At 35.5% G+C, this 53,316-nt stretch overlaps 1 protein-coding gene, 5 long non-coding RNA genes and 1 pseudogene across 7 annotated transcripts; 5 read left to right on the top strand and 2 right to left on the bottom strand.

The window, feature by feature from the left end:
* The first annotated feature begins 2,296 nt into the window (after positions 1–2,296).
* Positions 2,297–4,763, top strand: LOC126766889 (uncharacterized). The gene is made up of 3 exons (XM_050484570.1): positions 2,297–2,928; positions 3,006–4,643; positions 4,721–4,763. Exons 2-3 carry the CDS (start codon positions 3,034–3,036, stop codon positions 4,761–4,763), a joined length of 1,653 nt encoding a protein of 550 aa, XP_050340527.1. The 5' UTR covers positions 2,297–2,928; positions 3,006–3,033.
* A 157-nt stretch (positions 4,764–4,920) lies between these two features.
* On the bottom strand, positions 4,921–6,070 carry LOC126766895 (uncharacterized). The gene is made up of 2 exons (XR_007668969.1): positions 5,534–6,070; positions 4,921–5,446 (listed from the first exon to the last, which is right to left on the bottom strand). It is a non-coding gene; the product is annotated as an uncharacterized LOC126766895 (long non-coding RNA).
* Positions 6,071–11,739: 5,669 nt separating this feature from the next.
* LOC126766890 (facilitated trehalose transporter Tret1-like) lies at positions 11,740–13,423 on the top strand (annotated as a pseudogene).
* A 3,380-nt stretch (positions 13,424–16,803) lies between these two features.
* Positions 16,804–17,973, top strand: LOC126766893 (uncharacterized). Of its 2 annotated transcripts, none has more exons than XR_007668966.1 (2): positions 16,804–17,488; positions 17,698–17,973. It is a non-coding gene; the product is annotated as an uncharacterized LOC126766893 (long non-coding RNA). The 2 variants fall into 2 exon arrangements; XR_007668967.1 differs by having other exon boundaries at positions 16,804–17,470.
* A 904-nt stretch (positions 17,974–18,877) lies between these two features.
* Positions 18,878–31,864, bottom strand: LOC126766891 (uncharacterized). The gene is made up of 3 exons (XR_007668964.1): positions 31,850–31,864; positions 31,144–31,690; positions 18,878–19,225 (listed from the first exon to the last, which is right to left on the bottom strand). It is a non-coding gene; the product is annotated as an uncharacterized LOC126766891 (long non-coding RNA).
* LOC126766894 (uncharacterized) lies at positions 24,895–25,505 on the top strand. Its single transcript, XR_007668968.1, has 2 exons — positions 24,895–25,054; positions 25,116–25,505. It is a non-coding gene; the product is annotated as an uncharacterized LOC126766894 (long non-coding RNA).
* On the top strand, positions 31,801–32,620 carry LOC126766892 (uncharacterized). The gene is made up of 2 exons (XR_007668965.1): positions 31,801–31,882; positions 31,944–32,620. It is a non-coding gene; the product is annotated as an uncharacterized LOC126766892 (long non-coding RNA).
* The last annotated feature ends 20,696 nt before the right edge of the window (positions 32,621–53,316 follow it).

A 53,316-nucleotide genomic window follows, 5' to 3' on the forward strand; every position in this document is an offset into this window, starting at 1 on the left:
AATTACATTTTAGCAAAACAAATGTCTTAAAGAAGATCATATTTATATTTTAGTTTTTTGTTTGCTCAAAATAAAACTCGCTATATATGTAATTACATATATTTTTGAAGTTTTTTTTTAACTTTTGTTGCATATTCTTTTAGAACAAATGTAAAGCATGACACAATTCCGATTTCTTTGGCGCCGCGATTTGAAGGTACCTTTGGAAAGAGGAAGTCCTCCTGATTAAAATATATATAGGGTTATAGGTACCGCACACGCTTAGTTTATGAGATATTCGACCTTAAAGTTCAAAAATTCCCAAAATTCGAACATTTCAACAAGCTATTTTACCACATTAAACACACTTTACTCACATTTTTCATTTCAAATTAATTAAATTAAACTATAAGCTTTTAAATAAATCCATATTTTACACTTTTAACAGTCTTTTTACTGAAGAAATCTTTATTTTAAAAATTACATCTTACACTCGTAATGAACATCATGTGTGTGCTAAAAATTACGACGAAATGGATTGCCATTTGATAATAAGGAAATTCGCTGAAATGCCTTTTTTCCCAAAAATTCCTCGATTCATTCATGTGGATATGTTCTTTATTTAATTTAATAAACAAATAAGCAATATTATATAGTAATATTATATAATAATATTATATACATATACAATATATACAATATATATCACCTAATATACAAAAAAACGTATTATCAAAAATAAATGGTAAGCGCTGACAGATATCTATATATATAAAAATTAATGCCATTTTTCGTTGTGACTTTATAACTCAAGAACGGACTCACCTATCCAAACCCAATTTTTAGGCTTTGTTTGGATTATTCAGTAGATGGTTTATGTTTTGAAATTTTAAGAATCGGATATCAGAGTCTCGAGAAATAGCCCAAAACGTGGACCCGGGTAACCCCAGGATGTGTTTGTACAATATGGGTAGCAAATGGAAGCTGTTGATGATTTCTATAGTATAGAGTATTTTTGATGCCGCTCCGTGACTAGAGTCTCGAGATATCGGCCAAAATGTTTCAAAAATTTCACCACACATATGTTACATTTTTTTTTATTTAACTCGTACCTACTTGGAAAGCTGAAAAGCGATCAATGTATGGTGAAATTATTTTTAAAATCACACCAAAAACCCATTTGTTTGGTCAGATTCATCAATCATCAATCATCATCAATAATAGTTTAATCATTTACTAAACGATTTGTTACCTACTTAGCTACGCTCTTTCGCTCTCAAAATTTATGAACTTTCGTCTTAACTAGCATACTTATTATTCCCACCTACAAACTTTCTTGCATTATATTTATATCAACATGTAGGTATGTATGTAGCAGGCAGATCGACAAACAAAGTAGGCTTTGAAAAGACATCGAACTATATTACGGTGCATTTATTTTGCATAGAGAAATACATGAATATTTTGTTTTTTGTAGGTATATAGAGCTTTGACTCTTAGCATTAAGAAAATTCAAATTAGGAGAATATATGACATTAGTTTTTATATATTTTTTTTTTTTAATAATTATTGAAGTTTGTGTGAATTTGTGAAAAAAATAAATATAGCGCAAAGCGAATTTCCGAGCAAAACACGGTAAGTTTTGAACTTTTGAAGTGAATTACACGAATGTATGTGTTTACCACTATTGATTTGACATAAAAAACGAAACCTCAAAATGGTTTGAGAGAGGTGAAAAACGTAATAAAGATGGCGCCGCCCACTTAGGACCAAGGTTCTACGAATAGTGTATCAAAATTAAGTGCTAATTGAGCCCAATGATAGGTATTTACCTTTTTTTAAATTTAATTTATTATTTTTTAATTGAAAGAAAAATGCCACGACCCACACGAGGAAATATAGATCGGCGGACGCGTCATGCAAATGCTACGGCATTACAAAGGCGATCACAGACTCCAGATGAACGAGCACAAGCTAATGCATCGCAGCGTGAACGTAATGCACGAAATAGATCTGTTGTACCTGAAATTATGCGTGCTGCTTTTAATTATAACAGTCAGATTAATTACAGTATGTACGGATATATTGGAATAATGGACGCAATATGTCCACATTGTGATGCGGCTAAATTTCCAGGTGAAACGCCCGGCATGTGTTGTGCTAATGGCAAAGTGAGATTACCACCATTAGAAACTCCACCCGAACCATTGTCTTCATTAATTTTTGGGACTTCTGAAAATTCGAAGCTCTTTTTGAGTCATATTCAACAATACAATTCGGTATTTCAAATGACTTCTTTTTTGGTGCTACTAACATTATTAGAGATAATTTTATGCCGACGTTTAAGGTAAATACTTAAACAGGATTGTCCCAATCAATCTGAATCATAAAAGTATTCTATAGTTTTAAAAATTATTATGCAACATATACCTAAAATTGCATACATGTTGCAGATTCAGGGCCAAATTTATCATCAAGCTGGTTCGTTATTGCCATACCCCGACGCTGATTATCAATTTTTGCAAATTTATTTTATTGGTGATGAAAATCGTGAATTGGATCAACGTTCTGCAATTGCTTTGAATACAAGATGAGAAATTATTTGTGTGCTACAAAGGTTTTTCCATCAGCATAAAGCATTAGTTCAATTGTTCAAAATTGCTCTCGATCGTATGCCCTCTGATCATCACAAAATCGTAATAAGGGCTGATAGAACACCTTTTGGAGAGCATGAAAGGCGATTCAATGCATCGACAATTGATGAGGTTGTAATTGTAATTCGTGGTGATCAGTTTCAATCGCGTGATATTATACTTCATCGTAGAAATTACCAATTGCAACGTGTTTTGGAACTTCATCGTAGTTATGACGCATTACAATACCCAATATTGCATTGGAAAGGTGACGATGGCTATAATATAAATATACCAATGATTGATCCACGAACAGGTAAATAATATTTTCAGTGTGTTGACATTTCATCATTTGTAGAAATTTCTTAAGTCACATTTTCCACTTATTTTAAGGTCTACATGTACAAAAAAAGTTAGTGCCATGAATTTTTATTCTTATCGATTGATGGTTCGTCCACAAGAACAAAACTATATCTTGAGATGTCGTAAACTATATCATCAGTACATCGTTGATATGTACGTCAAAATAGAAACAGAACGTCTTAATTTTATTCGTTTCAACCAAGCAAAATTAAGGTCTGAACAATATATTCATTTGCAAGATGCGATAGCGAATGATGCTAATATTAATGACATCGGACGTTTAACTATATTGCCATCTTCGTATATTGGTAGCCCACGGAATATGAACGAATATGCACAAGACGCAATGTGTTATGTAAGAAAATACGGTCGACCGGATCTGTTCATTAAATTTACATGTAATCCGCAGTGGGATGACATCAAAAACAATTTATTTGCAGGACAGTCGACAACCGATCGTCATGACATTACTGCGCGTGTTTTTCGGCAAAAATGTAAAGCAATTATGGATTTAATTGAGAAATTATATGTATTTGGGGAGGTGCGTTGCCATATGTACTCCATTGAATGGCAGAAAAGGGGATTGGCGCACGCACATATACTAATTTGGCTGGTACATAAAGTAACTCCGGATCAAATCGATAACCTTATATCAGCTGAAATTCCTAATCACACTGCTGATCCTGAGTTATTTCAAGTTGTCGTTAAAAACATGATACATGGACCGTGCGGTGAACTAAATATGAATTCACCATGTATGATTGATGAAAAGTGTTCGAAACGATACCCAAGGCAATTTACTTCAGACACAATAACGGGCAATGACGGATATCCGTTGTATCGACGTAGATCACCTAATGATAATGGCAAAACGGCAACCATTAGAATGCATAACCAGGAAGTTGAAGTTGATAATCGTTGGGTGGTTCCGTATTGTCCATTATTATCGAAAATATTCAACGCTCATATAAATGTGGAATATTGTAATTCTGTCAAATCCATTAAATATATTTGCAAGTATGTAAATAAAGGGAGCGATATGGCTATTTTCGGTGTTGCTGATGAGAATAGATATGATGAAATTACTCAGTATCAAATGAGTCGCTATATTAGTAGCAATGAAGCTGTCTGGAGGATTATGTCGTTTCCAATGCACGAAAGATATCCTGCGGTTGTTCACGTGGCTGTACATCTTGAGAATGACCAACGTGTTTATTTTAATGTAGCAAATTTATTGGAAATAGCAGCGCAACCACCAGCAACTACGTTAACAGCTTTTTTTAAATTATGCGAAACTGATACATTTGCGATAACTTTGTTATATTCTGAAGTGCCTCAGTATTACACATGGAATGTGTCTCCGAAAAAATTTCAAAGACGTAAACAAGGAACAGCAGTTCATGCGCATCCTGGCATTTTCCAAACAGATGCAATTGGCAGAATATATACAGTACATCCAAACAATGTTGAGTGTTTTTATTTGAGATTGTTATTAGTTAACGTGAATGGCCCAAAATCATTTCAAGAATTTAGAACAGTCAACGGTCATTTGTGTGAAACATACCGTGAATCATGCCAACTTTTGCATTTGTTGAAGGATGACGCTCATTGCGATTCAACAATTCATGATGCATCTATTTGGGCTCATCCTCAACAAATACGAATGCTGTTTGCCGTTATATTATCAACATGTATGCCATCAAATCCACTTGAATTATGGAACAAATATAAACATAATATTGCAGAAGATATTTTAATTCGTATGCGTCATCATGCAAGAAATCCTGATTTGTTGATAACTTTGGAAATGTACAACGAAGCCTTGATAATAATTGAAGATAGGTGTCTACGGATTGCAAATAAAACATTAGTACAATTGGGTATGACCGTACCAAATCGTGACATGCATGATCTGTTTGATCGTGAATTGCAACGTGAGCAGGAATTCAATTCTAATGATTTGCGTTTATTTGTACAATCGAATATAACCAAAATGAATATTCAGCAAAAACATGTCTATGACACAATCATGCAAGCCATTTCCAATAATGCAGGTGGGTTATATTTCTTGGATGCACCTGGTGGTACAGGCAAAACGTTCGTTATATCACTGATTTTAGCCACTATTCGATCGGAACTGAAAATTGCATTGGCACTTGCATCTTCGGGAATTGCTGCTACATTATTAGAAGGTGGTCGGACAGCATACTCTGCATTAAAATTGCCATTGAATATACAGGTGATTGAAACTCCAACTTGCAATATTTCAAGAAATTCTGCTATGGCAAAAGTTCTGCGATTAACGTCAATTATTTTATGGGATGAGTGTACAATGGCGAATAAAAAATTACTAGAAGCATTTAATCGAACAATGCAAGATTTACGTGGTAACCAACAGCTTTTTGGTGATGCTTTGATATTACAGCCAGGGGATTTTCGACAAACATTGCCTGTCATTCCTCGGTCAACTCCTGCTGATGAAATAAATGCCTGTTTGAAGTCATCAGTTCTGGAGATATGTACAAAAATTGACACTGAACATTAATATGCGTATTCACCTACAAAATGATCCAGCTGCCCATGAGTTTTCAGAACAATTGTTACAAATTGGTGATGGCAAAATACAAATCGACAGAACCAACGGATTGATCACTGTACCGAACAATTTTTGTACAATTACGAAATCGATAGATGAATTGATTGAATGTGTTTTTCCAAATATTCTTCAGAATTACAGAAACCATGATTGGTTGACAGAACGCGCCATTTTAGCACCGAAGAACATTCATATCAATGCATTAATTTTCAAATTCAAGCAAAACTCCCAGGCGTAGTCACGACATATAAATCAATTGACAGTGCTATGAATCAAGATGAGGCAATGAATTATCCAAATGAATTTTTGAATTCTTTAGAACCGGCTGGTATGCCACCGCATTGCTTGAATCTGAAAGTGGGTTCTTTGATTATATTATTGCGAAATATTAATCCACCAAAACTGTGTAATGGCACCAGATTGGCAGTGAAAAATTTATTGCCAAATTTGATTGAAGCTACGATCTTAACTGGTAAATCAAAAGGAGAAGTTTGTTTAATACCGCGTATTCCTATGATTCCAACTGATATGCCATTTGAATTCAAACGATTACAATATCCTGTGCGTTTATCATTTGCGATGTCCATCAACAAAGCTCAAGGGCAAACACTTAACGTTTGTGGCGTGAATTTGGAGGAATCATGTTTTTCACATGGCCAACTTTATGTTGCCTGTTCCAGAGTCGGTACCCCCAGCCGTTTGTTTATTCATGCTCAAAATGGAAAAACAAAAATTATTGTTTATCCAAATATATAAAAATGAATGCCATCTTTCTGTTGTGACTTTTAACTCAAGAATCAAATAATTAAATATATATTTTTTTTTATAAATGAGTTTGATTTAATTTTCGTTGTGACTTTATAACTCAAGCTTTCAAAAAAATAGCTATCTGTAACAAATAATTAAATATATTTTTTTATAAATGAGTTTGATTTAATATTTCACTTCATACGTATTCATTGACGAAGCACGTACAAAGTTCGCCGGGTCAGCTATAAATTTAACCATTATATGTTTCAATTCATTGTATTTTTTCAAAAAATCATAAAGTTCTGACCTTTCAATAACACCACATTCATGGTCACCCCATATATGCTCGACCAAAAAATATACAAACCACTTTATAACGAAACTCAATATATTTTTTTTATTTTGACGCAGAAAGGAGTACTATGCGAAAGTACTTTAGTCACCCCGGGTATTCGTTCGACCAGGGTTATTTTTTAAAAGCGCTGCCGAAGGCTGCCAACACAGAAAGGAGTACTACGCGAAAGTACTTCAGTCACCCCGGGTATTCGCTCGACCAGGGTTATTTTTTTAAAGTGTGGCCGAAGGCCGCCAACGCAGAAAGGAGTACTACGCGAAAGTACTTCAGTCACACAAATCACATATTACACATATACATATGTACATATGTAGAAAGAATTTTTTTATAGTTAATATAGAAAAAAGAATTACGCGAAAAAGCAAAGAAAGAAAAATTGTTAAAAATCCTACATATTTGCTATTTAAGATGTGGCAAGGCTTGTTTTACTCATAATTGTAAACAATCTAACCTTTTCAACGATGAGTGCACTAAGTGATTTTTAAATTAATAAATTTAGGTAAAATATACCAAAATAAAAGTGAAATGTGTACTTATTTCAATGTTTAGAGTGTACATATATTTAAATATACAGAGTGAAAAACGTGAAAAAATTTAGTGAAACATAGAGAAATACCATGTGTTATTAGTGCAAATTTTTGAACTTTTAATCGTGAATATTTTAAAAATTAAATGCTATTTTTATATTATTTTTGACATACCCCATTTATACGGAAATTCAGTTTTTTACCCCTCCGCCAAAGTAATCGGAATCGTGCCTAATGCATAAACATAAATTGCCAGTTATTAAACGAAACGTTTCTGAAACTTATCTGAAACAGTTAGTTGGTAAAATTATGATTTTAAACTGTCTACAGATCGAATTATATTTTCTCATACTAAATACAATATATTGCAAAAACGCAGGAAAAAACAGTTGCTGTGAAAGTATACACACCAGTTAAGTGACCTTCTGCAGTTTAAAGGTTTATGTTACAGCCTTGAGGAAATTAAATAGGTAAGAGAATATTCATATGTATACTGAATTAAATTATGTAAGTGAAAAATGCACACCGAAGTTACTCTCCGTTATTGAAAAACAATTACACCGTTTAAAATAAAGAATAATAATATACGGTACCTAGTTGTACAAAATTCGAATAATATTATACTAATTAAAGAAAGGTACTATCTGAAACAGAGTATAAATTTTAAAGAGTTTCCAGAAACTCAACAAGTATGGAAAACGTCTAAAATAAAATATTATACGTTCTTTGCAAAATATTCTAGTAGATAATTCAAGTGGAGCTCTTCTTAACAGCAAGGCACAATGTACAATTTACTATTAACACAATTCTTTGAACTGATTCCGGATAATGTATTAAAAACTCTTTACGGAGCTATGCATAACATACAATAACAGTAGAAAGGTGGTCACTCAGCCATAACTTGAACTCTGCAAATAGCGCAAGTGTCGCACTCAACATCCCAGGTCCACATAGCCACAGCATTCCACTTCTTCAACGTAAACATTTTATCCGGTTTACCTCCGTCATTATCGTTGAATTGTTTGTCCATGGAACTTTCAATATCCTCACCATCAGCCAAGAATGATAGAATACAAGATTATGACGACCGCCATTACGAAACGTCATAGTTCTGTGTTGAGAAGAACAAGAGTGAAAAACTGTCAAATGGCTTGCAAATTGTAAACAGAAAAGTAAACACTTTTGTAAATTCGCAAAATATTATTAATTCTTTCGATTTTAATGAAAAGTTTTAGTGAAGCGATTGAATATTGTTGAGTGAAAAGATTTGAATCATTTCTAAAGAAATATATCGGCCTATTGATAATAAAATTGTCTATTAAGTTGTGATTCAAATGGAGAAGACGTTTCTTGTGTTGTATATAAATATATACATATATTATAAGTTCAGATGTATCAGATGTATGAAATTATGATAAAAGAATTGTGAAATTATTAATTTAGTATTAAATATATATTTCTTTTGCAAAATAACACCCATTTTTTGGCAACTTTTAAATCGGCCGCAAAACTGAAAAAACTCGTTTTCGATCCTTTAATTGCATAATAATTATTACAACAAGCCACTGCACATTTCATTTTAAAAAATTAATATATTTATGCTTACAAATTTAAATAAATACAACAGTACACTTACACTGGTTTTCTTTATTTGAACAATTTCCACACATGCTACTCTATTTATTGTGGATGTGCCTAAAACTAATTATTATACATATTTTCTCGCAACAATATTCTAAACATTCCACTGAAATTTTTCCTGCAAAGACGAATGAATTAATATTATTTTGCGAATTTCAAAAAGTGTTTACTTTTCTGTTTACAATTTGTATGCATTTCTATGCTTGTTCTTCTCAACGCAAAACTGTTACGTCACGAAATTGTTGAACAATGTATTTGTTTTTGTAAGAATTGTCAAGAGCTAAACCGAAAAAAACTAACTGTAAACTAGTGTCGTAATCTTGTATTCTATCATTCTTGCCATCAGCCATTGCTTACAAAACTTCCTTGAACCGCCAGTAATAAAGTTTATTGCAATGTTAAAAATCCAATTCCGAGAAGAGGGTGATGCTGACACAATAGAAAACAAAACACACACAGTCGATAGATTTGAAGGAATGCAGTGTCCCAACGATTTGATTTTGAATTTTGAAGTTTAAGTGATCCACATCCTTGTTCTTTGCTGCTAAAATTAATCTTTCACTCAACCAATCGTAGTTTTTGTGGTTAGCAATGATGTTCGGAAACACTTTGTTGATGAGCTCCTCTTTTGTTGAGACGAAATTGCAAAAATTTGGCGGGAACGAAATGAATCCATTCGATGCGTCGACAGGAACATGACCATTACCGATAGTTAGCAGTTGATTGGAGCAGTGCCGTCTTAGCCTCGAGGCAAATAAGGCAAGTGCCTATGGGCCCATCGGTACTTAGGGGCCCACTAAAAAAATTAGAACAATAAATTAACTTGACTTTAGTTTTAAGGTATGTTTCGAATTTAAGCGGAGAAGTAATAGAACGTTTTTTAACATTCATTCCAATTGAAAGCCACACGGGGGAAGACATGGCTAACATAATTTTAAATAAATTAAAAAAAATTAATATCGACATAAAACATTTGAGGGGACAATCTTACGACAATGCATCAAATATGTCCGGTTGTTATAATGGGCTTCAAGCGCATATTAAAAAAAATAATCCGCTCGCACATTACGCTCCGAGTGCTGCACACTCATTAAACCTAGTTGGAGTACATGCTGTAGAAAGCTGCGTTGGAGCAATCTCATTTTTCGGATTCATGAAAACACTTTACAACTTCTTCTCGCGGTCAACTTATCGTTGGGGGACTTTGCTTAAATGTCTATCAGAAGATGCTAAAACTAAATCTGGTTCATCATTTGTTCTGATAAAGCCTTCTGACACAAGGTGGTGTGCTAGAGCTGATGCCACTAAAGCTTTATCGAATGGATATGAGGGCATACAGCAAGCTTTACATGACCTAATAAACAACTTAAATCAGAAACCAGAAGTTATTCACGAAGCTAAGTGCCTATTAAAGGATTTAAATAAAAAATAAAATGTTGTAATGTCTGTAGTTTGGAGTGTCATTCTAGCGCGGATTAATGCTGTTAGTATATCTTTACAAAACAAACAAATTGAATTAATTTCTGCAGTCAATCTTTTAAAATCGCTGTTAGACTTTTTGATCGCAGAAAGAGAACATTTTGATTACTACCTTACTAAAGCCAATGAGATTATTGATACTGAATGGACTGATGAAAACCAACGTAATAGGAAACGAAAAAAAAATACCATGAAGGAAATGTAGAAGATGTTGCGTTTAGAGGACAAGATAAATTTAAAATAGAAAGGTATTTGCCAATATTTGATAGGCTTTGTGCAGAGTTGAAAAAACGCCTTGAAGCATACTCAGAAATACAAAACTTATTTGGATTCCTAACAACGTTTTTAATAAAATCTGATGAAGAATTGAGGAATGATTGTGAAAAGTTTAGAAAGTGTTATTTCGAAAACATTGAATGTGACTTCGCTGAAGAAATGATGCATTTTAAATATTTTATACTGACATTAAACGATTTAGAATCTAACAACTTTTTGTCGGCTCAGGAGTCTTATAAAATAATTGTTGATAATATGTCACAATCTTCATTTCCTAATGTCATGACAGCCTTGAAAAAAAAAATAAAAAAAAATCACAGGGGGCCCAAGATAACTTTTCCCTTAGGGCCTTCACATGGCTTAAGACGGCCCAGGATTGGAGAACAGTTCGGAGCATTTAAAAATATTGAAATCGTCTAAACGCAAAACTTTCAATAGTTAACACAAAGTCAAATGTCACTTGACGCACGACGTATCGGACAGAAATTTAATACAAATAAAGCATAAAATATTAAAAAAAAAACATGTAGAAATTCAAAACAAAAATTGTGTTTGCGTTTTAAATACAATGTGTGTTTAAAAGTCTGCCATTTGAGCCGGTTAGTAATCTCAAGAAACGGGAGTACCGACAGTGACTGCAATAGCAACAACCAATCTAAATTATTAGCAGCTATAGCTTGCAAAAGCAACGGCGGGCAATATCTTCGAAAATTACACCATTGCAATCAGTTCGATATTAGCTTTCGAGGAATGCGTTAGGAAACTTGTGCGACGTAGTAGCAAAGCAAGTCCGTGCGCGGCAGTTCCTTTCTATATTAATTGTGTTGTTTCTACTATTGGATCACTTCATATTTGCATACGAAAAGAATTATTTCAACTTAATTTGTGAACCACTCGCGAAATTTATGTGCGAAACTCAGTCATTTCGAAACAATAACGGTCTAAAAAGTATTCTCAAAATCACACAAAATGAAGTTGCTGAAGTTTATGTCGTTTACAATACCCGATGATGAGCCTAAACCAAGTGGGATCGGTCATCAGGTGCAGTTATAAGCTAGATCAAAACAAATTATTCGAATATTTAATATTTTCTGAGTTTTTGTGATTAATTAAAAAAAAAAACTCGTTTTTTATTGATTGCACGTGCTTGCTGCACTGAGCGTATCAATGGGTTCATTGGTTGTTGGTTTCTCTTCCGCCTACACCTCTCCAGCGTTGGGATCAATGACTGACAGAAATTATACGGACTTCGAAGTAACATCACAAGCGGTAAGTTCGACAACAAAACAGCAGCGTGATATTTTCAAACTGATTGAAAAATTTTTTAATTATATAAATTTTTAATTCTCATTACAGGCCTCCTGGGTTGGCGGTGTCATGCCCCTGGCGGGTTTGGCTGGTGGCATTGCTGGCGGACCATTTATTGAGTATATGGGACGTCGTAATACAATTCTTGCTACCGCCATGCCCTTCATTATCTCTTGGCTGCTCATCGCTTGTGCTGTTAACATTGCCATGGTGCTAGCTGGACGTACGCTTGCTGGTTTCTGTGTGTGCATTGCTTCGCTCTCGTTGCCTGTGTATTTAGGCGAGACAGTACAACCGGAAGTACGTGGCTCATTGGGTCTACTACCAACGGCTTTTGACAACATTGTCGTCTTACTTTGCTTTGTCGCCGATTCATATTTTGATTGGTCCCAATTAGCTTTTCGTGGTGGTGCGTTACCTGTACCATTTTGATTCTTATGTTCCTCATACCAGAGACACCACATTGGTATATCTCACGTGGACGTGAAGATCGTGCACGGCGTGCCTTGCAATGGCTACGCGGTAAACAAGCTGACGTTGAACCAGAATTAAAGGGTATTTTGCGTGCACAGGCACATGCCGACAGACACTCATCAGGCAATCAATTGAGTAGAGTTGTTAAGACGCAACAACTTGAAGCCTCTATCCATTTCGTTGGGTTTGATGTTCTTCCAACAGCTTAGCGGTATAAATGCTGTCATCTTTTACACAGTAATAATATTCCAAGAAGCTGGTTCCACCATTGATGGTAATTTGTGCACAATTATTGTGGGTATAGTGAACTTTATTGCAACATTTATGGTAACCGTACTCATCGATCGGATCGGACGTAAGGTAAAAGGAAATGCCCACACTATATATGAAGACAATAATTTTCTAACGGTTTGTTATTCACTCATTGCTTTCGCAGATTTTGCTCTATATCTCCGATGTGGCCATGATTATTTCGCTCTCCTCACTTGGTGGATTCTTTTATTGCAAAGCATATGGCATGAACATCGCCGAGGTTGGTTGGTTACCACTGGCCAGTTTCGTGATTTACGTGGTTGGCTTCTCACTCGGTTTCGGGCCCATACCGTGGTTGATGATGGGCATGCTGCATCGGTGGCCACCGCCTTCAACTGGACATGCACATTCGTTGTGACCAAAACCTTCCGCGACATGATTGGTAAGTTTCTAATGAAATCCCACATAACATCCGGCAAACAATTAACTTGTAACCTAAATCTTTGCAGATACAATGGGCGCACATAGTGCTTTCTGGCTTTTCGGTTCCATCTGTGTGGTAGGCTTATTTTTCATGATATTCTATGTGCCTGAGACACAAGGCAAAACGCTGGAAGATATTGAACGCAAAATGATGGGTCGTGTGCGTCGCATATCCCCAGTAGCGAACATCAAACCTTTGTCTTTTAATATGTAGAAAGATGTCACTCATCGTATGATTTACATACATATGCACATACATACATACATGCTATGATGTGCATACAAATACAACCAAATACTAGTTTAAGTGCATTAATTTTAAATTTAGTAGCGCAACATGCGGCAAATATCTTGACCAGTGTGAAGTAAAGTTTGAGAAACGAAGCAGAATGAAGGTGCGCGTTTAGAATGTACGAATATAATATAGTTCTGTAAGCAGCCAGCAAGTCAAAGAAATCATGTAGATGAACCGGAAGGAAATGTGTGCATTAGGGTGATTCAAAATTTTTTTTTTTTTTTTTTCAATTGGTACTCGCAAAAATAGGTTCCTAGACACCTCTAAGAAAGCCTCTCCAAATATGAGTTTTTAATTGTAACGGGAAGGTCCTCCGCCTAACGGTTTTCTATCTTATTATTAATAATAGTTTTTTTTCATTGAGTTATAAAATTAATAAGAAATAAAGAATTTTCCCAAAAATAGTCAAATTTCAACCGCTAATATCTTTTAAACTGTTGGGTTTACGAAAAAATCATAAGAGACCATATTTTAGAGCATTCAATTTCCTACAAAACCTAATTAACAAGATATTTGTTCACGTAGTTGGAAGCGAGATATAAATTTTTCTATCTGATAATAAGAAAAAATAGAAAACCGTTAGGCGGAGGACCTTCCCGTTACAATTAAAAACTCATATGTGGAGAGGCTTTCTTAGAAATGTCTAGGAACCTATTTTTGCGAGTACCAATTGAAAAAAAAAAAAAAAAATTTTGAATCACCCTAGTGTGCATCTTTCTGCCGGTTTATGACAATTGATATTTCCAAAATTTTTAACAAGGAAAATTTAGGTGAAAAAATGAAATATATTATATAAAATTGCATTGTGTTATTAGTAGTATTTACAGTAAAAATGTAGTAGTGACCTAATTGTGTACTTTCTTTTTAATTAAAAATACATTTTTTTAATATTATTCTAATGACCATTAGTATATATTTATTAAGTTAGACGATATAACTAACAATAACAAACAAACAAAGCTAAAAAGAAAAATATGAGTAAAAATTAGAAAAACTAATAAGTTAATCATCAACCGCCTTATACACCCAGCGAAATATTTATAAAGCCACCGTCGAATTTTATATTTTTCTTAGAAAAAATGGTGTAAGCGACCACAGATTCTGCATTTTAAATTTGCGGGATGACGTGTCAATTATTTCCTATTCACTTAATATTTTAATCACAGTAGGCGGTGAATATTGAACATGAACCGTTATCTCTAAACGAAATATTTATAAAGCCAGATGGCGTTTATTTGATTCCAGTTGTTAATTTTATTGCATAAGTAATTTATTTAATTTCATAAATTTTTTTAATTGACTTTGAAGGAAGAAGAGAAAGGAAAAACAATAAGACTTCATGATAAGTTTAATCGAGATTTCATTATTATCATCATTGGTTCCTAATGTATATACTCGTATTATACAGAAAAGGCATCAGATGGAATTCAAAATAGCGTTATATTGGAAGAAGGCGTGGTTATCAACCGATTTCACCCATATTTCGTACATGTCATCAGGGTGGTAAGAAAATATTATATACCGAATTTCATTGAAATCGGTGGAGTAGGATATGGTTTTTGGTCCAAAAGCCACGCCCATTTTCAATTTGAAGGCAAGAAGTTGGCCGAGAACTTAACCTTCTTATGGAGCCAAGGAAACGTTTACCAAGTTTCATCAATAAATTTTTACTCAAGTTACAGCTTGCACGGACGGACGGACATCAGACGGACGGACGGACAGACAGAACTTGTCGCCCTGATCACTTTGTACATAAATATCTGACTCTTTTAGTTTTAGGACTTACAAACAACCGTTATGTGAACAAAACTATAATACTCTCCTTAGCAATTGTTGCGAGAGTATAAAAATTATGGCATATCATGAAGAGGGTTGGTCAAATCGAGAAATTTCAAGACGTTTAAATAGATCGAGGGATATTATAAGAAATTTTTTAAAATTAGGGACCAATTATGGAAAAAATAAGAGAAGTGGAAGGCCTCCAAAAGTGAACGAAAGGCAAAAACGTAGCATTAAACGACTTATCATGCAGGAAAATGTAAGTGCGAGACAAATAAAACACCAAGTTAATTTGGAGATAGGAGTACGACTAGTACAACAAATTCTTAAATGTGAATTAGATTGTATTTATGATAAAAAATGCGCCAAACCGTCATTGACCAAAAAACACAAATTGGCCAGGCTTCGTTTCGCCGAAAAATATCGCTTTTGGGACGACGAGTGGAAAACCGTTATTTTTACTGACGAAAAAAAATTCAATTTAGATGGCCCCGATGGTCTCCAAAAATATTGGAGGCCCATAGAGTCTACTAGGGACAAATGTATGCGACGAAATTTTGGTGGCGGATCACTCATGGTTTGGGCTGGGATAACTTACAGAGGGAAAACTCCAGTTTGCTTTGTAACAACAAAAATGGACTCGGAATACTACATTAAATTACTGGATGAAGTTCTTATTGATTTTGGAGAGGAATTTGTTGGAAATGAATTCATTTTCCAGCAAGATAATGCAGCGATACATCGTTCCAAGAAAACAGTTGATTTCTTGCTGGATCGGAATATTAAATTTCTTGATTGGCCTGCAATTAGTCCCGACCTAAACCCTATTGAAAACCTTTGGTCCGTGTTATCAGCCAAAGTTTTCGAAATGGGACGGCAATTTGATAACGTAAAATGTTTAAGAAATGCCATCGTTGAAAAATGGGAAACAATTGAACAAACCGTTAACCATTCTTTAATTAATTCTATGCCCAGACGATTAGAAGAAGTTATTGCTAACAATGGAGGTCATACATCTTATTAAACCTTTAATTTTTGTCTTAAATACTAAAAATATAATGCATAATCAAAGTGGCTTTATAATTATTTCGTTCGGGTTATTTAAAATATGTTTGAGAAAACTTGCAAAATTTATTTATTTTTCCTAAAACTAAGCATAGCATTAATTGAATTAAATATTTATTCGAAAAAATAATAAATAATAGCAAAATTATAGGTTTTTCTTTCATTATTGAGCTTAACGAAAGTGGCTTTATAAATATTTCGCTTTATGTTATTGTTAATCAATATAAATAAACTATGTATTCAATAAGTAATTGTTAAATGAAAAGAAAATTTATTTTAAATATAAACGGTCTGTCGACCCAAACTGAAGCGTACAATGACCGAAAAACAATTTGTGTATTATTTATATTCCTGGAAAAATTATAGTTTTGGCGAGGTATTCTAAAATTACAGCAAGATTGTAATTCTTTGTAAGCACTTAATTTTTGGAACAACAAAAACTAATAAGCGAAAAGTTTTTCAAAAATTGATTGAGGACTCCGAGATATTTGAAAAGTTTTTAGCTAAAAAATTAATAATATAGAAATTTCGGAAATTTCGTAATGCAATGGCTTTTATGCAGAATAAAAGTTGATTCGGAATAGTTCATTTTAACGGCGCGCGCAAACCAAATCAATAATTTTTTGTTCATATGAAGTTTGATCTCCATATGTCAATTAGTATGTGTTTGGCAGCTGTTTGTTGACGACGTGAAGTTAAAATTGAACAACGGTTTGCTTGAAAAACATTCAATGAAGGTCGTGACGTCATCGAAGATTTGCTTCATACCAGTGGTTCATCCACTTCTGCTATAGTCGATAACATCGAAAAAATGTAAGAAATAGTGCTTAAAAGTCGTTGTGTTGGCACCAGAGGCTTTCAACATCTCTTATAGATCGACTCCAAAAATTTTGGTTAATGTTTTGGGTATGGTGTGCATTCAATGACAGACTGGTACGAAAATACCTGAATCTTTTGCGAAAACCACGTGGAGAAGAGGCTGAAGACCTTACATTATTCAAACACATCGTTGCTGGTGTCGAGTCTAGTGAGTAGAGGGAATGACGCGGCAAAAATTAGCGCAAGCCGAAAAAAAAACAAAATTCGTTGAAGGCCATCTCAACCAGGACATTAAACAAGTGTATGGAAAATAATAGCAGTGTTACTCGCTCGAGAGTCTATATTGAAGGCGACAATAAAGATTTGTACCTAAATACGGTTTTTTTGTCAGTCCAGGTGAACTTTAATCAAATGGTATTATTAATATATGATTGATTTTTTTAGATTGTTTTGATAATGATTAATTCTTCGTAATTCTATAATTACATTTTAGCAAAACAAATGTCTTAAAGAAGATCATATTAATATTTTAGTTTTTTGTTTGCTCAAAATAAAACTCGCTATATATATAATTACATATATTTTTGAAGTTTTTTTTTAACTTTTGTTGCATATTCTTTTAGAACAAATGTAAAGCATGACACAATTCCGATTTCTTTGGCGCCGCGATTTGAAGGTACCTTTGGAAAGAGGAAGTCCTCCTGATTAAAAAATATATAGGGTTATAGGTACCGCAAACGCTTAGTTTACGAGATATTCGACCTTAAAGTTCAAAAATTCCCAAAATTCGAACATTTCAACAAGCTATTTTACCACATTAAACACACTTTACTCACATTTTTCATTTCAAATTAATTAAATTAAACTATAAACTTTTAAATAAATCCATATTTTACACTTTTAACAGTCTTTTTATTGATTGAATTTTGAAGAAATCTTTATTTTAAAAATTACATCTTACACTCGTAGTGAACATCATGTGTGTGCTAAAAATTACGACGAAATGGAGCGCTGCCATGTGATAATAAGGAAATTCGCTGAAATGCCTTTTTTCCCAAAAATTCCTCGATTCATTCATTTGGATATGTTCTTTATTTAATTTAATAAACAAATAAGCAATATTATATAATAATATTATATACATATACAATATACATCACCTAATATACAAAAAAACGTATTATCAAAAATAAATGATAAGCGCTGACAGATATAATAACCAAAATTTAACCATTTTATAACGAAAACTCAAATATTGTTTCAATATCAGTGCAAGATAAAAAAAAATATAACCACTTTATAACGAAACTCAATATATTTTTTTTTATTTTAACGCAGAAAGGAGTACTATGCGAAAGTACTTTAGTCACCCCGGGTATTCGCTCGACCAGGGTTATTTTTTAAAAGCGTGGCCGAAGGCCGCCAACGCAGAAAGGAGTACTACGCGTAAGTACTTCACTCACATAAATCACATATTACACATATATGTACATATGTAGAAAGAATTTTTTTATAGTTAATATAGCAAAAAGATTTACGCGAAAAAGCAAACAAAGAAAAATTGTTAAAAATCCTACATATTTGCTATTTAATATGTGGCAAGGCTTGTTTTCCTCATAATTATTAACAATCTAACCTTTTCAACGATGAGTGCAATAAGTGATTTTTAAATTAATAAATTTAGGTAAAATATACCAAAATAAAAGTGAAATGTGAACTTATTTCAATGTTTAGAGTGTATATTTAAATATACAGAGTGAAAAACGTGAAAAAATTTAGTGAAACATAGAGAAATACCATGCGTTATTAGTGCAAATTTTTGAACTTTTAATCGTGAATATTTTAAAAAATAAAAGTTATTTTTATATTATTTTTGGCTATTTCTTCTCTGGAGAAGCTCCCCTATCCGCACATACCCCATTTATACGGAAATTCGGTTTTTTTACCCCTCCGCCAAAGTAATCGGTATACACACCAGTTAAGTGACCTTCTGCAGTTTAAAGGTTTATGTTGCAGCCTTGAGGAAATTAAATAGTTAAGAGAATATTCATACTACTGAATTCAATTAAGTGAAAAATACACACCGAAGTTACTCTCCGTTATTGAAAAACAATTACACCGTTTAAAATAAAGAATAATAATATACGGTACCTAGTTGTACAAAATTCGAATCTTACATATATATAAAAATGAAACCGTTTTCGTTGTCACGGCATCACGCGTGAATGGCTGAACCGATTTGGCTGATTTTTTTTTGTTGTATTTGTTATTATTAGGAGAAGGTTCTTATGTAAGAAAAAATTACGAAAGTTGCCGGAAAACCCCCAAAAACAGCCCTTTTCTTTTTCCCATACAAACGTTTTATTTTGTATATACATAAGTATGTACATACATACATATATATGTACATATGTAAGTAAAAATGACTGTTTGTTTGTTAATAACGCTAATGCTCGAGAACGGCGGAACCAATCTTCATGAAATCAGAAGTTGTTCGCTGTGGATCTGGAAAGGGTTAAATATAAAAAAACCATATACTTTTCATAAGGAAAAGTCGAAAAATTGGAAATTTCCAAAAAGTGACTTTTCATACAATTCTTTTTTGTTTTGTTTTTCAATATTTTGATTTGTAAATTATTTGAGTCGTTCAATTTCGGTCGCTTGCTTTTTTATTCCGGCTATTTAAAAGAAAATTATTGAAAATTTTTCAGTGAAAACTTTATGTGTGTTTCAAATGAAGTGATCAATTAGAGATTGAAATTTGTTACGAAGCAACGAAGACATCGCGCTAATATCGGTCAGCGTTCTTTTTGCCATCAACGTATGGCAGCCCAAGACACATGAACTACATGAGACTCCCAGGATGCGATGACATATGTGTGGAATTATGGATCGCTGTCAATCAGCAAGCGATCATCACGATAATACAGCAAGACTTTTCAAACAACAGCTACGATGTTTGATGGATTTTATATTGAAGCAACGTATGTATATACTCTGTTGAGTTGCAAAAAATAGGTTTGCCGCCCGCCACATTCTTCTTTGAATGGTGGATGGTGGTTACACCAGATCAAATTGATGAAATCATTTTTGCGGAAATTCCTCATGCAGAGAAAGATCCATTATTCTACGAAGTGATGAAAACCAATATGGCACATGGACTTTGCGGACACCACAATCCTACTTGCAATAAATGCACGAAACACTATCCACGTTCTTTTCTTTCGGAAACGCAAACTGAAAATGATGGATATCCACTCTATCGTCGTAGCTCATCAGACGACAATGGCAGGACATTTATCATTCAACTTAGAGTAGTGAATATCCAAGTCGACAACATATGGATCGTACCATATTCGCCACTGTTGTCTAATTCACATTCAAAACTCATGCCTATGTTTGATATTGTAGTTTGGCGAAATCGACTTTTCCGACTGTTGTGCGTTTCGCAGTTCATTTGGAGAATGGCTAAAGAGTGTTTTTCAACCCAGAGAATACAGTACAGCTAGCGGAAACACTTCCAACAACAAAATTTACATTGACGAGTTTTTTCTAAACTTGCGTCAGTGATTCGTTTGTGAGAACATTGCTCTATTTGGAAATGCCTTGATATTATGCATGGAATGCATCGCCGAAGAAATAGGTACGCAGAAAGCAAGGCCAACCAATAGATTGACATCCAGGTGTGTTCTCAACTAATTCCTTAAGACGAATTTACATAATCCACCCGAAAAACTACGATTGCTAATACCTTCGGTTGCTATTAATAAATGTACATCGTTCAGTTTGATTTGTGTCATTGCGCACACTTTTCGCGACGGTCATTTCGACATGTCAGCCTTCAAAGCCGCGTCAATTATGGAACACGAACAAAAATACATTGCCGAAGACATTTTACATCGTATTCGTTAAGAATTGGAAATAGGCAAATTTCGGTTCCAGTAGTTTGATATCAATTCCACCTCCCTTTTGTCAATTCACTTCAACGAAATATGAATCCATCACGAATGTTTATGCCAAATTGGCCAAATTATCGTAACTACGATGGCATGGGTGCGCGCCAATTATACGTGGCGTTTTCCCCGAGTTGGAAAACCATCTTCTCTGTACATTTACGCACCGGAATAGAAACCAAAAAATGTCGCTTATCAAACTGCGTTACATTGAAAAAAATTTAGAAAAATCGAAAATAAATGATTTTTAACACAACGTAAATTCAACCTTTTTTTCATTTCAAAACAGATAATTTCACGCAGCACAACGCTTGCGCTGTCACGGCATCACGCGTGAATGGCTGAACCGATTTGGCTGATTTTTTTTTGTAGTTTTCTAATACTCTGAACAAGGTTCTTATGGAAAAAAATAGTAAGAAAATCTTTCAGAAATAACGAATGTAAACGTAATTCAATTTAATTGTCAACGTCATTCAATTTAAAAAAAAAAAATTTTGGTAATCTGTTTTCATGTAAATTTTATTAAGTTTTTGATAAAGTTCGTTTTGTTTTAAAGACTAAGAAGTTTTTTGTTTGCTAATAAGTGTTTATTAATCACGGTAAGTTAAATTCACCTTATATCGATTTTTGGTAACTTTTGCTGACTACACAATATTACAATTTGGTATACATGGTTAAACAGAAAAAATATGAGTTCATTTTATTTTCAGTTGGATTTTCGTTTTTTGTTTTTAACAATGCCACCAACCAGACGTACAAACTTAGGCCGCGGAATTCGAAATACGGCAAGTCAAAGAAATATAAGAACAAATCAAAGAAATGAACTACAAAAAAATCAAAATCAACAAAGAAATGTTGTCCCCACAGAGCTGCATTCTGCTATAATGTGGCAATTGATTACAGTTCAGAGCAAATTGTTACTATTGGACTAATGAATAATGTATGTCCATATTGCAATGTATTGAAATTCAAAAATTAAGCCCCTGGATTGTGTTGGATTGGCGGCCAAGTCAAATTGACGCTACTGGTACCACCACCAGAGCCACTACATTCATTGGTTTCCGGAATTGGGCCAGATTCTATTCATTTTTTGACTCATATCCAGCAATACAATAATTGCTTTCAAATGACATCATTTGGCGCAACAAAAGTTATTGGAGACAATTTTATGCCTACTTTCAAGGTATATAAGTATAATGGCAAACAACTTTATTTAGTTTTACAACCATATAGCTGGTGCAAAATATGTTGAGCCAGTGTTTTGTAGATGTGTTTACAAAGTGTTCCAATACTTGGTAAAGCCTACTACCTAAAACTGCCATGGAAGGTACAAACAATTTGCTATACAATTACCTAAATACATATTTATATTCTTGCAGATTGCAGCAGCAAGAGAAGTCGATCAGCGTTGCGCACACAACAACTCAGTGAAAAGATCCATTGTGGAACAACTTCAAACATTTTTCCATCAGCACAATGTCTAATGCAGCATGCCATGCCATGTCTATGGCAGCATGCCATCAGATAATCATAAAATTGTCATCAGAGCCGATAAGGCACCTGCAGGACAACATGCTGGACGTTTTAATGCGCCAACAATTGATGAAGTGGCTATTGTCGTCGTGGGAGAAAATTTAGAAAACCGGGACATTGTTTTACTTCGACGGAACGATCAACTTCAGCGTGTGTCTGAAACACATCGATCATATGATGCCTTACAATATCCTATCCTATTTTGGCAAGGTGAAGACGGCTATCATTTTTCAATCATAATTTTTCACTGATGGTTCGGGAAAATGAGGACAATCACATCTTAAAGTGTCGGCGTCTATTTCACCAATATGCTGTGGATATGTATGTGAAAATTGAAACTGAACGATTGACATTTATCAGGTTGAACCTGGCAAAACTCCGTTCCGAGGAATATAGTATTCATCTTCGGGATGCCATTAATGCCGATGGAAATGCACAGAATGTTGGCAGAACAACTATTCTCCCAGCAACATACGTCGGAAGCCGCGACATATGCATGAATATGCTCAAGATGCTATGTCCTATGTACGACATTATGGCACACCAGATTTGTTTATCACATTCACATGCAATCCAAAGTGGACAGAAATTCATCAAGAATTATTTACTAGCCAATCACCTATTGATCGCCACGATATCACTGCAAGGGTGTTCAAAATGAAATTAAAAACACTCATGGATTTTATTGTTAAGCATCGCGTGTTCGGCGAGACGCGCTGTTGGATGTACTCAATTGAGTGGCAAAAACGCGGATTGCCACATGCACATATCCTCATTTAGTTGGTTGAGATCGTAAGACCGAATGAAATTGATAATGTGATATCAGCAGAAATTCCCGATAAGAATGAAGACCCACTGTTACATGAGGTTATTACAAAAAATATGATACATGGTCCATGTGGAATATTAAATCCAATTTCTCCGTGTATGGTTGAAGGAATATGTTCAAAACGCTACCCAAGACAATTAGTAACAGAAACTATTGCTGGAAATAATGGATATCCACTTTATCGCCGACGATCCATTGATGACAATGGAAAGTCAACAATAGTCAAAGTAAATCGACAGGACATTGAAGTTGATAACCGTTGGGTTGTTCCGTTTTCGCCATTACTCTGCAAGGCATATAAAGCACACATAAACGTCGAATTTCGCCATTCCGTAAAATCTATTAAATCTATTTGCAAGTATGTGAACATAGGTAGTGACATGGCTGTCTTCGGAGTTGCTGCCGAAAATTCAAATGATGAAGTCACCCAATATCAAATGGGCCGCTATGTTAGTAGTAACGAAGGCATGTGGCGTATATTTTCGTTTCCAAGGCCAACCAGTAGATTAACATCCTGGTGTGTTCTCAACTAATTCCTTAGGACGAATTTACATAATCCACCCGCAAAACGACGATTGCTAATACCTTCGGATGCTATTGATATTTTCAACGTGTTTTCAACGTAAATTCAACTTTCTTTTCATTTCAAAACACATAATTTCACGTCAGCTAGTAATATTATATTAATTAAAGAAAGATACTATCTGAAATAGAGTATAAATTTTAAAGAGTTTCCAGAAACTCAACAAGTATAGAAAACGTCTAAAATAAAATATTATACGTTCTTTGCAAAATATTCTAGTAGATAATTCAAGTGGAGCTCTTCTTAACAGCAAGGCACAATGTACAATTTACTATTAACACAATTCTTTGCACTGATTCCGGATAATGTATTAAAAACTCTTTACGGAGCTTTGTATAACATACAATAACAGTAGAAAAGGTAGTCACTCAGCCATTACTTGAACTCTGCAAATAGCGCAAGTGTCGCACTCAACATCCCAGCTCCACATAGCCACAGCATTCCACTTCTTCAACGTAAACATTTTATCCGGTTTACCTCCGTCATTCTCGTTGAATTGTTTGTCCATGGAACTTTCAACATCCTCACCATCAGCCATTGCTTACAAAACTTCCTTGAACCGCCAGTAATAAAGTTTATTGCAATGTTAAAAATCCAATTCCGAGAAGAGGGTGATGCTGACACAATAGAAAACAAAACACAGGGTTCACTAGCGTTAAATATTTCGTTGAAATGGTGTGCGTCAAAGATATATTCGCAAAATTTTTGTCACATTACCCAGCAGTAGCAGCTATACAAACTCCAAAATATTGAAAGAACTAATGTGGAAAACTTACGCATACACACCGTGCCACCGATAATACGTTTACGTAAGAAATTGTTGTTAAAATTGTCAATTGGATCTTAAGAAACTCATAGAAACTTTATTAGAATCGCCGGTCAATGTTCATATGAAGTTTGATCTCCATATGTCAATTATTATGTGTTTGGCAGCTGTTTGTTGACGACGTGAAGTTAAAATTGAACAACGGTTTGCTTGAAAAACATTCAATGAAGGTCGTGACGTCATCGAAGATTTCCACTTCTGCTTTAGTCGATAGTGGTTCATCCACTTCTGCTTTAGTCGATAACATCGAAAAAATGTAAGAAATAGTGCTTAAAAGTCGTTGTGTTGGCACCAGAGGCTTTCAACATCTCTTATAGATCGACTCCAAAAATTTTGGTTAATGTTTTGGGTATGGTGTGCATTCAATGACAGACTGGTACGAAAATACCTGAATCTTTTGCGAAAACCACGTGGAGAAGAGGCTGAAGACCTTACATTATTCAAACACATCGTTGCTGGTGTCGAGTCTAGTGAGTAGAGGGAATGACGCGGCAAAAATTAGCGCAAACCGAAAAAAAAAACAAAATTCGTTGAAGGCCATCTCAACCAGGACATTAAACAAGTGTATGGAAAATAATAGCAGTGTTACTCGCTCGAGAGTCTATATTGAAGGCGACAATAAAGATTTGTACCTAAATACGGTTTTTTTGTCAGTCCAGGTGAACTTTAATCAAATGGTATTATTAATATATGATTGATTTTTTTTAGATTGTTTTGATTTTTTCACCGATAATGATTAATTTTTCGTAATTCTATAATTACATTTTAGCAAAACTAATGTCTAAAAGAAGATCATATTTATATTTTAGTTTTTTGTTTGCTCAAAATAAAACTCGCTATATATGTAACTAGCTGACCCGGCGAACTTTGGTTGGTGGTGGTGGTGGTGTTACAGATAAGCAGAACTCTATGATTTTTTGAAAGCAATACAATGAATACATATAATGTTTATAGCGGCCCGGTACGTGTTTCGCTACGTATGAAGTGAAATATTAAATCAAACTCATTTATAAAAAAAAATATATATTTAATTATTTGCTAGCTATTCTTGAGTTATAAAGTCACAACGAAAAATGGCAATCATTTTTATATATATAAATGCACTGCCGTTATGGCTTTATGTCAACTTCAATAAGATTAATCCAAAACATTTGGATAAACAATAATTTTTGTTTTTCCATTTTGAGCATGAATAAACAAACGACGGGGGGTACCGACTCTGGAACAGACAACATAAAGTTGGCCATGATTCCTCCAAATTCACGCCACAAACGTTAAGTGTTTGCCCTTGAGCTTTGTTGATGGACATCGCAAATGATAAACGCACAGGATATTGTAATCGTTTGAATTCAAATGGCATATCAGTTGGAATCATAGGGATACGCGGTATTAAACAAACTTCCTTGTTTGATTTACCAGTTAAGATCGTAGCTTCAATCAAATTTGACAATAAATTTTTCACTGCCAATCTGGTGCCATTACACAGTTTTGGTGGATTAATATTTCGCAATAATATAATCAAAGAACCCACTTTCAGATTCAAGCAATGCGGTGGCATACCAGCCGGTTCTAATGAATTCAAAAATTCAGTTGGATAATTCATTGCCTCATCTTGATTCATAGCACTGTCAATTGATTTATATGTCGTGACTACGCCTTGGAGTTTTGCTCGAATTTGAAAATTAATGCATTGATATGAATGTTCTTCGGTGCTAAAATGGCGCGTTCTGTCAACCAATCATGGTTTCTGTAATTCTGAAGAATATTTTGAAAAACACATTCAATCAATTCATCTATCGATTTCGTAATTGTACAAAAATTGTTCGGTACAGTGATCAATCCGTTGGTTCTGTCGATTTGTATTTTGCCATCACCAATTTGTAACAATTGTTCTGAAAACTCATGGGCAGCTGGATCATTTTGTAGGTGAATACGCATATTAATGTTCAGTGTCAATTTTTGTACATATCTCCAGAACTGATGACTTCAAACAGGCATTTATTTCATCAGCAGGAGTTGACCGAGGAATGACAGGCAATGTTTGTCGAAAATCCCCTGGCTGTAATATCAAAGCATCACCAAAAAGCTGTTGGTTACCACGTAAATCTTGCATTGTTCGATTAAATGCTTCTAGTAATTTTTTATTCGCCATTGTACACTCATCCCATAAAATAATTGACGTTAATCGCAGAACTTTTGCCATAGCAGAATTTCTTGAAATATTGCAAGTTGGAGTTTCAATCACCAGTATATTCAATGGCAATTTTAATGCAGAGTGTGCTGTCCGACCACCTTCTAATAATGTAGCAGCAATTCCCGAAGATGCAAGTGCCAATGTAATTTTCAGTTCCGATCGAATAGTGGCTAAAATCAGTGATATAACGAACGTTTTGCCTGTACCACCAGGCGCATCCAAGAAATATAACCCACCTGCATTATTGGAAATGGCTTGCATGATTGTGTCATAGACATGTTTTTGCTGAATATTCATTTTGGTTATATTCGATTGTACAAATAAACGCAAATCATTAGAATTGAATTCCTGCTCACGTTGCAATTCACGATCAAACAGATCATGCATGTCACGATTTGGTATGGTCATACCCAATTGTACTAATGTTTTATTTGCAATCCGTAGACACATATCTTCAATTATTATCAAAGCTTCGTTGTACATTTCCAAAGTTATCAACAAATCAGGATTTCTTGCATGATGACGCATACGAATTAAAATATCTTCTGCAATATTATGTTTATATTTGTTCCATAATTCAAGTGGATTTGATGGCATACATGTTGATAATATAACGGCAAACAGCATTCGTATTTGTTGAGGATGAGCCCAAATAGATGCATCATGAATTGTTGAATCGCAATGAGCGTCATCCTTCAACAAATGCAAAAGTTGGCATGCTTCACGGTATGTTTCACACAAATGACCGTTGACTGTTCTCAATTCTTGAAATGATTTTGGGCCATTCACGTTAACTAATAACAATCTCAAATAAAAACACTCAACGTTGTTTGGATGTACTGTATATATTCTGCCAATTGCATCTGTTTGGAAAATGCCAGGATGCGCATGAACTGCTGTTCCTTGTTTACGTCTTTGAAATTTTTTCGGAGACACATTCCATGTGTAATACTGAGGCACTTCAGAATATAACAAAGTTATCGCAAATGTATCAGTTTCGCATAATTTAAAAAAAGCTGTTAACGTAGTTGCTGGTGGTTGCGCTGCTCTTTCCAATAAATTTGCTACATTAAAATAAACACGTTGGCCATTCTCAAGAAGTGAACAACCGCAGGATGTCTTTCGTGCATTGGAAACGACATAATCCTCCAGACAGCTTCATTGCTACTAATATAGCGACTCATTTGATACTGAGTAATTTCATCATTTCTATTCTCATCAGCAACACCGAAATGGGAAGAATAAAAATTCATGGCCCTAACTTTTTTTGTACATGTAGATAGATAGATGTTAAAATAAGTGGAAAATGTGACTTAAGAAATTTCTACAAATGATGAAATGTCAACACACTGAAAATATTATTTACCTGTTCGTGGATCAATCATTGGTATATTTATATTATAGCCATCGTCACCTTTCCAATGCAATATTGGGTATTGTAATGCGTCGTAACTACGATGAAGTTCCGAAACACGTTGCAATTGGTTATTTCTACGATGAAGTATAATATCACGCGATTGAAACTGATCACCACGAATTACAATTACAACCTCATCAATTGTCGGTGCATTGAATCGCCTTTCATGCTCTCCAAAAGGTGTTCTATCAGCCCTTATTACGATTTCGTGATGATCAGAGGGCATACGATCGAGAGCAATTTTGAACAATTGAACTAATGTTTTATGCTGATGGAAAAACCTTTGTAGCACACAAATAATTTCTCATCTTGTATTCAAAGCAATTGCAGAACGTTGACCAATTCACGATTTTCATCACCAATAAAATAAATTTGCAAAAATTGATAATCAGCGTCGGGGTTTGGCAATAACGAACCAGCTTGATGATAAATTTGGCCCTGAATCTGCAACATGTATGCAATTTTAGGTATATGTTGCATAATAATTTTTAAAACTATAGAATACTTTTATGATTCAGATTGATTGGGACAATCCTGTTTAAGTATTTACCTTAAACGTCGGCATAAAATTATCTCTAATAATGTTAGTAGCAGAAAAAGAAGTCATTTGAAATACCGAATTGTATTGTTGAATATGACTCAAAAAGTGCTTCGAATTTTCAGAAGTCCCAAAAATTAATGAAGACAATGGTTCGGGTGGAGTTTCTAATGGTGGCAATCTCACTTTGCCATTAGCACAACACATGCCGGGCGTTTCACCTGGAAATTTAGCCGCATCACAATGTGGACATATTGCGTTCATTATTCCAATATATCCGTACATACTTTAATTAATCTGACTGTTGTAATTAAAAGCAGCACGCATAATTTCAGGTACAACAGATCTATTTCGTGCATTACGTTCACGCCGCGATGCATTAGCTTGTGCTCGTTCATCTGGAGTCTGTGATCGCCTTTGTAATGCTGTAGCATTTGCATGACGCGTCCGCCGATCTATATTTCCTCGTGTGGGTCGTGGCATTTTTCTTTCAATTAAAAAATAATAAATTAAATTTAAAAAAAGCCTACTTTAATAGTGGTACACCATATGTTTTTTCAAATCAGGAAACACATACATTCGTGTAATTCACTTCATCAGTTCAAAACTTACCGTGTTTTGCTCGGAAATTCGCTTTGCGCTATATTTATTTTTTTCACAAATTCACACAAACTTCAATAATTATTAAAAAAAAATATATAATAACTAATAATTTTGCACCGCGGTAATTTCGGGCACTACTGAACGTGTGGGGCCAAAGAAAACGCTCCAGCGATGTTAACACTCCAATGTCATATATTCTCCTAATTTGAATTTTCTTAATGCTAAGAGCCAAAGCTCTACATAGTATATACCTACAAAAAACAAAATATTCATGTATTTCTCTATGCAAAATAAATGCACCGTAATATAGTTCGATGCCTTTTCAAACCCTACTTTGTTTGTCGATCTGCCTGCTACATACATACCTACATGTTGCTATATGTAAATATAATGCAAGAAAGTTTGTAGGTGGGAATAATAAGTATGCTAGTAAAGACGAAAGTTCATAAATTTTAAGAGCGAAATAGCGTAGCTAAGTAGGTAACAAATCGTTTAGTAAATGATTAAACTATTATTGATGTATGTATGTTAATATGAAAACGTATAATCCGCTGGCTAAGTGGGATGAATCTGACCAAACAAATGGGTTTTTGGTGTGTTTTTAAAAATAATTTCACCATACATTGAGCGCTTTTCAACTTTCCAAGTAGGTACGAGTTAAATAAAAAAAAATGTAACATATGTGTGGTGAAATTTTTGAAACATTTTGGCCGATATCTCGAGACTCTAGTCACGGAGCGGCATCAAAAATACTCTATACTATAGAAATCATCAACAGTACAAACAGTACTATGCGAAAGTACTTTAGTCACCCAGGGTATTCGCTCGACCAGGGTTATTTTTTATAAAGCACGAAAACGCCATTTTTATATATCGCATATTATATACATATACAATATACGGTAAGTACTTTATCAAAAACCCCGGGTAATTCGCTCGACCAGGGTTATTTTTTTAAAGCGACCAGGCCATAAAAATATAACCACTTTATAACGAAACTCAATATATTTTTTTTATTTTAACGCAGAAAGGAGTACTATGCGAAAGTACTTTAGTCACCCCGGGTATTCGCTCGACCAGGGTTATTTTTTTAAAGCGTGGCCGAAGGCCGCCAACGCAGAAAGGAGTACTACGCGAAAGTACTTCAGTCACATAAATCACATATTACACATATATGTACATATGTAGAAAGAATTTTTTATAGTTAATATAGAAAAAAGAATTACGCGAAAAAGCAAACAAAGAAAAATTGTTAAAAATCCTACATATTTGCTATTTAAGATGTGGCAAGGCTTGTTTTCCTCATAATTGTAAACAATCTAACCTTGTCAACGATGAGTGAACTAAGTGATTTTTAAATTAATAAATTTAGGTAAAATATACCAAAATAAAAGTGAAATGTGAACTTATTTCAATGTTTAGAGTGTATATTTAAATATATACACTGTTATGTTTCTGCCTTGAGGAAATTAAATAGTTAAGAGAATATTCATACTACTGAATTCAATTAAGTGAAAAATACACACCGAAGTTACTCTCCGCTATTGAAAAACAATTACACCGTTTAAAATAAAGAATAATAATATACGGTACCTAGTTGTACAAAATTCGAATAATATTATATTAATTAAAGAAAGGTACTATCTGAAACAGAGTATAAATTTTAAAGAGTTTCCAGAAACTCAACAAGTATAGAAAACGTCTAAAATAAAATATTATACGTTCTTTGCAAAATATTCTAGTAGATAATTCAAGTGGAGCTCTTCTTAACAGCAAGGCACAATGTACAATTTACTATTAACACAATTCTTTGAACTGATTCCGGATAATGTATTAAAAACTCTTTACGGAGCTTTGTATAACATACAATAACAGTAGAAAAGGTAGTCACTCAGCCATTACTTGAACTCTGCCAATAGCGCAAGTGTCGCACTCAACATTCCAGCTCCACATAGCCACAGCATTCCACTTCTTCAACGTAAACATTTTATCCGGTTTACCTCCGTCATTATCGTTGAATTGTTTGTCCATGGAACTTTCAATATCCTCACCATCAGCCATTGCTTACAAAACTTCCTTGAACCGCCAGTAATAAAGTTTATTGCAATGTTAAAAATCCAATTCCGAGAAGAGGGTGATGCTGACACAATAGAAAACAAAACACAGGGTTCACTAGCGTTAAATATTTCGTTGAAATGGTGTGCGTCAAAGATATATTCGCAAAATTTTTGTCACATTACCCAGCAATAGCAGCTATACAAACTCCAAAATATTGAAAGAACTAATGTGGAAAACTTACGCATACACACCGTGCCACCGATAACACGTTTACGTAAGAAATTGTTGTTAAAATTGTCAATTGGATCTTAAGAAACTCATAGAAACTTTATTAGAATCGCCGTTAGCGCTGTTGTGTAATTACAGGTGATTCAATGTTCATATGAAGTTTGATCTCCATATGTCAATTAGTATGTGTTTGGCAGCTGTTTGTTGACGACGTGAAGTTAAAATTGAACAACGGTTTGCTTGAAAAACATTCAATGAAGGTCGTGACGTCATCGAAGATTTGCTTCATACCAGTGGTTCATCCACTTCTGCTATAGTCGATAACATCGAAAAAATGTAAGAAATAGTGCTTAAAAGTCGTTGTGTTGGCACCAGAGGCTTTCAACATCTCTTATAGATCGACTCCAAAAATTTTGGTTAATGTTTTGGGTATGGTGTGCATTCAATGACAGACTGGTACGAAAATACCTGAATCTTTTGCGAAAACCACGTGGAGAAGAGGCTGAAGACCTTACATTATTCAAACACATCGTTGCTGGTGTCGAGTCTAGTGAGTAGAGGGAATGACGCGGCAAAAATTAGCGCAAGCCGAAAAAAAACAAAATTCGTTGAAGGCCATCTCAACCAGGACATTAAACAAGTGTATGGAAAATAATAGCAGTGTTACTCGCTCGAGAGTCTATATTGAAGGCGACAATAAAGATTTGTACCTAAATACGGTTTTTTTGTCAGTCCAGGTGAACTTTAATCAAATGGTATTATTAATATATGATTGATTTTTTTAGATTGTTTTGATTTTTTCACCGATAATGATTAATTTTTCGTAATTCTATAATTACATTTTAGAAAACTAATGTCTAAAAGAATATCATATTTATATTTTAGTTTTTTGTTTGCTCAAAATAAAACTCGCTATATATGTAATTAGCTGACCCGGCGAACTTTGTACCGCCTAACTGTCAATGAATGTGGTGTTACAGATAAGCTCAACTTTATGATTTTTTGAAAGCATTATTGAATACATATAATGTTTATAGCGGCCCGGTACGTGTTTCGCTACGTATGAAGTGAAATATTAAATCAAACTCATTTATAAAAAAAATATATATTTAATTATTTGCTAGCTATTCTTGAGTTATAAAGTCACAACGAAAAATGGCATTCATTTTTATATATATAAATGCACTGCCGTTATGGCTTTATGTCAACTTCAATAAGATTAATCCAAAACATTTGGATAAACAATAATTTTTGTTTTTCCATTTTGAGCATGAATAAACAAACGACTGGGGGTACCGACTCTGGAACAGACAACATAAAGTTGGCCATGTGAAAAACATGATTCCTCCAAATTCACGCCACAAACGTTAAGTGTTTGCCCTTGAGCTTTGTTGATGGACATCGCAAATGATAAACGCACAGGATATTGTAATCGTTTGAATTCAAATGGCATATCAGTTGGAATCATAGGGATACGCGGTATTAAACAAACTTCTTCTTTTGATTTACCAGTTAAGATCGTAGCTTCAATCAAATTTGGCAATAAATTTTTCACTGCCAATCTGGTGCCATTACACAGTTTTGGTGGATTAATATTTCGCAATAATATAATCAAAGAACCCACTTTCAGATTCAAGCAATGCGGTGGCATACCAGCCGGTTCTAATGAATTCAAAAATTCAGTTGGATAATTCATTGCCTCATCTTGATTCATAGCACTGTCAATTGATTTATATGTCGTGACTACGCCTGGGAGTTTTGCTTGAATTTGAAAATTAATGCATTGATATGAATGTTCTTCGGTGCTAAAATGGCGCGTTCTGTCAACCAATCATGGTTTCTGTAATTCTGAAGAATATTTGGAAAAACACATTCAATCAATTCATCTATCGATTTCGTAATTGTACAAAAATTGTTCGGTACAGTGATCAATCCGTTGGTTCTGTCGATTTGTATTTTGCCATCACCAATTTGTAACAATTGTTCTGAAAACTCATGGGCAGCTGGATCATTTTGTAGGTGAATACGCATATTAATGTTCAGTGTCAATTTTTGTACATATCTCCAGAACTGATGACTTCAAACAGGCATTTATTTCATCAGCAGGAGTTGACCGAGGAATGACAGGCAATGTTTGTCGAAAATCCCCTGGCTGTAATATCAAAGCATCACCAAAAAGCTGTTGGTTACCACGTAAATCTTGCATTGTTCGATTAAATGCTTCTAGTAATTTTTATTCGCCATTGTACACTCATCCCATAAAATAATTGACGTTAATCGCAGAACTTTTGCCATAGCAGAATTTCTTGAAATATTGCAAGTTGGAGTTTCAATCACCTGTATATTCAATGGCAATTTTAATGCAGAGTGTGCTGTCCGACCACCTTCTAATAATGTAGCAGCAATTCCCGAAGATGCAAGTGCCAATGCAATTTTCAGTTCCGATCGAATAGTGGCTAAAATCAGTGATATAACGAACGTTTTGCCTGTACCACCAGGTGCCTCCAAGAAATATAACCCACCTGCATTATTGGAAATGGCTTGCATGATTGTGTCATAGACATATTTTTGCTGAATATTCATTTAGATTATATTCGATTGTACAAATAAACGCAAATCACGATCAAACAGATCATGCATGTCACGATTTGGTGCGGTCATACCCAATTGTACTAATGTTTCATTTGCAATCCGTAGACACATATCTTCAATTATTATCAAAGCTTCGTTGTATATTTTCAAAGTTATCAACAAATCAGGATTTCTTGCATGATGACGCATACGAATTAAAATATCTTCTGCAATATTATGTTTATATTTGTTCCATAATTCAAGTGGATTTGATGGCATACATGTTGATAATATAACGGCAAACAGCATTCGTATTTGTTGAGGATGAGCCCAAATAGATGCATCATGAATTGTTGAATCGCAATGAGCGTCATCCTTCAACAAATGCAAAAGTTGGCATGCTTCACGGTATGTTTCACACAAATGACCGTTGACTGTTCTCAATTCTTGAAATGATTTTGGGCCATTCACGTTAACTAATAACAATCTCAAATAAAAACACTCAACATTGTTTGGATGTACTGTATATATTCTGCCAATTGCATCTGTTTGGAAAATGCCAGGATGCGCATGAACTGCTGTTCCTTGTTTACGTCTTTGAAATTTTTTCGGAGACACATTCCATGTGTAATACTGAGGCACTTCAGAATATAACAAAGTTATCGCAAATGTATCAGTTTCGCATAATTTAAAAAAAGCTGTTAACGTAGTTGCTGGTGGTTGCGCTGCTATTTCCAATAAATTTGCTACATTAAAATAAACACGTTGGTCATTCTCAAGATGTACAGCCACGTGAACAACCGCAGGATATCTTTCGTGCATTGGAAACGACATAATCCTCCAGACAGCTTCATTGCTACTAATATAGCGACTCATTTGATACTGAGTAATTTCATCATATCTATTCTCATCAGCAACACCGAAAATAGCCATATCGCTCCCTTTATTTACATATTTGCAAATATATTTAATGGATTTGACAGAATTACAATATTCCACATTTATATGAGCGTTGAATATTTTCGATAATAATGGACAATACGGAACCACCCAACGATTATCAACTTCAACTTCCTGGTTATGTATTCTAATGGTTGCCGTTTTGCCATTATCATTAGGTGATCTACGTCGATACAACGGATATCCGTCATTGCCCGTTATTGTGTCTGAAGTAAATTGCCTTGGGTATCGTTTCGAACACTTTTCATCAATCATACATGGTGAATTCATATTTAGTTCACCGCACGGTCCATGTATCACGTTTTTAACGACAACTTGAAATAACTCAGGATCAGCAGTGTGTTTAGGAATTTCAGCTGATATAAGATTATCGATTTGATCCGGAGTTACTTTATGTACCAGCCAAATTAGTATATGTGCGTGCACCAATCCCCTTTTCAGCCATTCAATGGAGTACATATGGCAACGCACCTCCCCAAATACATATAATTTCTCAATTAAATCCATAATTGCTTTACATTTTTGCCGAAAAACACGCGCAGTAATGTCATGACGATCGGTTGTCGACTGTCCTGCAAATAAATTGTTTTTGATGTCATCCCACTGCGGATTACATGTAAATTTAATGAACAGATCCGGTCGACCGTATTTTCTTACATAACACATTGCGTCTTGTGCATATTCGTTCATATTCCGTGGGCTACCAATATACGAAGATGGCAATATAGTTAAACGTCCGATGTCATTAATATTAGCATCATTCGCTATCGCATCTTGCAAATGAATATATTGTTCAGACCTTAATTTTGCTTGGTTGAAACGAATAAAATTAAGACGTTCTGTTTCTATTTTGACGTACATATCAACGATGTACTGATGATATAGTTTACGACATCTCAAGATATAGTTTTGTTCTTGTGGACGAACCATCAATCGATAAGAATAAAAATTCATTGCACTAACTTTTTTTGTACATGTAGATAGATAGATGTTAAAATAAGTGGAAAATGTGACTTAAGAAATTTCTACAAATGATGAAATGTCAACACACTGAAAATATTATTTACCTGTTCGTGGATCAATCATTGGTATATTTATATTATAGCCATCGTCACCTTTCCAATGCAATATTGGGTATTGTAATGCGTCGTAACTACGATGAAGTTCCGAAACACGTTGCAATTGGTTATTTCTACGATGAAGTATAATATCACGCAATTGAAACTGATCACCACGAATTACAATTACAACCTCATCAATTGTCGGTGCATTGAATCGCCTTTCATGTTCTCCAAAAGGTGTTCTATCAGCCCTTATTACGATTTCGAGAGCAATTTTGAACAATTGAACTAATGTTTTATGCTGATGGAAAAACCTTTGTACCTCACAAATAATTTCTCGTCTTGTATTCAAAGCAATTGCACAACGTTGATCCAATTCACGATTTTCATCACCAATAAAATAAATTTGCAAAAATTGATAATCAGCGTCGGGGTATGACAATAACGAACCAGCTTGATGATAAATTTGGCCCTGAATCTGCAACATGTATGCAATTATAGGTATATGTTGCATAATAATTTTTAAAACTATAGAATACTTTTATGATTCAGATTGATTGGGACAATCCTGTTTAAGTATTTACCTTAAACGTCGGCATAAAATTATCTCTAATAATGTTAGTAGCACCAAAAGAAGTCATTTGAAATACCGAATTGTATTGTTGAATATGACTCAAAAAGAGCTTCGAATTTTCAGAAGTCCCAAAAATTAATGAAGACAATGGTTCGGGTGGAGTTTCTAATGGTGGTAATCTCACTTTGCCATTAGCACAACACATGCCGGGCGTTTCACCTGGAAATTTAGCCGCATCACAATGTGGACATATTGCTCCATTATTCCAATATATCCGTACATACTGTAATTAATCTGACTGTTATAATTAAAAGCAGCACGCATAATTTCAGGTACAACAGATCTATTTCCTGCATTACGTTCACGCTGCGATGCATTAGCTTGTGCTCGTTCATCTGGAGTCTGTGATCGCCTTTGTAATGCTGTAGCATTTGCATGACGCGTCCGCCGATCTATATTTCCTCGTGTGGGTCGTGGCATTTTTCTTTCAATTAAAAAAGAATAAATTAAATTTAAAAAAAAGCCTACTTTAATAGTGGTACACCATATGTTTTTTCAAATCAGGAAACACATACATTCGTGTAACTCACTTCAACAGTTCAAAACTTACCGTGTTTTGCTCGGAAATTCGCTTTGCGCTATATTTATTTTTTCACAAATTCACACAAACTTCAATAATTATTAAAAAAAAAATATAATAACTAATGTCATATATTCTCCTAATTTGAATTTTCTTAATGCTAAGGGTCAAAGCTATATATACCTACAAAAAACAAAATATTCATGTATTTCTCTATGCAAAATAAATGCACCGTAATATAGTTCGATGTCTTTTCAAAGCCTACTTTGTTTGTCGATCTGCCTGCTACATACATACCTACATGTTGATATAAATATAATGCAAGAAAGTTTGTAGGTGGGAATAATAAGTATGCTAGTTAAGACGAAAGTTCATAAATTTTGAGAGCGAAAGAGCGTAGCTAAGTAGGTAACAAATCGTTTAGTAAATGATTAAACTATTATTGATGTATGTATGTTAATATGAAAACGTATAATCCGCTGGCTAAGTGGGATGAATCTGACCAAACAAATGGGTTTTTGGTGTGTTTTTAAAAATAATTTCACCATACATTGAGCGCTTTTCAGCTTTCCAAGTAGGTACGAGTTAAATAAAAAAAAATGTAACATATGTATGTGTGGTGAAATTTTTGAAACATTTTGGCCGATATCTCGAGACTCTAGTCACGGAGCGGCATCAAAAATACTCTATACTATAGAAATCATCAACAGCTTCCATTTGCTACCCATATTGTACAAACACATCCTAGGGTTACCCGGGTCCACGTTTTGGCCTATTTCTCGAGACTCTGATATCCGATTCTTAAAATTTCAAAACATAAACCATCTACTGAATAATCCAAACAAAGCCTAAAAATTGGGTTTGGATAGGTGAGCCCGTTCTTGAGTTATAAAGTCACAACGAAAAATGGCATTCATTTTTATATATAGAGATTACATATATTTTTGAAGTTTTTTTTTAACACTTGTTGCATATTCTTTTAGAACAAATGTAAAGCATGACACAATTCCGATTTCTTTGGCGCCGCGATTGGAAGGCACCTTTGGAAAGAGGAAGTCCTCCTGATTAAAAAATATATAGGGTTATAGGTACCGCAAACGCTTAGTTTACGAGATATTCGACCTTAAATTTCAAAAATTCCCAAAATTCGAACATTTCAACAAGCTATTTTACCACATTAAACACACTTTACTCACATTTTTCATTTCAAATTAATTAAATTAAACTATAAACTTTTAAATAAATCCATGTTTTACACCTTTAACAGTCTTTTTACCGAAGAAATCTTTATTTTAAAAATTACATCTTACACTCGTAGTGAACATCATGTGTGTGCTAAAAATTACGACGAAATGGAGCGCTGCCATGTGATAAGGAAATTCGCTGAAATGCCTTTTTTCCCAAAAATTCCTCGATTCATTCATGTGGATATGCTCTTTATTTAATTTAATAAACAAATAAGCAATATTATATAGTAATATTATATAATAATATTATATACATCTATACTAATATTATAAAGAGGAAATGTTTGTTTTTTTGTTTGTTTGTTTCGAATAGGCTCCGAAACTACTGAACCGATTTGAAAAATTATTTCACCGTTGGAAAGCTATACTATCCCTGAGTGACATAGGCTATATTTAGTTAAAAAAAAAAATAGGGTTCCTTACCAAAACTCCGATAATATAAAAAAAATACCAAAAAACTTTCTGTCATCGCGAATGCTGCGAAAACGATTGAAGATATAACAAAGTGATATATTACAATTTTGTAGAACTTATCATTATCTACAAAAAACGTCGCGACATCATACCTCTAACTATTATAGTTTTGTCACAATAAGCGATTTTATATAAAAAAATTAATTAAAATACCACTACTTGAAAAGGCTCTTTATTTATACCTTAGTATTGATCCTTATCGAAATAAATGATTTATTATTTAAGATCGCTTCAAAACCTTTATATAACTTTTTGAATTATTAGATTCTGACATTCCATTCAAAAGATATCACGAGTTAAAAATTTTTAAAAGTCGCTCGGCGGCGAACTATGCGTTGTAGAGTTGTAGGCGTCAGGGTTAAGACAAAGAATGTACATATAATAATAAGAAGGAGCAAATGTTAGCTGTGCTAAAATGTTATTTGACGTTAGGGAACATCGAAAAAATTTCGAAGAGTAATCGAAAAAATTTCGAACAGTATGAAGGAACACACCATTCAAAAGGGGAAGCAAGCCAATGTTTACCACTCTATAAGGGAACTTGCCAATTGCGTGCACCACGATATAAAGGAACATGAGAACAGAAAATGTATCAGAGAAACTACACCACACTATAAGGGTACTACTCTATAGAAATTGTCCACGCAGATGTTCTTTGATATGCGCATAAGGGAAAATTTGAATAATGTGTATTACAAAAAAATAATTATAAGGCAAATAATCAAATAAATAGTAATTAAAATGGAAATAAAATAAAATGAAATAAAAAAACAAAAAAGTCAAAAAATATATACATATTTTAGAAGTTCATGTAGGCTTTGAACCCGAACAAAATATTTGGAGTTGCAAAATGTTGATCAGCTAAGCACACAGCACCAAAGCCAACTTTGGAAGTGGAGAATTTATTGTGGTATACGTACAACAAAAGCGATATATACTCCTCTACCCAAATTTTCCACCACTTTATGAAGGAACACGACAAACTACACCACATTAATAAAGAACATGAAAAATGTCAATGTCAATATGTATGCAAAAATTCAATGTCCTGGATTGGGTGAAATTGCGCCAAAATAAGAATAGGAGAAATGAGAATACTGATTTCAATGAGAATGTTGACTTTATGCATATGCCAAAATCCAATGAAAGAGAGTATGCTTTGGATTGGTTAATTTTTAACGGCTAAAACTGTTGTAATAATTGGAAATGGTTAAAAAGCAATAAATTGGTGTGAAATTGCGCCAAAATAAGAATAGGAGAGAGAAATGAGAATATTGATTTCAATGAGAATGTTGATCTCAATGTTGCAATAATGTGCATATGTATTATATGTATCTTCTTCTTCTTAATTGGCGTAGAAACCGCTTAAGCGATTATAGCCGAGTTAACAACAGCGCGCCAGTCGCTTCTTCTTCTCGCTACGTGGCGCCAATTGGATATTCCAAGCGAAGCCAGGTCCTTCTCCACTTGGTCCTTCCAACGGAGTGGAGGTCTTCCTCTTCCTCTGCTTCCCCCGGCGGGTACTGCGTCGAATATTTTCAGAGCTGGAGTGTTTTCGTCCATCCGGACAACATGACCTAGCCAGCGTAGCCGCTGTCTTTTAATTCGCTGAACTATGTCGATGTCGTCGTATATCTCGTACAGCTCATCGTTCCATCGAATGCGGTATTCGCCGTGGCTAACGCGCAAAGGACCATAAATCTTTCGCAGAACTTTTCTCTCGAAAACTCGCAACGTCGACTCATCCGTTGTTGACATCGTCCAAGACTCTGCACCATACAGCAGGACGGGAATTATGAGTGACTTATAGAGTTTGGTTTTTGTTTGTCGAGAGAGGACTTTGCTTCTCAATTGCCTACTCAGTCCGAAGTAGCACCTGTTGGCAAGAGTTATCCTGCGTTGGATTTCTAGGCTGACATTGTTGGTGGTGTTTACGCTGGTTCCAAGATAGACGAAATTATCTACGACTTCAAAGTTATGACTGTCAACAGTGACGTGAGTGCCAAGTCGCGAATGCGACGACTGTTTGTTTGATGACAGGAGATACTTCGTCTTGCCCTCGTTCACTACCAGACCCATTTTCTGTGCTTCCTTGTCCAGCCTGGAGAAAGCAGAACTAACGGCGCGGGTGTTGAGGCCGATGATATCAATATCATCGGCATACGCCAACAGCTGTACACTCTTATAGAAGATGGTACCTTCTCTATTTAGTTCTGCGGCTCGAACTATTTTCTCCAAAAGCAGGTTGAAAAAGTCGCACGATAGGGAATCGCCTTGTCTGAAACCTCGTTTGGTATCGAACGGCTCGGAGAGGTCCTTCCCGATCCTGACGGAGCTTTTGGTGTTACTCAACGTCAGTTTACACAGCCGTATTAGTTTTGCGGGGATACCAAATTCAGACATCGCGGCATAAAGGCAGCTCCTTTTCGTGCTGTCGAAAGCAGCTTTGAAATCGACGAAGAGGTGGTGTGTGTCGATTCTCTTTTCACGGGTCTTTTCCAAGATTTGGCGCATGGTGAATATCTGGTCGGTTGTTGATTTGCCAGGTCTGAAGCCACACTGATAAGGTCCAATCAGTTTGTTGACGGTGGGCTTTAATCTTTCACACAATACGCTCGATAGAACCTTATATGCGATGTTGAGGAGGCTAATCCCACGGTAGTTGGCGCAGATTGTGGGGTCTCCTTTTTTATGGATTGGGCATAGCACACTTAAATTCCAATCGTTGGGCATGCTTTCGTCCGACCATATTTTACAAAGAAGCTGATGCATGCACCTTATCAGTTCTTCGCCGCCGTGTTTGAATAGCTCGGCCGGCAATCCGTCGGCCCCTGCCGCTTTGTTGTTCTTCAGGCGGGCAATTGCTATTCGAACTTCTTCATGGTCGGGTAATGGAACGTCTGCTCCATCGTCATCGATTGGGGAATCGGGTTCTCCTTCTCCTGGTGTTGTGCGTTCACTGCCATTCAGCAGGCTGGAGAAGTGTTCCCTCCATAATTTAAGTATGCTCTGGGCAAATGACTAGATCACCTTTGGGGTTCTACAGGAATACGCTCCGGTCTTGAAACCTTCCGTAAGCCGCCGCATTTTTTCGTAGAATTTTCGAGCATTACCCCTGTCGGCCAGCTTATCAAGCTCTTCGTACTCACGCATTTCAGCCTCTTTCTTCTTCTGTCTACAAATGCGTCTCGCTTCCTCTTCAACTCTCGGTATCTATCCCATCCCGCACGTGTAGTGGTCGATCGTAACGTTGCGAGGTAGGCAGCCTGTTTTCTCTCCGCTGCGACACGGCACTCCTCGTCGTACCAGCTGTTCTTTTGCACTTTCCGAAAACCAATGGTTTCGGTTGCAGCTGTACGTAAGGAGTTTGAAATGCCGTCCCACAGTTCCCTTATACCGAGTTGTTGACGAGTGCTCTCAGAGAGCAGGAGTGCAAGCCGAGTAGAAAATCGTTCGGCTGTCTGTTGTGATTGCAGCTTCTCGACGTCGAACCTTCCTTGTGTTTGGTGGCGCGCGTTTTTTGCTGCACAGAGGCGGGTGCGAATCTTAGCTGCAACAAGATAGTGGTCCGAGTCGATGTTAGGACCTCGGAGCGCACACATCTAAAACACTGGAGACGTGTCTTCCGTCTATCACAACATGATCGATCTGGTTGGTAGTTTTTCGATCCGGAGACAGCCAGGTAGCTTGATGAATCTTCTTATGCTGGAATCTAGTACTACAGATAACCATATTTCGGGCCCCGGCGAAGTCAATCAGCCTCAACCCATTTGGGGATGTTTCGTCGTGGAGGCTGAATTTACCGACCGTAGTGCCAAATATACCTTCTTTGCCCACCCTGGCGTTAAAGTCGCCAAGCACGATTTTGACATCGTGGCGGGGGCAGCTCTCATAAGCGCGCTCCAAGCGCTCATAGAAGGCATCTTTGGTCACATCGTCCTTCTCTTCCGTCGGGGCGTGGGCGCAAATCAGCGATATGTTGAAGAACCTCGCTTTGATGCGGATTGTGGCTAGACGTTCATTCACCGCAGTGAATGATAGTACTCGGCGACGGAGTCTCTCTCCCACCACGAATCCTACACCAAACTTGCGCTCCTTTATATGGCCACTGTAGTAAATGTCACAAGGACCTACTCGTCTCTGTCCTTGTCCCGTCCATCGCATTTCTTGGACGGCGGTGATGTCAGCCTTTGTCTTTACGAGGACATCAACCAGCTGGGCAGCGGCACCTTCCCAATTAAGGGACCGGACATTCCAGGTGCATGCCCTCAATTCGTAGTCCTTATTTCGTTTGCCATGGTCGTCATCAAAAGGGGGGTCTCTCATCCGAGGCTGGTTGTAGCTCTTCACTGGGGGTGTTTTTTACGTGGCGGGTCCCAAACCCAGCGCACAACCCTTGTAGGGAATGTTTCGCCTTCTCACTTTAGCTCGCCTTCGAACGGATGTTCTTAGGCTACCCAGAGGATACTTGGTCAAAGACCGGAAGTAGTGAGCTGCTTGAGCCATGTGTAAAAGAATCGTTTCTGGCCACTCCCAAGTGAATGGCGATCAGAGAACTTTCCTCACTTGCGTGAACTTCTACACATGACTCCATCCTCCATTGTATTATATGTATATGCAGTGTTATTATACATTCTTTGGTTAAGATCACTCGCGCGGTCGGCTCCCTACTGAATGGTCGTGTGCGGAATTAAAAAAAATTGTCGCTTGATAATACTTCGTTTAGTAGGTAACTAAACCCATTCAAAAAGTTCTTTTCAGATCTAGACCCATATATATAGCACAGATATTGTATATTTAGTTATCCTAAGAAATTAATATGATTTAATTTTAATAAATAGGTTGTAGTTTTGTATGTTGTTATAGTAGGTAGTCGTAAGAACCTCAAAGATTAGTTTAAAGGCGTTTTTTTCTTTTATCATTTAAAAAAAATGCCCAAAAGATCAAGATCTCAACTTTCTAGAAGTAATTCCCATGCCAGGGCCACAAAAATATGTCGAAATAAAGAATCTTCATCTGAAACTGAAAATCGTCTTTAAGTCAGAGAGAATATGTGGCGCAATCGCGTGCCAGAGAGTCGAGTACCGAGCGTTCGCAACGGCTCGCTGAACAAAACATGAGAACCTCTCAAAGACGCGCGCGGGAGTCCAATCTTGAGCGTTCGCAGCGCCTAGCTGAACAAAATTTAAGAACTTCTCATGTGCACGCGCGAGAGTCAAGTACTGAGCGTTTGCAGCGGCTTGAAAAGCAAAATTTCAGAAGTATACAATCCCGAACTAGGGAATCAAGCTCTTAGCGTTCCCAACGCCTTCAAGACCAGAGAGAACGACAACAGACTTCAAGAGCTAGAGTTCGCAATCGAGTTGTAGCTCACAGTAACAGATCGGCTTTTAAATACGATCCACACATTGATTATGCTCAACAGTCTTCCGTCCAAATCGGCGACATAAATAAGATTTGCCCTAAGTGTTCTGCCAAGAAATGGGTCGATGAAACTAATGGTATGTGTTGTGCTTCTGGAAAAGTTATTATCCCCAATATTCAAGAACCACCACAGCCAATAAAAAATCTTTTGACAAATAATCATTCGCTATCTAGACATTTCCTAACCAAGATCCGTAAGTACAATAGCCTTTTTCAAATGACTTCGTTTGGCGCCAAAAAAATAAGAGAAGGTAATTGCCAACTTTCAAAATAGAGGGCCAGGTATATCATCTTATTAGTAGCCTTTTACCACCATCAGGCCAAAATCCACAATGCTTACAGATATATTTTATTTCAGACGCAGATCAGCTATCGTTGAGGGCAAACATAGCTCCAACGCTAAAAATAGATTTAATTAACGAACTACAGACAGCACTGAAAAGCCACAACGTATATATACGAAGCTTTAAACAAAATATTGAACGCAACTCTTCGGATATTTTAAAGCTAATTATTCTTTCCGACCGCCCACCGCAGACTGCTCACCCGGGTAGATACAATTCTCCAGCTGTAAACGAGGTAGCTGTTCTCTTGGTTGACGAAGAAAAAGGCCCCAGAGACATAGTGCTGCACGGAAGAGACGGCCAACTTAAAAGGGTATCCGAGTTACATCGATGATATGATCCACTACAGTATCCCTTAATGTTCGTTAAAGGAGAAGACGGTTATTATTTAACCATTCCAGAGGAAGGTACAGCGCGTAACAAAACTGTGACGTGCATGCAATTTTATGCATTCAGGTTAATGGTTAGAGCAAACTGTTTTAATCCATTACATTATTACAGGGACTTATTTAGCCAATATATTGTCGATATGATGGCAAAAATGATATCGGAACGATTGAATTACATATGTCGTAACCAACAGAGACTAAGGGCTGAGGAATACATTCATCTCAGAAACGCTTTAAATCAAGACGGAAATGTTGACCCATCAAATATCGGTCAGCGCGTAATCTTACCATCTTCATTTACAGGTTCTCCACGTTACCTGCATGAAAAAACACAAGACGCGATGACGTATGTCCGAAACTACGGGAGACCAGACTTATTTGTCACGTTTACGTGCAATCCTGAATGGCCTGAAATTAAAGCGGAACTACTACTGGTCAGCGATCTTTCGATCGTCATGACATCATTTCAAGGGTGTTTCACTTAAAAATGAAGAAATTCATAAAATTATTCAACAAAGATGAAATATTCGGCAAAGTGAAATGTTACATGGTGAGTGTGGAGTGGCAGAAGCGAGGTTTACCACACTGTCATATGCTGTTTTGGCTAGAGACAAAAATCCAACCAGACGAAATTGATAGGGTCATAGTTGCGGGACTTCCCCACCAACGAAACGATCCAATATTGTACGATAACGTAACTAAAAATATGGTGCACGGACCATGCGGAGAACATTACTTAACAGCACCATGTATGAAAAACGGAATTTGCACAAAAAAATACCCGCGACGTTTGGTCAACGAAACTCAATCCGGAGGTGACGGATATCCAGTATATCGTCGTCGTGATGCCGCAAATGGAGGTCAGAGCGCTTCGCTCAATATCAGAGGCAGTAATTTCACTATAGATAATAGCTGGATTGTCCCTTATTCTCCACTTTTGTGCAGGACGTTCAATGCTCACACAAATGTTGAGTACTGTCACTCAGTTCAAGCCATCAAATACATTTGTAAATACATGAATAAAGGAGCGGATCAAGCCACATTTGGCGTCAGAAACCCAAATGATGAAGTGGAAAACTAAGTGAATGGCCGCTACATAAGTACTTCCGAAGCTACCTGGCGAATATTGGAATTTCCGATCCACGAGCGACATCCTACAGTCTTGCAGTTAGCTGTTCACTTAGAAAATGGCCAAAGGGTGTATTTTACCGCAGAAACGGCAGAACAAGTGGACCAAAATCCACGTAAAACAACTTTGCTGGCTTTTTTTGAGCTATGTAATGAAGATAAATTCGCAAAAACACTTCTATACCATGAAGTCCCGCAATACTATACATGGGCCAATAATAAGTTCACAAGAAGGAAGCCTGGCGAGAACGTAGTTGGCCATCCAGGAATAAAAAAAGATGCAGCTTTATGCAGAGTCTACTGTGTCCATCCTTCTCAATCTGAGTGTTTCTACCTTAGGATGTTGCCCAACCTCATTCCAGTTCTTGAAAACCGTTGACGGAGTTCTCAAAGAAACATATCAAGCTGCTTGCCGTGCTAGAGGTTTGCTAGAAAACGATGACCATTGGGAAAGTACTCTGAGAGAAGCTTTGCTTTCTCAATGTTCACAACAACTGAGAGAATTGTTTGTAGTCATACTTTTATTTTATCAGCCATCGGAACCATTAAAATTATGGGACATTTTCAAAGACAATTTATGTGAAGATATTAGACACAGAATCAGACAGCAAAATCTAAACTTCACCTTACCATACAATGCGGAAATTTACAACCAAGGTCTGATACAAATATAAAATAAACAGATGCAATTAAATGACAAAAGCCTAAGGGACTTTGGATTACCATGTTCAGTTCGTACAGAAAATAATGGAGCAGAGACAATGACTCATCGCTATGATACACATAATTTGACCGCTTTTGTTAATGAAAACCTACCAAAATTAGTCCCAGATCAAAGAGATGCTTTTGAAACGTAATGACGTACATATGTCATTGCATCTTGCGTATATTCATGCATATGACGTGGACTGCGAACGAACGTCGCCGGTAAAGTAGTCAACCGACCAAAATCAGATGCATTTCCTTCGGTGCTAATTGCATCGCGTAAATGAAGGTACTGCTCCGTACGTAGTTTGGTTTGATTTAAAGTGATAAAAAGGAGGCGCTCCGCTTCTATTTTGGCATACATATCGACGCAAAATTGCTGAAATAATCGGCGAAATCGAAGCAAGTTGTCAACATTTTGGCGAATCATCAAACGATACGCGAAAAAACTCATTCCGCTGACCTTTCTGGTAGTTTCCTTACCTAAAATGATATCAGTGACATTAGTGTCATATTGAAATGAAAATTATTATGATATCTATTCTTACCGGTCGATGGATTTATCATATTGATGTTGATATAATATCCATCGTCTCCTTGCCAAAACATCAGTGGGTATTGCAATGCTTCGTATGAACGATGAGTTTCGGATATTCGTTGCAATTGTCAACAGTCCCGACGTGTGAGCACAATATCGCGCAATTCCCGGCTTTCGCCAACAATCACAACTGCAACCTCATCTATTGTTGGAGCGTTAAATTGGCGTTCGTGCGTTCCAGCAGGTCGTTTATCCGCTCTGATCACGACTTTATAGTCATCATTTGGCATGCGATCCAACGCAGTTTTGAATAACCGAACCAATGCATGATGTTCATGAAGCAGCTGCTGCAAATCGCGAAGAATTCCTCTTCTGATTTCCGTATTGATTGTTTGGCGCTGATCAAGTTGATGTTCCACGTTGCACATGAAGTAAATTTGAAGGAATTTATGTTGTGCGTCTTCAAGTGGTAGCAATGATCCAATTCGATGGTGAATTTGTCCTTCGATCTGCAAAGTCAATTACGAAATTAGATTCAAGAGTTTTTGTGCATCAAAAGAAAATGATCGGATCTTCCGTAATACTGTCATCTGCTTCAAAGCGCACAAATACTACAAACTGTGCACAGTCGGAAACATCTGTAGATTCATCAAACTGCAAAGCAAAATGTTGGCTATTCTTTAGTTTTTCGACTACTTGTTCTTGAATATCCTTGGCCATATCGTTTATTCTGCGTGAAATATCATTGTCAGAAAGCGGTATTTTTCTTAATTTGTTTGCCTCCTGCTTACTGACCATAATTTCAACCATATTGAGTGCCGCTGGCAAAATAAGATTTTCGGCAATTGTACATATGTATGTGGTTTCCCTGCTTTAGTAACTCGATATGCGACTTTGTAGCTAGCTAATAATGTTGACTCGTTGACACTGGATGCCTGAAAATAAACCAAACAATATACAAGTGAACAGACAATAAAAATTAAGGACGCGGAACCTTTGCACACCGAAATTAAGTATAATCAAAAGTTGTATGCAAATAATAAAGAAATAAACACCAACAGTAAAAATATAGTATAAAAAAACTAAAAAACACGCTTTGACGATAACGTAAACTAAAAAATCAAAAATAATTGTTAATATGGAAAATAAATAAATAAAAAAAAATAGTATTATTGTGAAAAAAGGGTGAGGCGCTTTTTAAGAGCTGATTTATAGTGCACCCCCCGCTTTTTTCATTATTTTCTTACTTACCTGAATTATAGTATTTTGCTGCTGACTAAGAGCTTCCAACTTTCGTTCAAAGAAAGCCAACGGCTTATCAGCTTCTTTTTGATGCTTGGTTGTGAGATGCCGCATAAGCTTTGACGGTTCCATACTCTCACGTGATAAAACATAGCCGCAAATTAAACATTGAGGTTTATTATTTATGACTGTGAACCCGTATTTCAAATAACTGTCATCGTAATATCTATTTTTTCGGATTCGATTCACCACCACCGCTATTGATACTCGTACCAGATGTTGAAGGCTGCGATCTTTTGAGAAATTTATCCATTTTATAAACGCGAAGAGCAAGCGAAAAAACAAAATAATGCCGTCTGAACTCATCGGCGACTACGCTTAACTGAGTGATGAGAGTTGAAACAAAAGAATATTGAGGGTGGCGCGCGCGGGGCGCTTGCTGTTACCGCAACGACAATCATGCCGCGCGGTGTGGCAACGTCGCCGTCGCCGACGCAGTATGATCCCCAAGAATAATTGACAAAGTTGCCAAAATAGGAAATCTTATTACCTAACGTATGTAGTCTTTTAATTAAAATTAAATTATCTCTTTGACTTACTATGACACAAGGGGTCGCCAGAATATTTCAACCTGTAAAGGAGTCGCGAAATCAGAAAGATTGAAAAACACTGCATTATGTAATTAACTTTTAGAGATAGCGTTATTAATCACCTTTAAGTTATCTGCAAGTTGGTAAATTAATTTGTGTATATCGATTAACTATTATCAATGAAATAAATCAATAACATGACAAGAAAACGGAAGCTCGACAACTAAATTTCGTTACTTTTACTTTAATTAAAGTTTTGAATAACCAAGCACTAATTATTTAAAAGCCATAATAATTTTACTGTATTATCTTCACTACAATATGAATTTAATTTACACTTCAGTGTAAGTAAGACGTGACTGGTTATCCTAACATCAAAAATTTAAAAAGTAAGAATAATAGAATATTTTGTTGCAAATTATTTGTCTATTGATAGGATAGCTTACATCTCAATTTTCAATGGCAATATTATTTTATTTCAGAATCTTTTGGAGCTAACGGACAATTGTCACTGCTAAATAATAGACAAAGAATTTGAAAAAAAAAACGTGTGGCACTCGGCACATAGCATTTTGTATCAACTTATGCAATAATAATTATTTATTTATTTTATTCATGCAGTATTTCTTTTTCTTTGATTTTGTTCAAGTTACACTTTTTGAGCGTGGTGACCGATAAGAAAACAAATTTTTCTATCTACATATGTCACCAACAAAAAATTGAAGCATTGTTCTACAAAAACAACAGTTGCTCAAATAGCAGAAGTATCAAAAGTCAATTTGGCAGCTGAATTCCCGAAGCCCAAATGTAGTAAATTTTACAACAAAAACGATTTCATTCATAAACGCAGGCGCAAATTCTACGAGCGACCTCGCTTCATTCATAAACACATCGTCGTGACATCTCCCCGAGCATGCCTTTGTCTACAAGCATCTTTTCGAGACGATGGCAAGAGCTAAAAACCATAAATTGAACCACTTTCTTATGCTTCTTCACAGAAAGAAGTCAGAAAAGTGGCAACAACGGAGTTGTCGATTTATAATATTTGTCCATTCTAAAATATTTTTCGTTGACTCGCAAAAATCTGCGTCGATATGTATGCAAGCTCATACATATGCATACATATTTACGCTAGTTTGTGGGCGAAGCTGTTACAGCGGCAAGGGATTGACCGCTTCCCATTCGCTTATTTTTTTCGGCACAGCTTGGATTTTCTATCATCACGCAAGTGCTAAACCAATGAGCGAGTTAATTTTTACGTTAAGTAAAAATGAGTCAAAAGAATATATTTTGAGCTGCACCGAAAAGTGTACTCTTTATTTATACTCTTAAGACTAACTTATTACATGTTTCTTACTTCTATTTATACTAACTAGTATGTTTACTTATTACTAGTTGATACTTTGTTAAGGTACAGATTATATTATTTGTTTAGGTTTGTTTACATACATACATATATATTGTTTGCTTAAAAACATTTGTTTTGTTTTAAGATAAGGTTGTTGTGCTATTCAAACTCAATGTTTTTTTGATACTTCTTTGTTTAGGATTGTTTCTTGTAGTGATAGTGCATTTCAATTGTTCGAACTCAAGGTTGTTTCTGCATTCTGTTTACTGAAACAAAAGGTTGTTTTGATGTTTGTTACTATTATAAGGAATACATTCCTTAACTAGCGCGACAGATATTAGAATACACACGTTCTTAGGGACACAGGTATTGAGGCAGCTGCACAACTAGTACATAACTGTGTCCCTAAGAACGTGTGATTTTTAATATTTGACAGATGTCGCTTGCAGTTTGTCGTGCTCAATATGTACAAAAGCTGGTCAGTTTCATGAAAAATCGCACCAGGCTCGTAGTTGAAGCTAGGGGGGTCACACTAAATACTAAAATTAGTTTAAGATAGTATAAATTGTTAAATATACATATTCATTAAACTGTAGCTTAAGTACTTTGTGTAAAGAGTAATGTGTAAATTCATATTTTCGTACTTTAAAATTTTCCCTCTCGTTGTACTGTTTTTATTTTGAAACATGCTAATTTAAAATTTGCTAAATAATAGTTCTGCATTAAAAAAATATTGAAAATTAATAACAAAAGACGTTATTTTTGCATGCAAAGTCAAAAAATATGTTTTTTTTCAGTGTGTAAAGAGTTTCTTGACATACTGTATATTATTTTGACTCATTTTTACTTTATGTAAAAATTAACTAACGCAAGTTATACTGCGAAGTGCTCATAAATAATCAAACGAAGATCGGGGTCACCAATTTAGCACGTTACACGTCGTGCTTTATTCAATCTCCAAAAAGAAGTAAGTGTTGCAAAATGACAATTCAATTATAAAAAGTTACATAACATTTACCGATAGATGGCAGACAACACGGCGCAGTGCTGCCAAAAAATTTTTATCATAGCGCCATCTGTAGAATACTTACTCAATGCAATCAATAATTACCGCCATCTGTCACTGCCAAATAATAGACAAAGAAGTTGAAATAAAAAAAAATTCGATTGAAAATTGAGATGTAAGCTATCTTATCAATAGACAAATAATTTGCGATAAAATATTCCATTATTCTCACTTATTCAATTTTTGATGTTAGGATAACCTGCCACATGTTACTTAGACTGTAGTGTATATTAAATTCATATTATAGTGAATACCGTAAAATTATTCTGGCTTTTAAATAATTAGTGCTTGATTGTTCAAAACTTTAATTAAAATATATTCATGTAAGTATTATCACATTGGTATATTATTAAATTTGTTATGCATTAAATCGCTGTGTATGATATACACAATAGAAGAAATATATATTTTTTAATTTATGACATAATTTTCAGCGATGGCACCGAGAGGAAAAGAGATTTCTGACGATTTGAAAACTTTGATAATAAAATATCACAAAGAAAATAAATCCTTACGTGAAATCGGTCGTTTAGTAGATAAAAGTTTTGCTACAATACAAAAGATCGTTACTAAGTATAAAACTGTGGGAAACACAGCAAATAAGTCGCGCTTCGGTCGCCCACGGGTCTTCAGTCATAGGGAAAATAGCTTAATTGTACGCAAAGTAAGAACAAATCCCAATTAGTGCCCCTAAGTGTAATCTGAAATGGAAATGAGATTGGAAAACATTTGTGGTACCCAAACTATTCGACGTATATTGTATAATGCTGGCTATCATGGACGTAGTAAAGCCTTTCGTGAGTACCGTCAGCCGACATTAACGGATCGCATTTGCAAAAGATTACGAAAAGCATGACCAAACATTCTGGAACCAAGTCATATTTTCAGACGAATGCAAATTTAGTATATGTGGATCCGATGATCGTGAAAAGGTATGGAGAAAAGTTAACGCAGAGTTAGATCCTATGAATATGACTGGCACTGTTAAGCATGGTGGGGGTTCGGTCATGGTTTGGGGGTGCATGGCGTCAAAAGGGGCGGGTAATTTGGTTTTTGTTGAGAACACTATGGACCGATACGGTTATTTAAACATTTAAAAAAAAAATTTAAAACAAAGTGCTATTAAATTGAACATGGAGGGGTCATTCATCTTCCAGCAAGACAATGACCCCAAGCATACATCGAATATTGTGCGAGAATGGCTTTTATATAACGTGCCAAAACAATTGAAAACACCGC

Source organism: Bactrocera neohumeralis, unplaced genomic scaffold (genome assembly GCF_024586455.1).
Source record: "Bactrocera neohumeralis isolate Rockhampton unplaced genomic scaffold, APGP_CSIRO_Bneo_wtdbg2-racon-allhic-juicebox.fasta_v2 ctg2830, whole genome shotgun sequence".
NCBI classification, from domain to species: Eukaryota; Metazoa; Arthropoda; class Insecta; order Diptera; family Tephritidae; genus Bactrocera; species Bactrocera neohumeralis.

Excerpts from the sequence above, each read along its gene's own strand:
- LOC126766889 (XM_050484570.1), top strand. The coding sequence starts at position 3,034 with ATGAATTTTTATTCTTATCGATTGATGGTTCGTCCACAAGAACAAAAC. Across the intron at positions 4,644-4,720 it reads CCTCAACAAATACGAATGCT|AAGATATTTTAATTCGTATG; the intron begins GTTTGCCGTTAT and ends ATAATATTGCAG.